The sequence below is a fragment of the Canis lupus genome, chromosome 17 (genome assembly GCF_011100685.1).
Source record: "Canis lupus familiaris isolate Mischka breed German Shepherd chromosome 17, alternate assembly UU_Cfam_GSD_1.0, whole genome shotgun sequence".
Lineage (NCBI taxonomy): Eukaryota > Metazoa > Chordata > Mammalia > Carnivora > Canidae > Canis > Canis lupus.
The window spans coordinates 58175353-58245741 of record NC_049238.1 but is presented as its reverse complement, the minus strand read 5'-3'; the positions used below and the strand labels follow the sequence as shown (position 1 = coordinate 58245741).

General features: G+C 46.4%; 1 protein-coding gene, 2 long non-coding RNA genes, 1 other non-coding gene and 2 pseudogenes across 18 annotated transcripts; 3 read left to right on the top strand and 3 right to left on the bottom strand.

Moving 5' to 3' along the window:
• The first annotated feature begins 15361 nt into the window (after positions 1-15361).
• LOC102155262 (neuroblastoma breakpoint family member 11-like) lies at positions 15362-29875 on the top strand. 7 transcript variants are annotated; one of them, XM_038561959.1, is made up of 10 exons: positions 15362-15480; positions 15582-15893; positions 16965-17061; positions 17832-18046; positions 18233-18284; positions 19284-19438; positions 20197-20387; positions 22317-22556; positions 24749-24965; positions 27831-29875. In XM_038561959.1, the coding sequence occupies exons 6-10, from the start codon at positions 19395-19397 to the stop codon at positions 27889-27891; spliced, it is 753 nt and encodes a 250-aa protein (XP_038417887.1). In that variant the 5' UTR covers positions 15362-15480; positions 15582-15893; positions 16965-17061; positions 17832-18046; positions 18233-18284; positions 19284-19394; the 3' UTR covers positions 27892-29875. The 7 variants fall into 7 exon arrangements, 6 of the variants coding, with proteins under 6 accessions (XP_038417887.1, XP_038417890.1, XP_038417889.1 ...); XM_038561962.1 differs by having other exon boundaries at positions 18233-19438; positions 27831-28116; positions 28642-29875; XM_038561961.1 differs by having other exon boundaries at positions 18233-19438; positions 27831-28307; positions 28642-29875.
• LOC119863978 lies at positions 26593-37981 on the bottom strand. Of its 2 annotated transcripts, none has more exons than XR_005372697.1 (4): positions 37552-37981; positions 35667-35813; positions 30839-30949; positions 26593-29839 (listed from the first exon to the last, which is right to left on the bottom strand). It is a non-coding gene; the product is annotated as an uncharacterized LOC119863978 (long non-coding RNA). The 2 variants fall into 2 exon arrangements; XR_005372698.1 differs by lacking the exon at positions 37552-37981 and adding an exon at positions 36960-37521.
• Positions 37982-38426: 445 nt separating this feature from the next.
• Positions 38427-38582, top strand: LOC119864032 (annotated as a pseudogene).
• A 4739-nt stretch (positions 38583-43321) lies between these two features.
• Positions 43322-43442, bottom strand: LOC119864053 (annotated as a pseudogene).
• Positions 43443-44606: 1164 nt separating this feature from the next.
• Positions 44607-46218, top strand: LOC119877136. The gene is made up of 2 exons (XR_005371917.1): positions 44607-44960; positions 46109-46218. It is a non-coding gene; the product is annotated as an uncharacterized LOC119877136 (long non-coding RNA).
• Positions 46219-50963: 4745 nt separating this feature from the next.
• On the bottom strand, positions 50964-66030 carry LOC119863979. 8 transcript variants are annotated; one of them, XR_005372694.1, is made up of 13 exons: positions 65913-66030; positions 65500-65811; positions 64332-64428; positions 63349-63562; positions 61964-63162; positions 61019-61209; positions 60549-60674; positions 60207-60447; positions 59237-59946; positions 58849-59088; positions 56439-56657; positions 53080-53555; positions 50964-52745 (listed from the first exon to the last, which is right to left on the bottom strand). It is a non-coding gene; the product is annotated as a putative neuroblastoma breakpoint family member 5 (transcript). The 8 variants fall into 8 exon arrangements; XR_005372693.1 differs by having other exon boundaries at positions 50964-53555; positions 59237-59405; positions 59861-59946; XR_005372690.1 differs by having other exon boundaries at positions 50964-53555; positions 61964-62118; positions 63111-63162.
• Between the last annotated feature and the right edge of the window lie 4359 nt (positions 66031-70389).

Genomic DNA, 70389 nt, shown 5'->3' with positions numbered 1-70389 from the left:
TATGTCTCTGCTTCTCTCTCTCTCTTTCTGTCTCTCATGAATAAATAAATAAAATCTTTAAAAAATGAAAATAAAAATCAGGAAAATAGAGATATAAAGATAAACATCTGAATTATTTATTGGTGCATATTAGCAGATTACAAAAGCAGTGGTTTAAAACAAGACATAATTGTTATCTCACAGACCTGTAGATTCGGAAGTCTGGAATAGTGTGGGTAAGTTCTGTGCTCAGCCTCACAAGTCTGAAATACAGGTGTCAGCTTGCTATGTTTTCATCTAATGCTCAGGCTCCTCTTCCAGGCTCAGTACAGTAACTGGCAGAATTCATTTGCTTATGGTTGTAGGACTGAAGTCCCTGTTTACTTGTTAGCTATCAACCAAAGGCCATGCTCTGCTTCTAGAGATTGCCTGCATTTTTTTTCCCATGGGGCCTTTTCTATTGTCAGACCAGTAATAGTGCACTTAGTCCTTCTCATACTTGACTCTGATTTTGTCTTCTCCTGCCAGCCAGAGAGAACTCTCATATTTAAGGAGTCATTCAATTAGACATCTGGCCCACTCAGATTACTCCCCATTTTAAAGTCAGCCATGCCATATAACAACATCATCATGGGGGCAATATCTCTTCAGTCTAACAAGTTCCAGGGATTTGGGGGAGATATATTTGGAGAGCATTTTAGACTTCTGTTTCCTATAGTCCAACCTCTGGGTTCAGGGATTACATGTCCCCTCCAGATGCAAAATACATTTACCTTACCCCTAAGATTCCCAAAGTTTCATCCCATGACAGCATCAGTTCAAAGTAAAAAAAAAAAAAAAAAAGTAATTTTCATCAGCTCAAAATTCCAAAAGTGCACTTAAGTCATTTATATCAACTGTGGATGAGACTCCTGAGGGTGTCCATTAAGCACAGGGTACAAGTCTCCTTCCTCTGTAGACCTGTGAAACTACCCCCCAAGTGCAATAGTGGGACAGATATAGGATAACATTTCTTCAGGTTCCAACTCAAAAAGAGAGAAAATGGAAGGCATAAAAAGGTCACTGTTCCATAGTAATTTGGAAATTCACCTGAGCAAACTTCAGCAGGAATTCCCTTATTAGGTTTCAAGACCCAGGAATAATTCTCTGTGACATGAGGCTTTGTCTTTGAGTTCCCATTTGTTTGCATCTTCATTTAATTCATCATTATTATTTTTCTTTTTCTCAAAGGCCTCTGGGTCTTCCTTTTTCTCTTCATGGCAGTATCCTCCCCTTAATGGTTGGAATGTCATCTCCACCTGAACAGGTCTGATAGTGACCTTATTGTGGTTCTCTCCCCCATGAGGGGCTGCCCTCACCATCTCACTCCTCCAGGATCTTCTTCCCTGACTTGATTTCTCTCTGTCATGATTCTTTACATTTACCCAAGTGGCTTAGGAGGAAGCTTAGAATTGTGGAGCCTCAGAACTGATCTCTGCCATCTCTTCTTCAGGAGGAGAATAAATGACGGAGGTCTTCATAAAGGAATGACTCCCATGAGAGACATGACATTCCCCCAGGGATTAGAGCAGAGGAGGAAACCTACAGGGCAGTAGAGGCCCTAAAACCCAAATCACGGAAGCAGGGCCCACATCAGATAGGAATCCTTCCCAGAAATGTCACCACTCCCCATTGAAAGCCACCTTGTGTGAGTGACTTGGTTGGCTCAAAGCAGAGTCAGTCTTGGGAGCACTGGGGTATTCAGAGTCTCCATTCTATGCTCTTTGTTTAGTAACTTTAGTAACTAGGCTTTTTCTGTACATGAAAATCTTCTGGGAGTTTTCGTCTGAAATGCAGCTTCTTGGGCCTTGTCCCCAGCACCACACCGACTGTCATATAGGTGTCCTATAGCTCCAAAGCTGGTGCCCAGGGACTGGAGCCCTGGCTGCTGCAGGATTTCACATTTCATGTTTAACATTCTGGGAGTTTATGTTACTTGCTCTAATTTGTATTATATATTCTGTATTATACACTAGATAAATATGCTCAAACCGATAATTAAATCACCCACTAAAGCAAATGTGATGTGGTGAAGTTGGCATTGGAATCTTGGGCATGCTTTTCTTAAGGCTGTGCTTTTATTGCTTTAGCACAGGCCCAGGACAGGGTTTGATTGGAAATATGATTGGGACTAGAGATCAGTAAGTTGGTTAATCCTGGTAACTGTTATTTATTTGCTTAACAAGTATTTACTGAATGTTTCACCTAGCAGGCTCTTGTGAAGGCACTGGAGAGATGGAGTGAACAAGGCAGACAGAGTGCCTGCTCTCAGGAAGATGAGTTTTGGCACAGGAGCCAGATATCTTATAGATAATTATATAGCTGCATTTTATTTGTGATTATGATAAGTATTACTTAATACTTTTGTGTTCTCTAATCCTAATCTACTAGCCAGTGATTTAAAAGTGAATATAAATAGTAGAACTATATAACTGTGATAAAAGATTTGTTGCCAGAAAAGCCCTTCTGGTATTTTTTTTTTTTTTTAAGATTTTAAATCTTTTTTTTTTTTTTTAATTTTTATTTATTTTATGATAGTCACAGAGAGAGAGAGAGAGGCAGAGACACAGGCAGAGGGAGAAGCAGGCTCCATGCACCGGGAGCCCGATGTGGGATTCGATCCCGGGTCTCCAGGATCGCGCCCTAGGCCAAAGGCAGGCGCCAAACCGCTGCGCCACCCAGGGATCCCCTTTCTGGTATTTTTAACAGTGGAAATACCTACATTTGATCCAAAGTCTCCAAAAATTCTTTATTTATTTTTAAGTTGAACTTTTAATTTTAGCATCCCCTGAAATTTAGATGTGGGTTCCAGAGAGTGTGTTAAGTACCTCCACAGGGAAGCTTGCAGCCAAGGCCTGTGTGGTGGATCTGCTGCCATCAAGTGATGAGGGAGTTTGGAAAAATCTCTTAATTTCTCTGGGCCTCAGTTTCTTCATCTGTAGATAAGGTTGTTACTCAAATTCTCCAAAGTCTCCTCCTGGTCAGTTTCTGAGTGCATGAGGGACTGAGGTGCCCATTAAGCAGCCCTGAGGGCAGCAACTGAGACCTGGCTTGGGCCCTTCTCTGTGTGTTTCCTGCAAGAGCCTGAGCTGAGCCCACATTGAAAATGGGGAACTGAGGGAGCAGATGGAAGACAGAAATCAGCAGGTTTGGAGGATGGGAAGAAGCCAAAGAAGAACGAGACAGTGTTGGAGTAGGGAGTTGCCAAAGGAGGTAAGAATAAGGACAAGGTCAGTCTTGAAAAATCAGAGGAAACTGAAAAATGCATACAGCAGCATCCAAAGCTGCAAGGATCAGCCTGAGCAGAACAGTGAAGGCTGGGAGAGTAACTTAGTCCACACTGAAGCTGTGCACCTGCCGAGGAGCCCCACATGACAAATTGGGGTTGGTCTATACTGCTGGGAAACACCAATTCAAGGAGGAGATGGATGTGACCATGAGGCTCTGCCCCAGACCCCCAGCTCTGACCTTGGAGCTGCCTTCACGGTGGATGTCCTCCAAGTAAGTGTAGGCTTAGAGGGATCAAATATGCTTAGATGAGGGTTGGAGATGTCCATTCTTACTGAAAATAGTTCTGCCCTAAGGTCAGGAGGGGGCAGGGTGGGGGACTCTTACATCTGAAGCCATGATATTAATAATACTCTTCTGCATTTATGGTTGTGAAAGGCTTTACACACAATATGTGTTGACTACTTGTTGAGTGTGTCATTTTCCTTAGGCTGTGTTAAGAACTTGGAATTCAGATATTAGTAAGGTTTTCCTGAGGAGGTCAAAGCAGTGAGAGGAAGATGCAGACAAAGTGCTTAGGCCTCCTAAACTGGGATGTTGTGTCAGTATAGAGGATGGGGTTGGGAGCTAGGCCAAGGACATCTCTTCCTAATGAAAAGATGAGCCATTGAGAGGAATCCCTGAGGAGAATTCCATTTTTATCAGAGCTCACCACAGGTGAGTGTCATGGGACATGGAGAATGTAGGACAGTCTCCTCTCTAAGGAAGGGGATTTGCCTCCTCCTGAGAGGAACCAGAGCATCCCTGACAGGACATGTACGACAGGAACATAGTTGAGATAATCAGAGATTTACAACCACTTTTAGTCTATCAGGGAAGGAATGCCTCTGAGAGCCTCCTCAGTGCTTGAAATGAAATACAAAGATGAAAACATTATCCCACCTCTCATGGGACTCTCAGCCTGGTAAACAGAAGTCATGAGAAATGTAGTAGTGGTAGGTTTGTTGTCCTTGTTTCCTTCTGTGTTTTCCAACAGCTAGATGACTCCCGATGATCCCAAGCCTCCCAGATTTCAGCCTCTTGGACACATCCAACACCTAGACTCCATGTTGGCCCAAAGCAATCAACACTAACAAGATCTCCAGAAGAAACTGCTGGTATCAGTAACTACTGACTGTGTTCTGGCCAGCTGGAGAAATAGAGGCAAGTTCTCTAAGTCTTCTAGGGTCATCCTTGCATAATGACCAGTGATGACCTCTCTCCTCTTGAAAGTCGAAAGCAACTTTCAAGTTCATTGGGGGAATGTAAGGGATCTGAGGCTAAATTTCTTGCTTTCTGATTCCTACGTGGTTGGTGAACACAATGCCTTTTGTACTCTTAGAAACAATAAAATAGCACCTCTGACTTGCTCCTCTATTTACCCCATCCAATTCTGTAAACTATAATGAATCTGCTTATCTAGATAACTTGGAATCTAAATTAGTTGAGCTCAAAGAGTGCATTTACTGTGCCACTGTGGATAAAGCCTATTACACTGGAAGTTATAGAGGGAGGATGCACATACCTTTCCCAAAGGGAGCTTAAAGATGACTGTTTCTAGCTAGCCTCGGTTATCTGTAGATTGGAACATCCATAGCAGACAACAACAGGCTCATAATGATGAGAGGGGAGGTGATAATGAATGGCAGCTGACCGTCAGTGCTGGGCTGTCTGATTCCCAAAGTTTTAGGGCAAAAAGCATCTGGAGAATCTACTTCAGACAGTGTCCCAGCTGTGATACTGGAAGTTACAATTCTTGGCGTAAGTCCCCTCCGTGTATTTCATTTCACACTTTATATTATGACCATAGGGAAGTTAACAGGAGAAGCACAGAGGTGGACTTGAAAAGAATGCTGCCTGGGTGGGCCATGAATAAAAAGGGTCAGGGATCCACATAGAAAGTGAAGGTTTAGAGAATATAATGCATCAGTGGGGTCAAGTATAGTGTAGTAGGTGAAAACTACTGAAGCTAATGACTTCTGGGGAAACCAATGTGACCCTAATCATGGATGTATATGCCAAATAACAAAGTGTACCACTTACTTCCATTGGTTCAAGAAACAGGAGGCCTTTAATGGACATAATAAGTTGGAAAGTCACTCTGCGGGTAGAGTCATGAAATAAAACAGATCACTTGGCAGGTGGCACAAGAAGGGGCTGGGTTGAATGTGACAGTGTCCCCCAGGTGGTGGAGAAAAAGGTTTGGGACTTTTTAAGTTGAAGGTAAGTTGGCTCTTAGTAACATTATACAATCCTGTGAAAACATGTCTAGCAAAATTTTGGATTCAATGGACATTTATTCCATGATCTGCAATCTTTCTTTTACAGATTATCCACTATTGGCTTGAAGCAACAGTCACTTTTTAAAAAATGATTTTATTTATTTATTCATGAGAGACACACAGAGAGAGGCAGAGACATAGGCAGAGGAAAAAGCAGGCTCCATGCAGGCGGCCAGATGTGGGACTCGATCTCAGGACTCCAGGACCACACCCTGAGCTGAAGGCAGATGCTTAACTCCTGAGCCACCTAGGTGTCCCAACAGTGACTTTTCTAAGAGAGACCAGGGATCAGCACAGCAGCACGCAAACACCTAAAATGGAAATGATCTAGTCAAAGAAAATATAAAAAATAATAAAGGATGAAATTCTTATTTTAAATTTTGGTCTCTGACCTAACCAAATAATTGTCTATTAGTGACGCTCACAGGGATCCCTGGGTGGATCGGTCAGCTAAGTGTCTGACTCTTGGTTTTGGCTCAGGTCATGATGTCTCCATAGCGGGGCTGAACCTCAAGTGGGCCTTTGTGCTCAGCACAGAGTCTACTTCAGATTCTTTCTCCCTCTCCTCTCCCTCTGTTCTCCCAGCTTGCACTCTCTCTTTCTCTAAAATAGATAAAATCTTTTAAAAATATAGTGATGCTCACCAATATGAAGATTTAAACATATCCTATAATGACTTTTATAAATAACAAGGTAAAGCAATTTTGTTTTTTTTTACCAGACAGCAGAATTGTAATTCAGGATGTCAGTGGAAGAAGCAAGTAGCCTCATATTGTCTCAATATCCAAGAGAAAACAGGTAAAAAAAAAAGGAATGTGTAGAATTATATCTAATGTACACAATGATTGGTTATAAGTAAATTGGAATAAATCTATGTTTACATTGATTCTTGGGTCATGTCAGATAGGCAGAGCATTGGGAAATGAAAACTGAATTGACAGTCATTTGGGTAATTTGACTTTAGAAAACCATTAGACAAACATAAATCAAACACATTTAAAGCTGTGAGCCATGTTTTAGCCCATCAAGGGTGAATGCTAGGAGAGACATGTAATGGCGAATGGATGCTTTAGTTGCTTTGAGACATGTCACCTGAGCCACTTGGAATGTGATCTTGTGAGTCACACATGTAAGCAAGCTTTATGTGATAGGAATCTAAGTTCAGTGACTGAAGAGGTAACTTAACTATGCTACACACACCAATCATTACTTAGATCAAAGATCATTCACTCTCCCTTGGGGAAATGAAGGACACAAAGGACTACAGATCCTGTGGCAAAGTCAGGACCTGATGCTTACAGACTGATGGGAGTAGACACCTACTTTAGATTTAGAGTAGGAGACAATGTCTCCTAAGGCAACTGAGGCACACAACCAAATTCCCTCAGCCTGCCACTATTCATTGTTTTAAGCCTGTTAGTGTCATTTTCTAACAGATCACATCAAAATAAGGTGAAACGGACGTGGGCACACACTCATGATGTTTGATGGATATAGCATTGCATACTGTTACAAAGCTTCTGGCAGTACATAATGCTGAGAATAGATTATTGAAGACAAAATTAAATGATAAGAGAGAACATTGGCCCCTAATTTTTGCAACTGTGGTATTGCAGCTAACCACAAGATAAATTGGCAGCCTTGCTAACTGAATGATTACTCTTAAGGAAGTTTATTAATGAACATACAAAACATTTTACATTTTACATGTAAACATCAGTCCACAAGACTCCTTGTACCATTTGCCCAGCCAAGGACTTGATATGGGTTGTGTTATTCCTTTTCCTTGGCTTTTGATAAAACCTCAAGTGAATAGAATAAGATTCTTCTCACCTGGCAATACCTAAATCTCCAAAGATATGGTCACTGCCAGATCTAGCTTGAATCTGAAAAGCATTGGTTTGTATAAAGATCTAACATCAATCTATAAAACTCTGGGGTGTTTTATGTGATTGTAGTGCCTAACTGAAATATAAAAAGTGACGTCATTTATAATAGCATGAAACATGAAATACTGCAGGATAGGTCTGACTGAAAATTACAAAGTATTTCACAGAGAAATTAATGAAAGCACAGAAAATGAAGTGAAATTCCTTACTCGTGGCTCACAGATTCAATATTGTTCAAACATCAATTTTCCCCATTTGATCTATAGATTCGATTCAATCTCTCTCAAAATCTCAGCATATATATTTGGTAGAAAGTAGGCAGTTGATTTTAAAATTCATATAAAAATGCAAATGACCTAGTGTGGCCTAAACACCCGTGAAAGGAAGAACCAAGTTTGAGGGCTAGCCGGACCTGATTTGAAGAACTATTCTGAAGTTATAATAATCAAAACAGATTGGCATTGGTAGATAGATCAATGAAATGGATTATAGAATCCAAAAATAAACTAATACCTATATGGAGAACAGATTTTTGACAAATGTAAAAAGCAAAACACTGTAGAAAATATAATCTTTCAGGGTGCCTGGGTGACTCAGTTGGTGAAGCAACTGCCTTTGCTTAGGTCATGATCTCAGGGTCCTGGGATTGAGCCCCGTCCCCCCCCATCTCTCTCTCTTCCCCCCCCCCCCAATAAATAAATAAAACCTTTAAAGAATAATAAAATAGGTAAAAGATTTGTAAAGATAGTCCAGCAAAGAATATATATGGAAGACATAGAAGAACATGACAAGATCTACATCATTAGTCATTAGGAAAATGCAAATTTTAACCACTACATGCCAGTTAAAATGGCAAAAATTAAAATAATCTCCATTTCTAGTATTGGCAAGGATGTGTAGGAGCTAGAAGTCTCATACACTGCTGGTGGGAATGTTAAATTTTACAATTACTCTAGAAAATAGTTGGAAAAATTATTTTTAAAAAAAGATTAATCTTTTTATTTGAGAGAGAGAGACAGAGTGGGAGGAGGGGCAGAGGGAGAGGAAGAGAGACAGAATCTCATGCGGAATCCTCACTGAGCGCAGAGCCCTACTGGGGTAGGAGGACTGATCTCACTACCAATGAGATCATGACTTGAGCCAAAATCAAGGTCAGATGCTTAAGCAACTCAGCCACCCAGGCACCCCAAGAGTTGGGAAATTCTTAAAAATATTAAACTATACCTACCATAGGGCACCACCATTCCACTCAAGTGAAAGATAAAAGGAAATATTCATACAAGTTGATTGATAGAAGCTTCATTTTTTTTTTTAGAAACTTCATTTTTAATGCCAGAAAGCCATTAAAATCCATCCACAGATAAAGAACTAAAACAAATTATGGTGTATCCATCTCATGAAATACTACTTGGTTTTGCATAATCTCTTCATATACATAACAACATGGGTAAATTTCAAGATAATTATTCTGGACAAAAAATCAAAATAAAACCATGCACATAGCATATTATTCCATTAATACAAGACCTTAGAAATTGCAAATAAATCTATTGTAACAAACAGCCAGGGCAGCCTGGGTGGCTCAGCGGTTTAGCGCTGCCTTCAGCCCAGGGCCTGATCCTGGAGACGTGGGATTGAGTCCCATGTCGGGCTCCCTGCGTGGAACCTGCTTCTCCCTCTGCCTGTGTCTCTGCCTCTCTCTGCCTCTCTCTGTGTCTCTCATGAATAAATAAATAAAATCTTAAAAAAAAAAAAAAGCCAATCAGTGGTTTCCTGAGGTGAGAATGTGAAGGAGGAATTTTGCTTGGAACACAAGGAAACTTTTGAGGGTGATAGATATATCCATTATCTGGGTGATGCATATATATGTTTAAACTTATTAAACTTGAGACTTATTATATGCACTTTATTGCATATAAATTATATCTCATTATACCCTTTAAAACAGTTTAAAATACAAAAAAAAAAAAACAACTTTCAAAGCCTGAAATTAATAAGTGTTTTTTTTAATAAGTGTTTTTTACATTTTCCAGAAAACACAACCATATGGTTTTGCAGGCTTAAAGTAGGCAATGAATTATTTCTTAGGACATGAAAATGAATTTATCTGTCTTTATCTTTCTATATAGATCTCTCCGAGAAAAGACAACATTAAGAGAACATAAAGGGAAGACACAGTATAGAAGTATGTTGATCTCCAACAAGGGACTTACTCTAGAATAGATATCATGTCATCTGATAAGATAATCAACACAGTAAAATAATTCTTCAAAAGACTTGAATAGAAACTTCACAAAACAAGATCTAGGAATGGTTCATTAGCACATGGAAAGATGCTCGACTCATTAGTCATGAAGGAAAGAAATCAGTTCTACAGTAGATGCCATTGAGTTAGTATGGCTAAAGTTAGAAAGTCTGAAAATATCACAAAAAGCACCTGGAAGTCTCATAGACCTGTGGAAATGAAAAACAGTACAACCGCTTTGAAAAGCTGACTTCCAGTCTCTTATAAGATTAAAAAAAATACATATAAGGACAGTCATTCCATTCCTAGCTATTTACACATCTACGAAATGATCAGCATGTGAATATTCTTAATAGTTTTATTCATGATTGCCCGAAATTGGAAATGACACAATATATGTGTCACTATATATATATATATATATATATATATATATATATATATATAGTATATTTCTAGTTATATGAAGTTGTTAAAAATGCAACCATCTACAGTATCGATAATTCCCTGGGACTGAGGCTAGAGGCAGTGATGGACCACAGAGGGGCACAAGGGAAGTTGTGAGATAGTGGAAATGCCCTGTATCTTGACTGTAGTGGAAGTTTCATTAGTGTGTAACATCTATCAAAATGCATTTAATTGTACACCTTCAAGCCATGCACTCTATTGTACCTAAATTATATCTTAATAAAGTTGATATCACAATCTATTGTATTTCTCCATTGTGGCAATTAGTAGTTAGAAGATGAAATTCAATAAAACACAATTGAGATTAAAATCCAAAATTATTGAATGTTTATGAATATATAAAATGAAGCAGATGCAAAACTCCTAGAAACTATTGCTGAGAGAAATTCAAGAAGACCAGTACACAGAGAAATAGATATCGTGTTCACTGATTGTAAGACTCAGTTTTGTTAGGATATCAAATCAGCATTATTTTCATTAATATTGTTGTAGGTATTTATGAAGAAAAGGACATGCCACTTTTAAAATGAAATAAAAATCAATGAACCAAAAAAAAATTAATGAACCTAGCTAGCTAGATAAGACCAGATAATCTTGAAGAAGCATTAAGATGGAGGACTCGGGATCCCTGGGTGGTGCAGCGGTTTAGCGCCTGCCTTTGGCCCAGGGCACGATCCTGGAGACCCGGGATCGAATCCCACGTCAGGCTCCCGGGATGGAGCCTGCTTCTCCCTCTGCCTATGTCTCTGCTTCTCTCTCTCTCTCTCTCTGTCTATCATAAATAAAAATTAAAAAAAAAAAGATGGAGGACTCACTCTGCTTAATTTCAAAACTCACTCTAAAGCTACAGTAGTTAAACAACCATAGTATGGTGTGAGTAAACATAAATATGGCAAAGTAAAAGAATAAAGATTCAAAAATATACCCACATGTGAACAGTTAAGTGATTTTATATATGTGTGTGTATATATACATGTATCTTTGAATATTCTTCACTGGTGAGAAGAAAGACTTTTCAGTAAAAGGTACTAGAGCAAAAGATGATTTGTTTTTTTTTAAAGTAAATATTAACAAACACTTCCTACTTTACATTGAAATTAATTGGAGATATGAAAGTGAAAACTACAAAGCCTATAAAAGAAAAATAGGAAATATTTTCATAAACTTGGCTTTGGCAAATATTTCTAAAACAGGACACAATAGAAAATATCAGTGAGGGTGACAAAACATGAGAGACACCTAATTCTGGGAAATGAACAAGGGGTAGTGGAAGGGGAGGTGGGCGGGGGGTTGGGGTGACTGGGTGATGGGCACTGAGGGGGGCACTTGGCGGGATGAGCACTGGGTGTTATGCTATATGTTGGCAAATTGAACTCCAATAAAAAAAAAAAACAGGGCACAATAGCACTCAGCATAAAAAAATCAATTAATTGTGCTTCATGAAAAATAAAGCCTCTGCTTACCATAAGACATGCTTTAAAAATGGAAAGACCGGGAATAATTATTTACAGAACATATATCTGACAAAACACTCATCCAAAATATATCAAGAACTCATAAATCACAAAGGAAATCAGAAACAACCTAGTATATTAATGAGCAGAAATATTTTAAAAAGCCCATCCCAAAAGGAGATATCCAAATGATTAATAAGCATATGAAAACCCAATGAGATATCTGCTAGTTAGGTTTCTTTTCTTTTTTTTTTAAGTAGGCCCCAACATGGGGTTCAAATTCACAACCCTGAGAAGAAGACTTGAACTGAGATCAAAGAATTGGGTGCTTAACCAACTGAGCCGCCCAGGTGCATCCAGAACTGGTTTCTAATGCTCCCTCCTCTCTTTGTTAGATTTGTGATCTTAGGAGGCTTTGCATTCTTTCTGAGGTTTTTCTTTTCTCATCAGGAAAAGGGTAACATCTATGTATTAAGATAACTCATAGGATGAAATATGATCACTTGATAGTATACATGATCTGTAATTTTTGCCAAGAATATATTTGACCTTGAATTCTCCTCTATACATTTTTAAAACCACATACAGTTGGCAAAGAACAGATAAGATGTTCTAAAATAAATATCCTTTCACCTTTTCTAGAAAGAAATCGTGTATATAATACAAAGATTGGAGAGGTACCAATCTGTATTGAGCAACTTTTCCCAAACCCTGAAGGAGGTCTAGTTTCAATTAAGACCAGAGATGAAAATCTTTTTTTTTTTTTATTTTTTTTTTTATTTTTTTATTTATTTATTTTCATAGATGAAAATCTTGACTAGATCGAACCTCTGCAATCCTTTTGGTCTGGAGGGGAGGAAAAAGTCCATTCTAGCCCTAGAATGATCTGGACTACTGGACAGGTGTTCCTCAAAGAGACAATCAACTACTCCTCTCTAAAGGTCCTGCGCCATTTGTGAAACTGGGTGGAGTTAAGACCAGCTCAGCTATATAACCAGGACTGTCACCTGAATCAAAGCCAGGATACTGATAGGTACAATTTCCAAAATCTCTATTACAGACCATGGCATGCTCTGAGAAGGGAAAATAGGCATGTGAATATCAATTGAGAAAAATATCAAAAACAGACAAGAGACATTATTAAATAATCCATCCACCAAAAACCAAGAAAGTTCACATTCAAAAGCAATGTTTTGAGGAATATATGGTTGTACATCTTCATGATTTAGGATTAGAAGCCTGTTTCTGAAATGCACAAGCAGCCCAAGAATAAATAAACTGGATTTCATCAAAATTAGAAGCCTTTTGTTTCAAAGGACCCTATCAAGTAAGTGAAGAGACAATCTACAGAATGGGAGAAATATTTGCAAATTGAATATATCTGATGAAGGTCTGATACGTAAAATACATAAAAAAGCCCAAACAAATCACCAAACCTCTTTCAACTAAGCAGTGAAAAGAAAACCAATTTAAGAAAGGAGAAAAAAAAAGTAGATCTCAGGATCATGCTAAGGATATATTCTGGAAATCAGAGCCCAGATTGTATAGGGAACAAAAGGAGAAGGAAGATAGATTCAAATGATGTGTCTGTTAGGTCCAGAATGGAGGAACAGGATTTCCAGAGGAACAAGCAATGTTATGTGAGTCTCCCACTCACCAGGGGGAAGGCATGGGGACCAGCATCCCACAGTATGGTGGGAAGAGGAAGGGAGGGAATGGCCATGCACTGATGTGGAAGGGGACTCCACAGAGCCTGCTAAGTCCTGGGAGCATTTGGTGAGGACCAATAGGCACCAAAACTGGTAAGTCAGCCTTTGGGACATGATCCAGAGAAATGCATTCCAAACAGCATTTGTTTATACTGGGTGGGATGATGACATCTTTCTATTGACTCATCTCTGAAAGAAATGTAGCATTTCCTTCTGAATGGGGCACGCTAGAGTCTGGTAATTTTGACCCTGACACATTTCAGATTCTATGATATCATGTAGCTGTGGACACCGTGACATGATTTTTGGGCTCAATGTCTTTTGAGCTGATATAATTAGACAAGGTGAAAGAGCCCAAGCCTAGCAGCTTGGGTTAGAGAGACCCCATAGAGGACCAGTGCCTGCCTTTGGTTGAGTAACCAGAGAGCTCATTCATCTGGGAGCTGAGGGGTTTGAGCTTCAAGCCCAGCTAGGAATACTGACTGGCTTTTAACTGATCCAGGGCCATATTAAGTGAAACTGTACTACACATTCCCTCTTAGCTAGCTTCTTTTCAAACTTTTCCTCAATCTCTATTTTATTTTTAACTCTTTAAATTTTTAAAAGATTTTATTTATTTGTTTATTGATTTGCGAGGAGAGAAAGTGTGGGAGAGCGCCCACACAAGCCTGCAAGCAGTGGGGAGGGACAGACAGGGAGGGAGAGGGAGAGAATCTCAAGAGAACTCTACACTGAGCCCCAGCTCAATCTTAAGACCCTAAGAGCATGACCTGAGCTGAAACCAAGAGTTGGGGTCTTAGCCAACTGAGCCACCCTGGTTCTCCATATTATGAAAAAAAAATTTAAGATTTTATTTTTAGGGCAGCCCGGGTGGCTCAGCAGTTTAGCGCCACCTTCAGCCCCAGGCATGATCCTGGAGAAGTTGGTCCAAGGGTTGTGGGTTATTGTTAAGCTGTTCTAAAGGATAATTTCAATGAAACAATGAACACAAAGGGGCTCAATATCATTAGTCATGAGGAAAATACAAATCTAAACCACAGTGAGATCCCACTTAACCCCTCCAGTAGGACTTAAAAAAAAAAAAAAAGAAACAATACACGTGTTGTGAAGGTTGTAGGGAAATGGAATTCTTACACTTTCCTAGTGAGAATGTAAAATTGTGCAGTTACTTTACTTTGGAAAATAGTTTGGCAGTTCCTCAAAAAGTTGAACATAGGGTTACATGTGACACAGCAATTCTACTCCTAGGTAGGTGTATGACTAAGAAAATTGAAAATATATGGTCTCTCAAAGGGGAAAAGAAACCTACACAACACAGAAATGCAGGACGAATAATACTGAGAGATTTCAGACAGAAAATATTTTTAAAAATCAATTGCGTAAACTACCTTTGGTCTTTCTCCTGTTTTTAATAGTGAAAAAAACTAGAGAAGACCCATGTCACATCATGACAGTTTAAGACTTTGGAATCGTTCACATATTAGAAAAGCCTAAGACCTATTTTACCCGAAAGAGAAATGGAATGACCTCACGACAACCCTTAAGAAAACCTGCTGTGTGAGGCGCCTGCGCGTTCCCCTTGGTTGAGGGTTTGACTCTTGGTTTCCGCTAGGGTCATGATCTGATGGGGAGTTTCAGCTACGGACATGATCTGCATTGAGCTCCGTGTCAGAGTCTCTCCCTCTACCCCTCTTCTCATTCTCTCAACTAAACAAATAAATCTTTTAAAAAAGAAAACTTATTGGGAAACTATATCTGCCTTGATGACTTTATCCACACACAAGAATGAACAATGAGAGCTATGCTGAGATATACTTTTAGAAAGAGATGGGATCTGTGGTGTCAGCACAAGGGTAGACAGCTATTGAGAGTGGCTGCTGAGGGGTGGTCCCCATCAGTGGTGACCTTCAGGGAGACGAGGCAGCCTTGTGTATCAGTGGCTCCCAAGGTTCCTTGATCCCCACCACGTTCCAATTCTGTTATTGCAACTGCAGACCGTTACCTGGAATGCTGGGTGCTCCCCCTGCCATTCCAATCGGAGTCTGAGCGAGGGGCATTGCCTTCAGCTCTCAGCTCTGGCATCAGAGCTTGTTGTTGTGGTTACCGACTCTCGAGTGCTCTGGGGTGTTGCCCAAATTGTTGCCAATAGTAAGTAAAGAATTCCTGTATCCTCACCCCTCAGGCCTGATTAAACTTACTTGATTTCACTTGTTTTTAACCCATCCTGTGTTTGGGTTTCTTCTCCCCAGTCCCCAGCTCTACCTCGTCTGCCACTGGTCACCATGGCAGCGCCTCTTGGCCCTCAGTCTGATCCAAGGGCAGAAATCAGCCTCCTGGAAATCAACCAGATTGAGAGGGAACCTGGGCACAGGCTCTGCTTCCTGAGCCCACAGAGGCCACCATTTGATACCCAGTGGTAAGATTGAGGGTGTCTCAGGGAATTTCAGACAATCTGTGCTGCCTCCATCTATCTCTCCCGAAGCTGGGGAAACTTCAGTGAAGCAGATTGGCGAGCAGGTCAAGTTCTGGGCCAAGAAACACGTGGCCAAGTGAGGATGAAGGTGAGTGGGAGAGACCATGGCCCCAGTAACCCCCCAAGCTAGAGTGGGGGGTAGGCCCTCCCCCACAGTCAGCCTGAAATGGGGAGCTCAGCTGCCTGATCTTAGGAGGGGGCTGCAGGGATGTAATGAATCCTGATGCTCTGAGCCCTAATTTTTGTCATGTTCTCACAACTGGCTTTCAGTACAGCAACGGGAGGGAAAATGAAAAAAGATTGATGCAGGGAAAGGTGATAATTGAAGCCTGCTATTTAGGAAAGTGAAGAGTTCCTGAGCTTTCAGGAAAGCACAAGCAAAGTTTTGTTAACATCTCTCCTAATACGAATCACAAAATTGTGGGAAACCTGTTGTGAAGATGATGAAAACAGATATCACTTGAGAGCTTGGAGTGGAGGTACCTCAATACAGGGGTGAGGAGCAAGGTCTCTGGGCCAGCCTTCCCGGGTTATTACTGTTGTGGCACCTACTTCTTCGAATCACAGTACTGAGTAATTTCTTGAAAAGCTCTTAGAGCAGAGCCTGGCACTGTGTAAACCCTGTTCATAATTCTACTGCTTCTAATCACAAACTTTATTAGGATTTGGACATATTCCTTTCAGTTCCTTCTGGCTTTATGCATTATACTTCACACAAGTGCATCTGGATGAATTTTTACCCTCGGCATACTTGTTCAACAGAGAAATCCCAGCTCAGGGGACCCATCAGTCCTGTCGTCCTAGGGGCCTACTTCCTGTCCCTGCTCAGTGTCTACTTAAGAGGCTGCAAGGCTTGCTAGAGTGGCCATGATCAGGGTCGCTGTGAGCGGATGTGAATTTTGACTCTACCAAATACCAGTTACTCACCGTGTCTAGTCACTGCCTGTGGCTCGGGGCTGTTCCTTCCTCGGCTCTAAAACGGGGACTAATCACACGCCCCGTAGTTGGGAGGCTGAGGAAGGAGGCGTGGAGCTCCCACTGCAGAGCCTGGCTGCCGGGGTTACATTTGTCCTGGGCTGGACCCTGCCCCGTCCCTTGAAGGCAGCGAGCACAGCAGCATGTCCAGCTTTCCACTGAGGCAGGCATCTCTGTTTCTCAGGGTGTAAAGAGCTCACCGACATCATCGGACCCGTGCTGGGGGACAAGCTGCAGTTGGAGGAGGGGAAGCGGACAGAGGTGTTCGCTGAGCAGCTCAGGTAAGGAGGGCTCCATGTGGGAGGCTGGAGGGAAGCTGAGGGCATCTCTGACTTGGGGCAGCAACGGGCCTGGGCCAGGAGAAGGGCAGAAACGGTCATGGCAGGCACGTTACACAAATAGTTGTAACACCATTAAGGCCACAGTAATTGGTAGATTTTGGACTCCTGTGACTCAGAGCCCCAGCTTCTCTTTTTAAAAAACATGTCAACGTCATCAAATTCAAGTGGACAGTTCATGGCATTTAGCACGTTCACGATGTTGTGAGTTCGCCCCCTCATTTCTATCTGACACCGTCACGACCTTCCTGACCACAGCGTGTCATCCCTTCTTTTAGAACACACGGTCATCTTAACCCCGCCGTTCTCCTGAGCTTGCCAGTTCCCGCCAGCTGATTACGTGATTACGTTCATGCTTCTGTGTGTGGAGCCATGTCCATTCAGTGCATGATGCACTGTATGTGGTTTTTCCAGAAATTGAGTGTGCCCTAAGTGAGAAGCTCAAGGGACGTCTCTCTGATGTGTGTTTAGGAAGACACCTGGCTTTTTACAGACAGAGAAGTAACAAGGGATGTCAAGGAGGCTCACAGGAGCGCCCTCTGATAGAGGAGGCCTTGTTTTACCTTCTTTCTCTGCCACAGGCAGATCGCCACACACATGCCCAAATTCGGCTTCCAGGACTCCTTGGGGAAGTTCTCCCAGAAGTCTCCACAAAAGCTCTTCTAATCTTTGCTTCAACTCTGCATTTACAAATTTTCTCTGTCCCACCCTAGGCAATGTCATATCCTAATTAAAGATCATGCTAAAGAGCTGACCCGGTTGTATCAAAAGTTACGGGGAGGGACAGATATTTCTGAACGCCTCAATGAGCACCTCGAGGACCGCCTCACCCACCATGACCCTGAGCATTCTCGAGGGCAGGGTTTCCAAGAGCAGCTGCCTGAGGGAGGCAGGCTGGCCAAGCGCCTTGCCCGAAAGCTCAGTTCAGGTAAGGCGGCCGCAGGCCCTGATTGCACTAGGCCGCTCCAAGGTCCTGGGCTCACAGGAGACTCCCCACCTGCCCTTACACTGTTTGCAGCAGCTGTCCTTATGAATTTAGGGACACATAAGCCCACTGTGTGTCTAGTGCTGATGTGGGACATAGTTGACAGGACATTTCTGAATTTATTTGCAGAAAATTATGACGATGAGGAGGATGAAGAAAAACAAGAAACACTCACCCCCAGGTGACCATGAGTATTCAGGCACCGGTAATGTGTGGGTAAAAATGGACAGGGCAAGGATGCCTGGGTGGCTCAGTGGTTTGGCGTGATCCCGCTGTCCCGGGATCGAGTTCTGCACTGGGCTCCCCACGGGGAGCCTGCTTCTCTCTCTGCCTGTTTCTCTGCCTCTCTTTCTGTGACTCTCATGAATAAATAAATAGCATCTTTTTTTTAAAAAAATGCACAGGGCCTCCGAAAGGACTCTAAGTGAAGTCTAGAGAGTCTCGCGTGCCAGATGCAAGAAGCAAAACTAGACATGGAAACAATGGATGGCCCCGTTAACTTGGTCGTCTGTTGTCTCTGTGGTACTTGTAAGATCAAGATGAATTCACTAGCCTTAAGATGCCCTGTAGCTACAAAATACCCATTCTTTCCTGTAAATGAACACGAGGAAGAGGTGCATATCTATTTCCTACACAATTCTCTAAGGTCCTTGGTGGGCAGGTGAGTAGCAAAGGAATTGGTAAGCAGACAACCGGCAAAATGAAAAACCAAGAGAAGCACTTAACCCAAACTTGCAGTGTCATGTGACACTATTAATACCATGGTGCCTAGAAGGCACAAATTTCTCCAGTCTGCGAGGACTCCAGAGCTGTAGCCGCCTGATCAATCTATGTTAAAGCCCACACAACCCAGGCACGTGGTGGTTGCCCCTGGCCTGGTCTCCATCTCTGCTTCACGTTGGGACTGTACCATACTGGGATGGCTGGCTCTCATTCCTAGTCAGTCCCTCGGTGACCGGTGCACTGAGTATCTGCTGCGCTGCTCTGCCATCCCTTGGCAGCCACATTCTGTCTCTTACTGGATGGATCGCTTCCTCCCTCTCAAGGCAATGCCCCCCTCACCGCCCCCGCTACGCTTCTTGTGACCACTCCCTGTAACTCCACTCAAAACCACTTAGGAAGCCATGGTGTGGGATCCTCTTGGTCCGATCTTCTGTCATTCCTGTCCTACCTCCCACAGCCTGGAGCAGCAGGAAGTTGAAAAGAAGGGGATCCTCCAGGACCCACCGGATGAATGTGTTTTGACTCCTTCAATTCTCCAAGACGGGAGTGAGAGCCACCAGGCTTCATAATGATTATTGGGAGGAAGAAGACCAAGGCCAGATATGCCCCCAGGTAACTCTGAAGAATCGTGGGCTTTAATTTGGTGGTGACATCTGGTGATCTCGGATCCAGGGAAATCTAGACAGTGCTACACGTACCTGTTTCACCCATTCAGACACCCACACAATGATCCGCTAGCCCTGTTCTCTGTTTCACTATGGTACTCGTACAGGCAGGCCCCTTTGTTGATCCTTCTCAAATGTGGGAAAATAGAGTTCACTGATGCAGGATGCTAAGCAATCACAGGATGTCTTGCACTCTCACAGTCTCTCTTTGTGTTGGGTCCAGCCCGAGATGCCCATCTGTCTCTGCCAGTTTGTCATTACAACATTGGCAAGAACTCATGGCAAAGACAGTATTTAGGAAAAAATTCATGCCTCAGTATTTAGGGAAGTAGGCCTTGGACACAGGAGCTTTCTAGGAATCTACCATGCTGCCGGAGCCTGGGGTTCTGATGGTGCTTTCTGTCAGTTTCAACAAAATGTTTGCAAACGTCTTGGTGCTGGTTTTATTGTTTTCTGAGTGTTCTGTATGTGGTAACTGTTGTGCACTGGGTGGTTCAAACTCCTTCCCCATAAGCTCCCATTCTGCTGTGAGCACTTCCCTGATCTATCCCCAGCGCATCCACACTCTGGCCCCAGATGGAGGCAGACTGGTTCATGTCCCTTTATGGGGACTTCCCATTTGTTTTCTGTCACCACTCCCTCCTCCCTACCACCAAGACCAGCTGGGACTCCCTGTTGACTCAACCTTCTTCTTGCATCTTCCAGTACTCCCTGGAACACGAGGCTCCACAGGGAGCTGCCAGTGGCAGAAGAGAATGAAGTCCCACAGGACTCACTGGATGAATCTTATTGGACTCCTTCAGTTGGCCATGACCTGCCAGACGCCTGCAGGCCTTATACAAGTGCCTCATTCACATCTGATAAGCAGGAACTCTTCTTGGGTCTTGATGTGGACGGTAAGTACTCCCATTGTGAGGGCCAGAAAGTTCCTGGGGAGGCCCCAGAGAGCCTCTCTGCTTTCTATCCAACCACCTAAATAGGCTGAGAGATGCAAGCTTGCCAACAGGCCTTGTAGACTCATACTGGTTTTTTTGAACTCTGCTCCTGGATTTAATTTTAAAAACACTGGGGCACCCAGGTGGCTCTGTTGGTTAAGTGTCCAACTCTTGATCTCAGCTCAGGTCTTGATCTCAGGGTTGTGAGGCAAGTCCCATGTTGGGCTCCACACTGGGTATGGAGCCTCCTTAAATAGGAAAAGGCATCATATGGGTCAGACAACTTCTCTTTCCTTCTGTCCCAGACTACCCTCTGCCGCCTGCGCCCTCACTATTGTGCAGTGCAGGCATTGGTACCAAGACAGGAGAGAGGAGAAATGAGGGAAAAAGGCAAAAACCCAGCCGCCACTATGTCACCTGGAGACACCTGGGTAACAGACCTCTTTCTTTTATCAACTAGAGTCTTCTGCTACTCATGAAATTCTATTGCCAGTTGCGTTGCTTCCTATAATCTCTCCTGCTGTCCACACAGGTTTGCAGTCAGCTCCATATTTGCACCATCTATTATATTTTTGCTGATCCCAAAGATTTGCTCCTGAGCTGCCCTCTGTAGCATTTAGATAGAAGATCCTGAGCACCCAGCCCTGCCTGTACCCTGTGGTTTCAGTGAAGCTAAGGCTCTAGCTCTGGTTTTTCATCCCCATGGATGGAGTACTTTGCACCCTCTGTGCAGCATCAGTGATTTTACACGTGTGGATATGGTTTCAGTCAGGTACCTACTCTCTGTGGCACCATGTCGTGTAAATGATCAGTGGCCTGTGCACCTAGGGTGGGTATTGGCCTCAGCACAGGCGATCCCCTCTCCATAATCTTCAGAAAAGTGCTGCCTGCTGAGCAAGACCCCCTTGGGGGCCCTGTCACACAAGCGTGCAGAGTAAAACCCATTTCCCATTTGTTCCCTCTCGGGCTATTTTTTGGACTTCCCTTCTGGGAGAGTATTTGGATTGTTAGCAGAATTTCTTTGCTCTTCAGATCACCCGAGGGCCCACATGGCAGGGAGGAGGCACGGCTCCGACTGAAGCTGACCTGCTCTGGCGTGAGGGTGTTGCAAGTGTCTGGTTAGCCCCCTTTCTGAGAACACATACTCCCTTCACAGTGGAAACCTGAGTGTGTTTGATCACGGAGTGCTGCCCACACCTCCCTGAAGGGTGTGTGATGCTGGGACTGGGTGCTTTGTGCCCTCCCTGAAGACCCACAGAGTCTGACCCTGGAGCACTTCTGGCCCTGGAATCTCCTAAGGGACTCAGACCTCTGCTACATTCCTTACAGCTGTCAGCGCCTCCTCCGGGTGGCAATAGAACATACAGGTGGGGTGGGTGGAAGGGCAGTCAAAAATTGTACATGAGAAAGTTCCAAAGGCTCCAGAGCCAAGAAAGGTGCTCCTGACTTGGTCCATGGTACTTTTTCCCAAGTCCCTTTTCTAGTGGTACCTGAAGCCTCAAGGCCAAACGTCTTCCGTTGTTCTGTTATCTTTCGGGTACACACTGACATCTGCTTCTCCCCGTGCCCCCAGGCCTCTCTAGAATGTTTTCTGTAGGCTATAGGACGAAGGTTACAGGATAATAAGCATGAGTTCCTGCGCCCATCTAAAGGCCCTCTGGAGTCAAGGAGGTGATTTTTGCTTCTGGGACTTCGCAGCCTGGGCACCTGCCGTCCCAGCGTTCCCAGGCACAGACATAATGGTGACATCTTCCCACACATGATATCTGCCTTTGTGCCCGCTCCCAGGGTGATCTCACAGACGGGCGGGGACGTCAGAAATGGGTGTTCTGGGAGTGCTCAGCTACGGAACACTGGGGTTTATCCCATTGACATCTCTTCTTGCTTCAGCTCCCATGCAGGTGCCCTGTCACCGGGGGCTATTGAGGGGAAACTTGACTTTCCTAAGGGCAGAGGTGCAAACTGCAAGAGCACAGCCACAGCCCAGCACCAAGGAGGCCAATTCTCTGCAGTTGCAGCTGGGCCAGCAGTTGGATCGTGGTGACAACAGAGCCAGGCTCGACCTCTCCCCCACCATCTGGAGCCTGGCAGCCAAGATGGGTTCTGGGGACCAAAGGCCACTCTCCCAAGGTGAGAGGGAAGGGAAGTAGGAAGCTCTAGTCTCTATGTTGGACTCACAGGCTTGTGGCTGGAGGCAACAATGGGGGTAGGTCAAATCTCATGATGCTCCAATACAGGGAGTGAGCAAGAGCCTGGTGTTTAGTATCCATTCTGCCCCGTGTCCAGGGGCTCTTTAACGGGACAAGCCATTCATCTTCTTATGTATTTTCCCTTCAGTACCTTCATCTGAAACCCCTGACAATGGTGTCCGATCCATCGAAGTTGGAGCGTGATACAACATTATTTTTAGGGGGCCTGATCCAACAACCACTGCTTGATAACATCTCTGAATTTGTAATGTCTAATTCTTGTGTCTCTGTGGTGCTTTAATGCTTGGGAAATGGTTTCATGGCATTGTTACACGTGGGGTGGAGCAATTTTCCCCCGGCTCCACTTTGGCTGGACCCCATCTTCCCTGGCTTTCTCAGAGGCTCGTGTGCCAATTTTTCTCCTCTTCCACATCTTCAAGCCAATTTTCCCTGTTAAGCTTTCACAGCCGCAGTGGAAATAGAGACTCACAACACAATCTCTTGTTTATTTTTTTCTTTTTCTAAAGAAATAAGGGGCCACCCTCTTAGATAAAGTGCACACGTCACTCTCTTCTCTCATCTTCCCTCCAGCTCATCATCTCCTCTCATCTCCATCGCCTCCTCCCCAGACTCCTGCTCATAGGATCCACCTCTGTTCAGATTTCCTTAAGACCGAACTTTTCAACCCTCCCCTGGGTCATGGTGTCTTTACCCTCCCTCCCTTTACGTGTCCCTTCCTGGAGCCTGGGGTGTCCCGGGGCTCCCCTGTCAGGCTCAGAACTCATCTGAGAAATGAGGTGATCCAGTACCCACGTGGAGGTAACAAAAGGAGCAGCACTGTCTCACCAGGGAGAGGCCCGAGAGAAAGAGCTCAGTGAGTGTTTGAGGAAGCACAGCTTTGACAAGGGCCTTAGAAACTGAGGTACTTATTGTCTTCTCCCTCTAGCTTCTCTGTCACCTCTCCTTGGCTCCCACAGTCCTGGCCCTGACTCCACCTGCTGGCTTAGTCCCTCTCTCTATGACTCACTTTCCACAGAGACCTGAGCAGGAAACCAGGGTCCATGCCAGATTTTTTTTGTCCATTCTGGCTTTCATAACAAAAATGCCCAGACAGGTTGGCTTATTAACGTCAGAAATTAATATCTCACTGTTCTGGAGGCTGAGTAGAGCCACAATCCAACAGGTGCACATTCAGTGCCTGGTGACACTTCCTGCTTGGTTCACAGGTGGCTGCTTCTAGTTATGTCCTCACTGGGTGGAGAGGTGAGGAAGCTCTGTGGGGTCTCTTTTATAGGGTAGGAATCCCTTTAATGGGGGGCTCTGCCTCCCACGGGTTCACTCCACAACACCATCATAGTAGGGATCACGTTGCAACATATGAATTGGGGGCAAATACATTCTATCATTCTATAGGCTGATGGTTTTACTCTGTGTTGTTCCCACTTCCTCCACCTCGTAATTCTTCCTCGATGTTTAAAGGCTCACCTGTTTCTTGCAAAAGTTTTTCTCATTCTTCTTGAATTTGTGTATTTTTTCCAATTTCAACTGCCAAGAAGGGGGTCTTACAATATTCTGTTGCATGTCTCCCAGCCCCTATGTAATCATTTACTCATTAAGTACATACGGACATACAGATACACACATTTATATCTTATGGCACAACAGATGGGTATTTGGTGTGTATATTATACATAATGCACGTATATGAAATATATGTTGAGGCATGTTGGAGAGATTCCCTAGCTTTCTCATTCCTTGTTGCTTCCCAAAGCTTCCCTTCAACTTTGACTTGGGTGAGATCTCTACAATATCCTCTCTAATAGTGCAGACTCTTTCCAGCATGATTTCCTTGCCTTTGTCTCTTCTCCGTAACTCTTTGTTTTTACCAATGCTGTTTTTCCCCATTTCACTTTCATCCATTGCGAGCCTATTGACCACCTGGCCCTCTTGGTAGGGTAAAAAAGATGAACAAAACAGGAAATAATCAAAATGTGTCCATTGGCTTCTCCTCACTCGTGAACATTCCGATGGCCTCTCTCGTCCTGCCCACTGGCCTTCTTTGACGTCTTACTGGTAGGGGCTCAGAAAGATCCTGAATGACAACGGATCCTGTTGATGTGCTTTTATTTTCAGAGCTGGGTTTGGATGCATCCGTGGGCATGACAAACCACACTCTCAAGCTGGAAGGTGAAACTGCTGAGGGCTCGGTGGCCAGTCAGTGTGAGTGTCAAGTCTTTGACCCCATGAAGGCCCCAGGTGTCACGAAACACAAGATTATCAAGAGGAAACTGCAGTTCATTCAGGGGCAACTTGCATGCAGATTTCCCGCCTTCAAGCTTAGGGCGCAGAGGTAATCACATCTGTGCTGTTGGGGCATGGGTTCCAATTGCTCTTCTTCAGATTACAGCTCCATCCTCTCCACCACTGTTGGTGCTCTTCCTCCTGTGTTCGCTCCCATAGCTGGTGCTTCTTTTGTTTGCTCTTATCTCTGTTTCCCACAAGGGCTGCCGCCCTGCCGGCCCTTCCATCTCCATCACCTGGTTGCATCTGAACTCTGCTGTGTTCCTGCTGGGGCTGTCCTGAGGTGCCCTCTCCCCTCTCCTCATGACAAGGGGGCAGCAGGCCCCATGGGCCTCCTCAGCAGAGCAGCATCATCTACACATGTCACCAAACACGCAACAGTCTGCCGGAAATCACACAGTTTCTTGGCTTCTTTGCCATCACCACCACCCCCTCACCCCCCAGCCCCCCCCAACCCCGCTTCCACAACTCCATGGCCTCTTTCTCCCAGGAGCATTGTCTTAATGAGCCATTGCATGAGGATTCTCCTCCTGGGTCTTTCAGGGAATCTGACCTCGGATGACACTTAACCCTCATCTTCTCAATGTGAATAAGAAGTATGAAAACAGAGGAGAAAGATCCCCCAGGACAAAAACTAAATGAGAACCTGAGTCATGGCTGGGAGTGCCACACTCGGCGGCCTGGAGTCAGGTTTTTCCTCAGCCTCAGATGAGAAAGGAAGTCCCGTATGGGGCTTCCGGGAACTTTGTGTCCCCCACCTTAGGGGGGACATGGTAGTTGGCATCAGGTGGAGGACAGGAATGGCACTTTTCTAGAGAGACATCGGCCAAAGGTAGAAGCTAATGCCAGGTTTCCAAAAGGAATAGAACATGAGGTGCTTAGGCATCAAGACGTCTCCCCTTTTCGCGGTCATCACCATGTCTCCACGCTCAGTAGGAATCAGCGAAAAGGTAACTGGGTTGAATTTCAGGCAAGAGAACATTCTAGAGCATTGTACTGAATTCACTTCGGGCTGCTTTTGGAAGAGCCGGGGAGATGCACAAGAATCGAGTCCAACAGAGAAAGAAAGTCATTCATGGCAGGTTGTCAGAAAGAAGACCAACATTCTTAGGGACAGTGTCCTCCTGGTGGAAGAGATGAGGCCGAGAAAACACTGGTGTGAATTAGGGTAGCTTAGCGAATACTTCTAAATCAATCATGCTAGGATAAAAGAAACACTGAGTCAGCTGTGAACTAACACGAGTGCCTTCTCCCAGTACCTTAACATTCTGATTTCAAGATTGTGAGGTGGAATTTGGGTAACAGGATTTTTTAAAAGCTCCACTAGTATGCTCCTAGAAATTAGAAGGGCCATGGATCCAGTAGGGTCTCCGTGAGCAGTACAGAAGGGTCCCGTGTGGCTTCTACTTCCTAGAAAAGCTGTTTATCAGCCATTGACGGAATCGGCATTCCTCCGTCAACACCGCAGCCTAGAGAAAGCAGAGGAAAAAGATACGCAGAGGAACTAGATGGATGATCTCTCTTTTGGATCTTAGTCTCCCACAAATTTTATAATATGGGATACAGGAGGAATAAAACCCTGCATAGGAACCCAGTGTCCAACATAGAATCTCTTCCCTGATCAAAAATAAAGGAATTTAGTGCTTTCTTTCCTCCTCTGACATTGAAAACGCCAATTCACTAGTCACTAAGTGGATTTGAAAGCCCCCGTCAGAGTCACTGCAGCTTGCAACAAAATATTTGAATCAAAGTTTGTGCTTATACAAAATCTCAGTAGGGAATTTTAGGTCTCATTCTCCTGTGTTAATCCACTTGCAGGCCCTTCTGCACACCAGTGTAAACACTGAGAAACTTTTTTACTTAGGGAAAGTTTGGAAAAGAAGGGATGACAATCTAGGGAGCTAAATAAAACTAATGCTTTTTCATTTTCACTTCAGAATTTGGTGAGTCCATCTACGGAGGATATTCCTGGAAATGCCCTAAGTTCTATCCTGTGGGACATTACCTTCAGAGAATGTTGGTGGACCTGAGTGAAAATGAGTAGGGCCATGGCTACATGCCCTGATCTTTTTGTTAATTCCCCTTGAGTCTCTCCTTCTTGGGATCCTCCCTCAGCCCCTTTGGGCGTCTTCCTGTCAGGCCACGTGACCAACAGCATCTACTGCTTGCACACACCTCCAGAACTGAGGCTTTCTTCTCCCTTCCCCCACATGTTTGGGCAGGGCCTGAGCCTGTGTCTCGTCTCAGTCTCCAGGGTTTTCAGGAACAGGTCACATGGCTCGGGCGGTCCTTAGCCTCTTGGACCACATCTCCTCATCTGCACATGGCAGAACTGAACTTGGGGACATTCTGAGGCCCCTTCCGGCTCTCACATTCTAGGACTCCTTCTATAGCCTGGCCTCCTCCTCAGAAGACTGGGACAAGGGTGAGAAGGGGGAGTGTTTGTCTGCCAAGGGTCCCCTCCTTCCTATGGCAGACTGTTTGTGAATATGTGTGTTAGGTGCTGAGTGCCCCCCTCCCTGGGAAGCAAGAGAAAGCCACCACTTGGCTTCTGCTGAAGCAGGTTCAAGCATGAAGTGGCTGCTGAGGAGGAGGTAGTCAGGATCTGGCAAAAGTTCACAGCAGCCTTGAGCTTGGGTTCACCAGGTTCCTTCTGGGTGGAGCACAGGGGTCCCTGGGTCCTGCAACACAGGCCGCTGTAAGTTTAGTGAGGTGTCACTTCTGACCTGTGGCTCCTACTCTCCGGCTCGGCCTGCTTGTGGGTCCCCCGTCAGCTTCTTCTCTGCACAGGAGCTCAGCTTGCTCCTGGCCTCCGTGACCACGTAGCCACCCCTCCAGGCTCAGCTATCAGCAGCATCTGACAAAGACTCACATTCCATTTCTCTCTCTCTCTCTCTCTCTCTCTCTCTGCCAGATACCAAGTACCTCAGGAAATAGGAGAAGAGATTCCTCATGTGAATGAAATCCTACCATAGAACCCCATCATTTTCCACTTGATGAAAAGAAATCTAAAACAGTGCAGCAAGGAAAAGCCCCAACAGAGCACGGAAGGGATCCTTTGCTGAGAATCAACATCACAACCACAAGCCACTCTGTGATTTTGACTGCAACACACGGTTTGACGAGAGAAATTCTAGCCCTTCAGCCTCCACTCGTGATAAATCGCCAAGGAGACCAATGCCTGACTGGATCACGTGCAGGTTTGAGAGACCTTAAGTCTTGCTCCTCTCAATTCCATCCCGCGATGAACCCGAGGACTCGGGAGCAACGTGGAAAAAGAGCACGTGTCAAACTGGACATTCTGGGCCAACAGATGGGCTGTGCTAGGAGCAGACAGCATTAACTGTGCAGTGTTCCGGCCGCAAAGGGTTAGCCTGAATTTGAGCACAAGGTAGGCATCAGTCAACTTCAGGATGTAGACCATCGAACAAGACGCCTGTCTTTCTTCAAACAGTCATTGTCACCACAAATAAGAGACGACAAAAAGGAGAAGAGATCTTTTGGGTTCCAAAGGACTAAAAAAGTGTGTCACTGTTTAGTCCTTTCAAGCCCAAGACATCTCCTCACCTTTAGGTGGCTGTCTCTGGTGGTGGTGACATTTCCTTGTTTGTAGGGGACAGGTCAGATATCCGTCTTAATGGTCTACATCCTGAAGTTGTCTGATCCTGATTAGGATCAGGAAATTAAATTCCTCCTGATTAAATTCAGCCTAACCCTTTCGCCAGGGCACTCCATAGTTAAGGCTGTGTGTGTCCCAGCTCAGCCCACCCGGAGACCGAGAGCGCCAGTTTGCCCGTCACCGTTCTTGCGAGAGCAGCATGGGTCACGTGCTATGGAGGGGCCCGAAGATCTGTTCACAGGAACACATGGTTTTCTCTCTAAAACTAGTAATGTGGTGAGTGGAGCTCTGAGAATGTATGAAGATCCTTTTCTGCAAAGTTTTTCTCTGAAATGTTGTCATCCTGTGATGATCCCTGTGGTGTGTCATCACCGCATCCGTGTGTGTACATTGGAAGGATTCTAGCTTTATCATTCCTGTACAACGTGTATTGGCTGGCATTGTGCCGTGGAACACACTCCCTCCCCGCTCTACATCATTAGAGTTTTGGTTTTGGCGATCACTGTGGCCTTGTGAATTTTTGTATTCGATGCTCTAATCCCTCACTCTCCTGGTTGATTTGGTGGATATGGATATAAAGTGATGTAAATATTCTGGGATTTCATCATATTTAATGCAAAGTCTTCATCTCTTGTAGGCTATACTTACTCGATGGGGAAAAAATTCTGACCATGTTCCTCTCTCTGTGGTATTTTCTGTTTTCTGTGAGGGCACGTATGTCGGCCTACATGTGCCTTTGGTGTTTAGGAAGCTTGTCATAGGCAGGGCCGAACATTGCACCAACCGTTCTTGGACACGTTGGGTTCCGTATTAATTTGTCATCCTTTTCACATCCAGTCTCTAAGTTTTAAGTGATCTCTCAACCTCAAAGTTTTGACATTACTCTGTTTTCTCTTTTCTCTTGTCTTAACCTGCACTCTTATTGTATTGTTTCCACCCAGTAAACAGATGCCATTTACATCCTATTTTTCTCACCTGCTCCATTTCCAGATTTTTGTTTTAGATCCGCACTTAAGTTTCTTTAATGGTCACCATCTGTTCGAAAGTCAAAATGTCCCCAGTCCTCTCTCCTTGGGTGAAATCTTTAAATGACTCCTAGTGATGGAATGGGGACTCCCTGAGTGTTGCTGGAATTAAAATTTTTTAAAATTGAAGAACAATTTTAAAAAGATGAAACATTGCTTTGTAGATTTCATTGACTTGACTTCATGTCATTGGCCTGTGGTTGTCTTCCTCTACCCAAACATGGGCAGTTCAAGGTCATGGGTCAGTGGTGCTTGATGTCCACGGTGGATGTGTCCGTGCTGTTGAGTGACATAGAAGCTGAGGTTGAGAAGGCAGGGGATGCTTCTCCCTCTGCCTGTGTCTCTGCCTCTCTCTCTCTCTCTCTCTCTGTGACTATCATAAATAAATAAAAAAATTAAAAAAAAAAAGGGATCCCTGGGTGGCGCAGTGGTTTGGCGCCTGCCTTTGGCCCAGGGCGCGATCCTGGAGATCCGGGATCGAATCCCACATCGGGCTCCTGGTGCATGGAGCCTGCTTCTCCCTCTGCCTGTGTCTCTGCCTCTCTCTCTCTCTCTCTCTCTCTCTCTCTCTCTCTCTCTCTCTCTCTGTGACTATCATAAATAAATAAAAAAATTAAAAAAAAAATTTAGAGAAGGCAGGGGAAAGTGATGCCCTGAAGCACCTCCTCACTTCTTCAGCATATGTTCCCACCTACTACGTCTTATGAACCAGAGACTTAGGAGGTCCCTGAGGAAGGGGCCCTGATCAAGGACATTTTCAACTTCTAATGTTTGTGGGTCCTGCTCCTGGGCTCCAGGGAAGCTATGCCTCCACACTTACGGAGGTCAAAATGACTCCACAAAAACTGAAAGCCTGGACTCTATGTCTGCCCCAAGCACACGTTGTACGTCTGCTTTATTAAGGAAAATAACCAAAAAGGACCCTCCTGGGAAAGATAAGAAAACAGGAAGAAGTGTACCTGGTTCCCATAAGATTAAAATCATTATCGTATATCATCACTGCATATAATGGAAACTTAGGACCAGGAACTGCAGTGTCTCTGCAAAGTCTTTGTCTTTGTCTAACAAGTTTTAAATTTTTATGTAAAAAATGTAGATAACCCTACACCAAATATTCATTTTCCAGAACACTCTCTTCTTTGTGAAGATTGCCCACCTCAGGCCACTGTCTTTTGGGCTCAAATAAAATTTCCTTCCTTTTTAAAAAAATAAATATTAAAAATATTTATTCATTTTGCATGGAGAGCTCAATCTCTTCAGTTTATTGTCTGGACTTACCTGAGTTGAAGGTGCAAGGGTGTGGCCACATGGCACTGAGCGCTCAAGGTAGAGGACAGAGGACTGGATCGATCACTTCTTTTTTTTTTTTTTAAGCATCAGTTTTAAAATCTAAATTCAGAGCAATAACATGTAACGTATCATTAGTTTTAGAGGTACAGGTCAGTGATTCATGAGTTCCATATAATACCCAGTGTTCGTTCCATCACGTGCCCTCCTTAATGCCCATCACCAGTTACCCTATTCCCTACCTGCCTCTCCTCCAGCAACCCTCAGTTTGTTTCCTATGATTAAGAGTCTCTTATGCTTTGTCTCCCTCTCAGATTTCATCTTGTTTTATTTTTATTTTTCCCTCTCTTCTCCCATGACCCTCTAGTTTTCTTACAATCCACGTATGAGTGAGATTGTATGAAAATTGACTTTCTCTGACTGACTTACTTCACTGAGCATGACACCCTCTAGTTCCATCCACCTAGTTGCAAGTGTCAGGATTTCATATTTCGATGGCTGAGAAGCATTTCATTCTCTAACCATTCATCTGTCGATGGACATCTGAGTCCTCTCCATAACTTGGCTATTGTGGACATTATTGCTAAACGCTGGGGTGCAGGTGCCCCTTCGGATCACTACATTTGTATATTTAGGATAAGTCCTTACTAGTGCATTTGCTGGGTCGTAGAGTAGTTGTTCTATCTTCAAATTTTGATGAACCTCCGCACTGTTTTCCAGGGTGGCTGCACCAGTTTGCATTCCCACCCACAGTGTAAGAGGGTTTCCCATTCTCTGCATCCTCACCAACATCTGCCGATTCCTGGCTTGTTCATTTTAGCCATTCTGACTGGTGTGGGGTGGGATCTCATTGTGGTTTGATTTGTATTTCCCTGATGCCGAGTGATGCGGAACAGTTCTTCATGAGTCTGTTGGCCATTTGTAGCTCTCTTTGGAGAAATGTCTCTTTCTTCTGCCGATTTCAGTTTTTAAAAAAGATATTTATTCCTTCGTTCGTTTGTTTATGTGCAGGTACAAGCAAGGGGGAGGAGTACAGACAGACGCAGTCTCCCCTCTGAGCAGGGAGTCCGCTGCGGGGATCGATCCCAGGACACTGGGATCATGACCTGAGCTAAAGGCAGATGTTTAACCCACTGAGCCACCCAGGCACCCCTGCCCATTTCTTGATTGAATTATTTGTTCTTGGGTGTGATTTTGATAAGTTCTTTACAGATGTGGGATACTAGCCCTTTATCTGATAAGACATTTGCAAAAAATATCTTCTCCCATTCTGTCAGTTGTCTTTTGGTTTTGTCAGCGGCGTCCTTTGCTGTGCAAGAGCTTTTTATCTTGAAGTCCCAACAGTTGGTGTTTACTTTCGTTTCTCTGCCTTTGGAGACATGCCTAGCAAGAAGTTGCCGAAGCCGAAGTCACAGAAGTTGCTGCCTGCGTTCTCCTCTAGAATTTCGATGATTACTGTCTCACATTCAAGTCTTTCACCCTATTGAGTCTGTTTTATGTGTGGTGTAAGAAATGGTCCAGTTCCCTTCTTCTGCATGTGGCTGTCCAATTCCCCCCTCCCCAAGCCATTTTGTTGAAGAGATTATCTTTCTCCCATTGGATGTTCTTTCGTGCCTTGTCAAAGATTACTTGACCATAGAGTTGTGAGCTCATTTCTGGGTTCTCTATTCTGTTCCATCGGCCTATGTGTCTGCTTTTGGGTTGTTTTTTGTCTGTCTGTCTGTCTGTTTGTTTTATGCCAGTACCATACTGTCTGGATGAGTACAGCCTTGTCATAGAGCTTGAAGTTTGGAATTGTGCTGTCACCACTTTTGGTTTTCTTTTTTCAACATTCCTTTGGTTTTCGGGTCTTTTGTGGTTCCATACAAATTTTAGGATTATTTGTTCCAGCTCTGTGAAAAAAGTTGGTGGTATTGTGATAGGGATTGCATTGAATGCGTACATTGCTCAAGGTAGCATAGACATTTTCACAACATTTGTTATTCCAATCCATGAGCATGGAACATTGTTTCATTTCTCTGTGTCTTCTTCAGTTTCTTTCATGAGTGTTCTATATTTTTCTGAGTAGAGATCCTTTGCCTCTTTGGTTAGGTTTATTCCTAGATATCTCATGGTTTTTGGTGTAATAGTAAATGGGATCGACTTACTTTCTCCTTCTTCTGTCTTATTGTTAGTGTACAGAAATGCAACCGATTTCTGTGACGATTTTATGTCCTGTCACTTAGCTGAATTTCTGTATGCATTCTACCAATTATAGGGTAGAGTCTTTTGGGTTTTCCATATAGAGAATCATGGCATCTGTGAAGAGTGAGAGTTTGACTTCTTCTTGGCCAATTCAGAAGCCTTTTCTTTCTTTTTTGTTGTCTGGTTACTGAAGCTGGGTCTGGTAGTACTATGTCAAACAACAGTAGCGAGAGTGGACACCCTTATAGTGTTCTTGACTTTAGGGGAAAGGCTCTCGGTTTTCTTCCTATTGAGAATATTTATTATTTTTTTATTTTTTTTAGGTCTTTTTTTAATTTTTTTTTCATTTATTTATGATAGTCACACAGAGAGAGAGAGAGAGAGAGAGGCAGAGACACAGGCAGAGGGAGAAGCAGACTCCATGCACCGGGAGCCTGACGCGGGACTCGATCCCGGGTCTCCAGGATCGCGCCCTGGGCCAAAGGCAGGCGCTAAACCACTGCGCCACCCAGGGATCCCCTATTGAGAATATTTACTGTGGGCTTTTCGTATAAGGCTTTTATGATATGAAGGTATGTTTCCTCCATCCTTACACTGTGAAAGGTTTTAATCAAGGAAGCATGCTGTACTATGTCATGTGCTTTTCCTACATCTATTGAGAGGATCATAGGGTTCTTGTCCTTTCTCTTATCAACGTAGTATATCCCATTGATTGATTTGAGATGTTGGACCATCCTGGCAACCCAGGAATAAATCCCACTTGGTCGTGGTGAATAATCCTTTTTTAACGGACTGTTGGATCCTATTGGCTAGTATCGTGGTGAGAATTTTGGCACCCATGTTCATCATGGATATTGGTCTGTTACCTCCTTTCTGGTGGGGTCTTTGTCTGGTTTTGGGGTCAAGGTAATGTTGGCCTCATAGAAAGAGTTTGGAAGTTTTCCTTCCATTTCTATCTTCTGAAACAGCTTCAGAAGAATAGGTATTCATTCTCCCTTAAATGTTTGGGAGAATTCCTCTGGGAAGCCATTCGACCTTGGACTCTTGTCTGTTGGGATATTTTTTGACTGCTTCAATTTCCTTGCTGGTTTTGAGTCTGTTCAAGTTTTCTATTACTTCCTGTTTCAGTGTTTGGTAGTTTATATATCTCCAGGAATGCACCCATTTCTTCCAGATTGCCTAATTTGTTGGCATATACTTGTTCATAATCGGTTCTTTTTTTTTTAAGATTTTATTTATTTATTCATGATAGACAGAGAGAGAGAGAGGCAGAGACAAAGGCAGAGGGAGAAGCAGGCTCCATGCAGGGAGCCCGATGTGGGTCTCGATCCCAGGAACCCAGGATGGTTCCCTGGGCCAAAGGCAGGCGCTAAACCGCTGAGCCACCCAGGGATCCCCCATAATCGGTTCTTATAATGATTTGTATTTCTTTGGTATTGGTTGTGACCTCTCCTCTTTCATTCATGATTTTATCGATTTGGGTCCTTCCTTTCTCTTTTCTGTTTGACGAGTCTTGGCCAGTGCTTTATTAACCTTATTAATTCATTCAGAGAACCAGCTCCTAGTTTCATCGATCTATTCTAATGTTCTTTTTCATTTCTATTTCATCGATTTCTGCTCTAATCTTTATTAGTTCTCTTCTCCTGCTGGGCTTAGGCTTTCTTTGCTGTTCTTTCTCCAGCTCCTTTAGGTGTAAGGTAAGGTTAGGTGTAGTGGAGACCTTTCTCGTTTCTTGAAAAAGGCTTGTCTGCCCTCTCCTTCCCTCTTAAGACCGCCTTTGCTGCATCCCACAGCTTCCATGAATCTTTAGAATTCTTCTCTAATTTCCTGGTTGAACCCATTCTTTCTTTAGTAGGACGCTCTTTAGCCTCCCTTCCATGTATATGACTTCTGTCCCAATTTCCTCTTGTGATTGAATTCAAGTCTCAAAGCAGTGTGGTCTTACAATAATACGTATGCACGGAATGATGCCATTTTGTGGTACTGGCTGACACCTGATTTATGACACGGTATGTGATCTATTCTGGAGAATGTTCCTTGTGCACTTGAGAAGAATGTGTATTCTGTTGCTGTAGGATGAACTGCTCTGAATACATCTGTGAAGTCCATCTGGTCCAGTGTGTCATTCAAAGCCTGTGTTTCCTTCTTGATCTTCTGTTTAGTCGATCTGTCCATTGCAGTGAGAAAGGTGATAAAGTCCCCTACTATTATCGTATTGTGATCAACATGTGCTTTCAATTTAGTTATGAAATGGTTTATAGAATTGGCTGCTCCCATTTTAGAGGCATTAATATTAACATTGTTAGAGCTTCTTGTTGGATAGACCCTTTAGTTACGATATACTGTCCACCTCATCTCCATGTACAGTCCTTGTTGTAAAATCTAAATTGTCCAATATAAAGATTACTAAACCAGCTTTCCATTAATGTCCATTAGCACGATAAGTGGTTTTGGACCCTCTCACTTTCTATGTGAAGGATGTCCCTTTGGGTCTAAAGTGTGTCTCTTGCAGACCGCGTATCAATGGGTCTTGCTTTTTTATCCAATCTGATACCCTGTGTCTTTTGATTAGGGCATTTAGCCCATACATTCAGAGTAACTATTGAGCGATATAAATTCAATGACATTGTACTACCTGTAAAGTCACCGTTTCTGTATATTACATCTTTTTCTTTCTAGTCTTCTAATCTGTTGATTCCACTGCACGCTATCAGGCTGAGAACAGCTATTCTATTTTCATATTTATTTCCTTTTCCAAAGAAAACCGTTGGTTTGAATGGACCTAAAAGTGAATTTGATAAAAAATAAAAATGTAACTTGAGGGAAAACATGTTACCTATATGACAGGCGTCATGTACGTTTATTGAAAATACTAACACATTCCCCAGCAAGTTCGTGGATTAATAGCAGGTGGCTTGCAAATCAGAAACTAAACCTTTCACATGGACTTTAAAGCTCTGCCATGAGCAATGGGGCCTATTCTTAGGACGGCTCCTTGACGGTAACCTGAGAGAATGCTGATCCCACAGTGTGAAAATGAGGTCAGGCCATGAGTTCACCCTCCCTATTTTTTCTTTTTCATTTTTTCTTTGGCTAACTCCCTTTTGTTCTTCTCTGCTGACTCCTTTCTTTCCTGAGCCTCTATAGAAGAACACTTACAAGATGGTCTCTGCAAAGCCTTGTGGCTGTCCCAGCAAAGGTAACCCTACAACCCCACACATGGACTGGCTTCTCCTTGTTTGGAAGTTTCCTCTGCACTTCCCAGAGACCAATGGAAAGGGCTCAAGGCCTGGTGTCTAACCCTGGCCCCATGGCTTTGGGTGGCCCCTCCTCATCTCTAAGAGGGGGCACTAGACTCAGGGGATTCTGAGCTCCTCAGTGCACTGCAGCCCCAAGGGGAACAGACGGATCTGACTTTAGACGGGCTTGACATTTCACATGGTTAGGCCTCTACTGACCCAGCCACAGTAAGAAACGCCAGCCTTGTTTCCCCAGGGAGATGTCAGCCCACTTCCAATGCACAGTTCACCCCTGTGACTTTTAGAACAGCCTTCCAAACTGAGCCCTTTCAGCCAGAAAGAAGAGCTTCCCTCCTATTTGTTCTTAGGACTTGCCTATGATCTGGCCACAACTTGTTTGTCCCAGATTGCCTTTCCTTTAAGATTCCCACGGATCCCAGTTTTGCTGATAAAATACCTGGCGGTTTCTCTTTTTTAGGTTTCCAGACAGTGTGTCCCTTTGCCTGCTGCAGCTTTGAGAGCCACCCCCCCCCCGCCCCCATCCTCGCCCCAGCAACAGCAGGCAGAGTCCTCCTCACACAGCATCCCCTGACCTCCTATTTGGCCTCTTCCTGTTGAAGGGCCCCTGTCATTCCAGGGGGCTGCCTGGATAACCAGGCAGGGTCATCTCCCCATCTCAAGGTGCTTACCGTCAGCACCTCTGCAGGGGCCCTCGCGCTGTGTGATGGAACACCACGGTCACAGGTTCCCGGCATCAGCGTGGGGACCTCCTAGGCAGGGGGCATTCCTGTGCCCACCACCACCCTATTCACTCAGGTGACTAGTGGACGCCCCCAACCCCCCAATCCTTTGTGATTTCAACAATTCGGTAAAAGTAAAACACACCTCAAGGCGCAATCGGAACAAGGCAGATCAGAACCCTAGGGCGCTCCACGGATGACCATAAGCTTGCCCAAGTACTCGTCTCTTCAGAGGCGCGGCTTTGCCCGGTTTCCCAGACCTGGCTTTTTCCCTGGGAGGCTGATTTGATCGCAGAAGTCGCATCCAAGGGGACGCGCCCAGCGGTGGAGGGAGGGAGGGAGGGAAGGCGGTGGCAGAAGGGGCGCCTGGGACCCCACTCCCCCCTGCTCTGAACTGTGAGTCTGGTCCCAGGGAGCAGAAGGGATGGTGCCCTTGGCCCTGCCCTTGCCTCTCAAGCAGGGGGACCCTTGTGCGCCTCCCCGGGCGGCCACGAGGGGGCGCACTCCCTCCCCTGATCCCACCCGGGGAACCGGCAGGCACCTGGGTGTTTTCAGCCTGGGGGACCTGGGGGGCAGGTGTCAGCCCGAGGGCCCAGAGGTTCCTGACGTCGGCCCCACCCCGGGGGTGTCCCTGCGGGAGCGGTGGGGGTGGGTGGGCAGCTGGCACGGAGGCTGAGGTCCTCAGGTGCAGGCATCGCAGTCCGTCTCCTCCAAACCAGGTTCTGGACAGAGAGAGAGAGAGAGAGAGAGAAGGTATCCGCGGCGGCGCTTCCCTGGCTGGTGGAAAGTCCTTCCTCACGGTCCTCCCAGGCTGCGCTCGCTTGTCTGTGCTGAGGGCTGTGCGTGTGCGTGTGCGCGTGTGCGTGTGTGTGGAGGGGTCCTGAGGCCGAGCTGAGGGAGAAGCAGGAGGAATGGTAACAAAATCAGGCTGGAGGGAAGGAAACAGGGGAGACTGGAAGGTGAGGAAGAAAGCCAAGGCGGGGGGGGGGGGCGGAGAGGGAGGAGCTGGTGGAGGAGCGGCTGGAGCAGGAGGAGGAGCAGGAGCAGGAGCCTCAGAGCAAGAGCAGGAGGAGGAGCAGGAGCAGGAGCCTCAGAGCAGGAGCAGGAGCAGGAGCCTCAGAGCTGCGATCCTAGGGGGGACCCAGGTGGGGTGGGGCGGGGCGGCGAGGCCGTGACGTCACGAGGGGCGTGTCGGATGCAAACGAGGCCCCGGCGGGCTGCGGCTCCCGGCGCTGGACTCCCCCGGGGCGGTGGCGGCGGCAGCGCCCTCGCTCGCACTGTGTTCGGGAGGGTTGTGTGGGGGCTGAGGATGCTCGGGACAGGAGTGGGTGCGGAGGGTTTTGGGGTGTCGGCCGGGTGAGCGTGTGTGTAAGGTGGAGGCGCGCGGGGCTGCCGCGGGGATGGGCGGTGCGGGCTATACTATCTGGCGGCGGAGGCAGCACGATCCCGCAGGTGGTTCTTCCGGAGCGAGGCTCGGTCGTTGCACGCGGGCGGTGCTGATCGCCGCGGTGTCCCCGCGCGGGAGACTCGGCTGCGCAGTTGTGCTAGTGGGGCCTGCGCGCGCTCGCCCCGGCCGGCGGGTCTAAGGGAAGGTTGCGGCTCTTTACTTTTTCCTGGTACAGCTTTCTAGTGGCGAAGAAGTTTCTGCTCATGAGGCCTGTTTAGGTTTATCACCTAAAAAAAAGCTCAGCTTTTTCCTTTTCTACGGAGGCTCTGGGCGGCTCCTACCTGCGACCTGGAGGCGGAGCTTGGCTTTTCCGCTCTTCCTGGAGCGGGGACGCCGCGCCCCGGAGCTCCCCGCACCTCTGCCTGCGTCTCCCTACGGGGCTCGCAGTCCCGCCGCCTGGCAAAGGTGCTTTCTTCAGTCCCCGCAGCTTTGCAGAGCACAAGTCTGCGTCCGAGCCCGTTTCTTTCTCTCCTCCCCGCTTCCTCCCGGCCCCCACCCACCCGGCACCCTGCGGGACCTCCCCCAAGCTCCAGGCTCTACCGCTCCTTAGGATGGGCCCTTCCTGCCCTACCCGTAGAGCCTTCCTCGGAGGGCCCTTGGGGGAATGGAGACGGGCGAGCTTGGCAGCTTTACGTGAATAAACCGTTTTAAGTAGTCTCCGCTCCGAAGGTGGGGCTCCGGACTCAGCTCACCTGATGGAGACGGGCCGCCAGGCGCCCCTTCAGGGCTCATAAAGACGCACCTGTGTCCATTCGCAAATATTCACTGGGTTGGACACCACAGAAATTTCACAAACAGCAGGTTAGCTCTTAAGCAAGGCGCGTTTTGCCCTCTCCACTCTGGGTCTGAAGCTTAAACTGCCCTTACAGCCGTGTGAGCCTTGCTTCCTAAATCCAAGCTTTAAGGGTTTTAAGCGGTTTCTGGCTTTATGCTTTCACAGGAGCTGGGCCTCTACTCTGCAAGGTCTCTCTCTCTATTCAGGATCGACATAGAGGTTTTCCAAATTTGAAGTTAACATAGGAGCCACACCAAAAAGGACTTACAGGACTTGTTCACTCTCTTGCCTGAAACAGCAGAACAAAACAGGACAGAAGCACACAAGATGCACGAAATGCAGATTTATTTCCAAAAATACCGGGTCAGGCAAAGAGGATAGTACTCCTGGAGATATGGAGACACAGGTGACCTGAGCCCTACAGCTGCTCCAAGGCACTGCCTCCAGATCTTATCCAAGCCAGCAGGGGTGGCGTTGGAAGAGGAGCCCTGTGGACACCTTGGAGTTTAGGACTCTGAGCTGAGAGACCCCAGGACAGCATCCGGGGAGGATAGAACTGCGGAAAGGAACCATGGAAGAGCTGTGGAGGGGCCTGCGGCGTGCAACAGGGTCCTCCCTGAGACACGACGACAGCACCTCTGAGGACAATCATAGGACCAGGGCCTGGCACTCTCGCAGGCTACGGCCCCCTTTCAGGATCAATCCTCTGAAAACAACCCAAAGCTGACACAGATGTGAGAACCACCAGAGCAGGACTAGAAAGTGTTTGTTTGTTACAAGTGCATTCATTCCTTTGGTTCAAAATATTCAGCAGATATATGGAAAATGTGAAAATGATCCAATCTCACGTTAAGAGATGAGAACCACAGAGTCTGAAAGGACTTGTATAGCAAGGGCTGAATGCGATTCGAGGAGGCAGAAGGAAAATGTTTGATAGCAATCCTATGGGAATCTGCGGGTCGCGGTATTGCCATCTTAACCACGTACACCTTGCTTCCCACCCGGGAGCGCAGCATGTCTTTCCACTCTTTTTTTTTTTTTTAACTTTTTTTATTTATTTATGATAGTCACAGAGAGAGAGAGAGAGGCAGAGACATAGGCAGAGGGAGAAGCAGGCTCCATGCACCGGGAGCCCGATGTGGGATTCGATCCCGGGTCTCCAGGATCGCGCCCTGGGCCAAAGGCAGGCGCCAAACCGCTGCACCACCCAGGGACCCTGTCTTTCCACTCTTTAGGTCTTCTTGAATCTCTTGCAGCAACGTTGTGTCGTTTTCAGTGTACAGATTTTGTTCTCCTTGAATCAATTATTCCTAGATACTTTATTCTGGTGGATGCTATTGTAAATGGAACGGTTTTCGTAATTTCCTTTTCTGATTGTTCATTGCTTGTGTGTAGAAACACTAGCAATGTGGTGTGTCCTGTATCCTGACTCTCTGTAGAATTAGGTTATGGAGTTGGGCCGCGTCAGTATTTGGTATTTTTTCTCACTATAGGAGCATGTCATCTGCAAATACAGATACCAGCGGACCCTTGAAAATCCTGGGGGTTAGGGGTACAGATTCCCACAATTAAAATCTGTGTATTACTTTTGACTCCACAAAGACTTATCTGCTCATAGCCTACTGACGCCTTACATGTAAAAAAAAAAAAAAGAGTTGATTAACATATATTTTGCATGTTATTTGTATCATAGTTTATTCATTTGATTCAGTGATAGTAACTGTCATTGAGAAAATCCTAAGAGAAAATACATTTACAGTACTATACTGTATTTATTCAAAAAATTATATGTAGAAGTGGACGTATGTTCACTTCAAATTGAACGCACGTTGTTCAAATCAATTCTAACTCCTGTTGTTCCACAGTCAAGTATACTTTTATTGCTGCCTCTTCAAATGTTTCCCGTCACCTTCAGGTTTTTAAAATTGATTTCTAGTTGATACAAATGTAACATCAATTTCACAACACAGTGACTGGAGAACTCCATGAATTATGTTACGGTCTCTAGAGGTGTAGCTACCCTCGCCACATGCAGTTATTAACTATACCACCAAGTAGATAATATGAGATCTACCCTCTTAACAACTATTTTTAAAAATCTTCACTCGAAGATGTTTTGACAGAGTGTAGAATTCTTTGCCCTACCTCTCTCCTCACCACCACCACAGGCCACCTAAGGAGGTTCTCTGTTTTAGGTCAGCTCAGCCCCTCAGTCCTGGCGCAGGATGCTCAGCCTAGGCCAGGGAAATACAGATCAGCGGGAGCCCTTCTTCTCTGCGAGCCCAGCTCCAATTTGAAGGACACGGGGCCCCTTCTAGGTCCCTGCAGGGATGGCTCATCCCCAAGTAGTTGCCCCAAGAGAGGTGGCCAGAAAGGGGTAGAGCCCCCCAAAACCCATCCCAAACTCCCCTAGTTAGACAGAGGAGAAGGTTAATGGTGCCACAGGCACTTTTCTGTCTGCTGATGGGAAGGGGCAGTGCGGTGGGAGCCTCAAGCTAGTGCAGGAGGAAGCCTCAAAGGTTAACCTAAAGGTTGGTGGGTAGAGCCTACCCAGGGACCAAGCCTACTTAAGATCCATCCAGATCCTGCCAACTGCTTTCGTGTGTCCTGCAGCCCTCACTTGCTCCCAGAATCTCCAGAGAGCTGGTCCCCCCATCTTGCTTGCTGCCCCCTGGTCTCCTTGTGCCACCTGGAGGTTTCCTCCCTTAAGTCATCTGCCACCTTGTGGAGTCCAGAGGAACTGCCAGCGGCAGAGGTGGAAGGCACTGGCCCTGATCCTGGACTCCAGCTGTGCCATCAGAGGAAGACAAACCGTGAGAGACTCCTAACTCTGGGAAACAAAGGGTTGTGGAAAGGGAGGTGGGTGGGGGGATGGGGTAACTGGGTGACGGGCCCTAAGGAGGGCACTTGATGGGATGAGCACTGGGTGTTATACTCTATGTTGGTAAATTGGAAATGCAGCTAAGACCAGGTACCATTTTACACCAGCTAGTGAGATTGTGTTCAAAAGACACCACCGAGCGTTGCTGAGGATGTGGAGCATGGGAGCCTCCTCTATTGCTGAGAACATAACGTACAAGAGCCACGTTGGAAACCACTTTGAGGGTTCCTTAAAAGTTAAGCAAAAGCTTCCCATAGGATCCAGCTATCCCACGGCTAGAAACCTAGCTGAGAGAAGTAAAAACATACTTCCACTCAGGAGTCCTACAGAAATGTTCAGGGCAGCATTCCCGACATTAGGAAAAAACCTGGCAAACAGCACAAAGGTCTGTCAAGTGGTGAATGGCCAAAGCGTGGCCTAGGAGTCACGTGGAATTCTAATAAGCAATAAGAAAAGGCAAAGAAATCTGATGAAGCTCCAGCATGGAATAACCTCAAAGCACGCTAAGTTCAGAAGCCAGTCACCAATGACTACGTGCTGTCCTACTCGGTTAACATAAAACGTCCAGCCAAGGACAATGTGTAGAGACAGGAAGCAGAGCCAAGTGGCTGGGGCCCGAGGGGGGAGCGCGGAGGGTCTTGAGAGCCGCTGAAGGGAACGTGGGTGGGTGAGAAAAGCATCTGAACAACCAGGTGGTACTGAACAGGTGTTGACGATATGTAAATTCTATCTAAAAGTGTGTGTGTGTGGGGGGGGGATCCTTCGCGAGTGGACAGACGTGCCTCTTTAAACGCGGGTCAAGGGGCAGCCCGGGTGGGTCAGCGGTTTAGCGCCGCCTTCAGCCCAGGGCGTGACCCTGGAGACCCGGGATCGAGACCCTGTCGGGCTCCCTGCATGGAGCTTCCTTCCTCCACCTGGGTCTCTGCCTCCCCCTTCTCTGCTGACCACTCACGAACAAAATATTAAAAAAAAAAAAAAAAAAGGAAACCAGAGCTTGTTAATTAAACCACCGGAGAAGCAAAGATGGGTTTGCGTGCACACAGGGGCCACCCACGGGCAGACCCAATAACGCAACAAAAGCAAACGAGTCCGGAGCCCCACATCAGACTTCCTGCTCGGAACCCGCTTCCCACTCACGAAAAACCAAAAAATTCCGAAACAAAAATACCGTCATCTGCTCTTAGACCCGCCGGCCGGGGCGAGCGCGCGCGCAGCCGAGTCTCCCACGCTGGGAAACCGCAGGGGTCAGCACGGCCGCGTGCAATGGCCGAGCCTCGCCCCGGGAGAACCACCTGCAGGATCGTGGGGTCTCCGCCGCCAGGTAAGTATAGCCCAGGCTGCCCCGCCCCGCGGCAGCCCCGCGCGCCTCCACCTTACACACACGCTGACCCGCCCGACACCCCAAAACCCTCCGCACCCACTCCTGTCCCGAGCATCCTCAGCCCCCACACAACTCTCCCGAACACAGTGCGAGCGAGGGCGCTGCCGCCGCCACCGCCCGGGGGAGTCCAGCGCCGGGAGCCGCAGCCCGCCGGGGCCTCGTTTGCATCCGACACGCCCCTCGTGACGTCACGGCCTCGCCGCCCCGCCCCACCTGGGTCCCCCGTAGGATCGCAGCTCTGAGTCTCCTGCTCCAGCTCCTCCTCCCTCCTGCTCTGAGGCTCCTGCTCCTGCTCCTGCTCCTGCTCCTGCTCCTGCTCCTCCTCCTGCTCCTGCTCTGAGGCTCCTGCTCCTGCTCCTCCTCCTGCTCCAGCCGCTCCTCCAGCAGCTCCTCCCTCTCCCTCCCGCCCCTCCTCTCCCCGCCTTGGCTTTCTTCCTCACCTTCCAGTCTCCCCTGTTTCCTTCCCTCCAGCCTGATTTTGTTACCATTCCTCCTGCTTCTCCCTCAGCTCGGCCTCAGGACCCCTCCACACACACGCACACGCGCACACGCACACGCACAGCCCTCAGCACAGACAAGCCTGCGCAGCCTGGAGGACCGTGAGGAAGGACTTTCCACCAGCCAGGGAAGCGCCGCCGCGGATACCTTCTCTCTCTCTCTCTCTCTCTCTCTCTCTCTCTCTGTCCAGAACCTGGTTTGGAGGAGACGGACTGCGATGCCTGCACCTGAGGACCTCAGCCTCCCTGCCAGCTGCCCACCCACCCCACCGCTCCCGGCAGGGACACCCCCGGGGTGGGGCCGACGTCAGGAACCTCTGGGCCCTCGGGCTGACACCTGCCCCCCAGGTCCCCCAGGCTGAAAAACACCCAGGTGCCTGCCGGTTCCCCGGGAGGGAGTGCGCCCCCTCGTGGCCGCCCGGGGAGGCGCACAAGGGTCCCCCTGCTTGAGAGGCAAGGGCAGGGCCAAGGGCACCATCCCTTCTGCTCCCTGGGACCAGACTCACAGTTCAGAGCAGCGGGGAGTGGGGTCCCAGGCGCCCCTTCTGCCACCGCCTTCCCTCCCTCCCTCTTTCCCTCCCTCCCTCCCTCCACCGCTGGGCGCGTCCCCTTGGATGCGACTTCTGCGATCAAATCAGCCTCCCAGGGAAAAAGCCAGGTCTGGGAAACCGGGCAAAGCCGCGCCTCTGAAGAGACGAGTACTTGGGCAAGCTTATGGTCATCCGTGGAGCGCCCTAGGGTTCTGATCTGCCTTGTTCCGATTGCGCCTTGAGGTGTGTTTTACTTTTACCGAATTGTTGAAATCACAAAGGATTGGGGGGTAGGGGGCGTCCACTAGTCACCTGAGTGAATAGGGTGGCGGTGGGCACAGGAATGCCCCCTGCCTAGGAGGTCCCCACGCTGATGCCGGGAACCTGTGACCGTGGTGTTCCATCACACAGCGCGAGGGCCCCTGCAGAGGTGCTGACGGTAAGCACCTTGAGATGGGGAGATGACCCTGCCTGGTTATCCAGGCAGCCCCCTGGAATGACAGGGGCCCTTCAACAGGAAGAGGCCAAATAGGAGGTCGGGGGGATGCTGTGTGAGGAGGACTCTGCCTGCTGTTGCTGGGGCGAGGATGGGGCCGGGGGGGGGGTGGGCTCTCAAAGCTGCAGCAGGCAAAGGGACACACTGTCTGGAAACCTAAAAAAGAGAAACCGGCAGGTATTTTATCAGCAAAACTGGGATCCGTGGGAATCTTAAGGGAAAGGCAATCTGGGACAAACAAGTTGTGGCCAGATCATAGGCAAGTCCTAAGAACAAATAGGAGGGAAGCTCTTCTTTCTGGCTGAAAGGGCTCAGTTTGGAAGGCTGTTCTAAAAGTCACAGGGGTGAACTGTGCATTGGAAGTGGGCTGACATCTCCCTGGGGAAACAAGGCTGGCGTTTCTTACTGTGGCTGGGTCAGTAGAGGCCTAACCATGTGAAATGTCAAGCCCGTCTAAAGTCAGATCCGTCTGTTCCCCTTGGGGCTGCAGTGCACTGAGGAGCTCAGAATCCCCTTAGTCTAGTGCCCCCTCTTAGAGATGAGGAGGAGCCACCCAAAGCCATGGGGCCAGGGTTAGACACCAGGCCTTGAGCCCTTTCCATTGGTCTCTGGGAAGTGCAGAGGAAACTTCCAAACAAGGAGAAGCCAGTCCATGTGTGGGGCTGTAGGGTTACCTTTGCTGGGACAGCCACAAGGCTTTGCAGAGACCATCTTGTAAGTGTTCTTCTATAGAGGCTCAGGAAAGAAAGGAGTCAGCAGAGAAGAACAAAAGGGAGTTAGCCAAAGAAAAAATGAAAAAGAAAAAATAGGGAGGGTGAACTCATGGCCTGACCCCATTTTCACACTGTGGGATCAGCATTCTCTCAGGTTACCGTCAAGGAGCCGTCCTAAGAATAGGCCCCATTGCTCATGGCAGAGCTTTAAAGTCCATGTGAAAGGTTTAGTTTCTGATTTGCAAGCCACCTGCTATTAATCCACGAACTTGCTGGGGAATGTGTTAGTATTTTCAATAAACGTACATGATGCCTGTCATATAGGTAACATGTTTTCCCTCAAGTTACATTTTTATTTTTTATCAAATTCACTTTTAGGTCGATTCAAACCAACGGTTTTCTTTGGAAAAGGAAATAAATATGAAAATAGAATAGCTGTTCTCAGCCTGATAGCGTGCAGTGGAATCAACAGATTAGAAGACTAGAAAAAGAAGATGTAATATACAGAAACGGTGACTTTACAGGTAGTACAATGTCATTGAATTTATATCGCTCAATAGTTACTCTGAATGTATGGGCTAAATGCCCTAATCAAAAGACACAGGGTATCAGATTGGATAAAAAAGCAAGACCCATTGATACGCGGTCTGCAAGAGACACACTTTAGACCCAAGGGGACATCTTTCACATAGAAAGTGAGAGGGTCCAAAACCACTTATCGTGCTAATGGACATCAATGGAAAGCTGGTTTAGTAATCCTTATATTGGACAATTTAGATTTTACAACAAGGACTGTACGTGGAGATGAGGTGGACAGTATATCGTAACTAAAGGGTCTATCCAACAAGAAGCTCTAACAATGTTAATATTAATGCCTCTAAAATGGGAGCAGCCAATTCTATAAACCATTTCATAACTAAATTGAAAGCACATGTTGATCACAATACGATAATAGTAGGGGACTTTATCACCTTTCTCACTGCAATGGACAGATCGACTAAACAGAAGATCAAGAAGGAAACACAGGCTTTGAATGACACACTGGACCAGATAGACTTCACAGATGTATTCAGAGCAGTCCATCCTACAGCAACAGAATACACATTCTTCTCAAGTGCACAAGGAACATTCTCCAGAATAGATCACATACCGTGTCATAAATCAGGTGTCAGCCAGTACCACAAAATGGCATCATTCCGTGCATACGTATTATTGTAAGACCACACTGCTTTGAGACTTGAATTCAATCACAAGAGGAAATTGGGACAGAAGTCATATACATGGAAGGGAGGCTAAAGAGCGTCCTACTAAAGAAAGAATGGGTTCAACCAGGAAATTAGAGAAGAATTCTAAAGATTCATGGAAGCTTTGGGATGCAGCAAAGGCGGTCTTAAGAGGGAAGGAGAGGGCAGACAAGCCTTTTTCAAGAAACGAGAAAGGTCTCCACTACACCTAACCTTACCTTACACCTAAAGGAGCTGGAGAAAGAACAGCAAAGAAAGCCTAAGCCCAGCAGGAGAAGAGAACTAATAAAGATTAGAGCAGAAATCGATGAAATAGAAATGAAAAAGAACATTAGAATAGATCGATGAAACTAGGAGCTGATTCTCTGAATGAATTAATAAGGTTAATAAAGCACTGGCCAAGACTCGTCAAACAGAAAAGAGAAAGGAAGGACCCAAATCGATAAAATCATGAATGAAAGAGGAGAGGTCACAACCAATACCAAAGAAATACAAATCATTATAAGAACCTATTATGGGGATCCCTGGGTGGCTCAGCGGTTTAGCGCCTGCCTTTGGCCCAGGGCACGATCCTGGGTTCCAGGGATCGAGTCCCACATCGGGCTCCCTGCATGGAGCCTGCTTCTCCCTCTGCCTGTGTCTCTGCCTCTCTCTCTCTCTCTCATCTCTCTCTCTGTCTATCATGAATGAATAAATAAAATCTTAAAAAAAAAGAAAGAACCGATTATGAACAAGTATATGCCAACAAATTAGGCAATCTGGAAGAAATGGGTGCATTCCTGGAGATGTATAAACTAACAAACACTGAAACAGGAAGTAATAGAAAACTTGAACAGACTCAAAACCAGCAAGGAAATTGAAGCAGTCAAAAAATATCCCAACAGACAAGAGTCCAAGGTCGAATGGCTTCCCAGGGGAATTCTCCCAAACATTTGAGGAAGAATGAATACCTATTCTTCTGAAGCTGTTTCAGAAGATAGAAATGGAAGGAAAACTTCCAAACTCTTTCTATGAGGCCAACATTACCTTGACCCCAAAACCAGACAAAGACCCCACCAGAAAGGAGGTAACAGACCAATATCCCTGATGAACATGGATGCCAAAATTCTCACCACGATACAGGCCAATAGGATCCAACAGTCCGTTAAAAAAGGATTATTCACCACGACCAAGTGGGATTTATTCCTGGGTTGCCAGGATGGTCCAACATCTCAAATCAATCAATGGGATATACTATGTTGATAAGAGAAAGGACAAGAACCGTATGATCCTCTCAATAGATGTAGGAAAAGCACATGACATAGTACAGCATGCTTCCTTGATTAAAACCTTTCACAGTGTAAGGATGGAGGAAACATACCTTCATATCATAAAAGCCTTATACAAAAAGCCACAGTAAATATTCTCAATAGGAAGAAAACCGAGAGCCTTTCCCCTAAAGTCAAGAACACTATAAAGGTGTCCACTCTCGCTACTGTTGTTTGACATAGTACTACCAGACCCAGCTTCAGTAACCAGACAACAAAAAAGAAAGAAAAGGCTTCTGAATTGGCCAAGAAGAAGTCAAACTCTCACTCTTCACAGATGCCATGATTCTCTATATGGAAAACCCAAAAGACTCTACCCTAAAATTGGTAGAATGCATACAGAAATTCAGCTAAGTGACAGGACATAAAATCGTCACAGATTTCGGTTGCATTTCTGTACACTAACAATAAGGCAGAAGATGGAGAAAGTAAGTCGATCCCATTTACTATTACACCAAAAACCATGAGATGTCTATGAATAAACCTAACCAAAGAGGCAAAGGATCTCTACTCAGAAAAATATAGAACACTCATGAAAGAAACTGAGGCAGACACAGAGAAATGAAACAATGTTCCATGCTCATGGATTGGAAGAACAAATGTTGTGAAAATGTCTATGCTACCTTGAGCAATGTACGCATTCAATGCAATCCCTATCACAATACCACCAACTTTTTTCACAGAGCTGGAACAAATAATCCTAAAATTTGTATGGAACCACAAAAGACCCGAAAACCAAAGGAATGTTGAAAAAAGAAAACCAAAAGTCACCAAAAGTGGTGACAGCACAATTCCGAACTTCAAGGTCTATGACAAGGCTGTACTCATCAAGACAGTATGGTACTGGCAAAAAACAAACGGACAGACAGACAGACAGACAAAAAACAACCCAAAAGCAGACACATAGGCCGATGGAACAGAATAGAGAACCCAGAAATGAGCTCACAACTCTATGGTCAAGTAATCTTTGACAAGGCACGAAAGAACATCCAATGGGAGAAAGATAATCTCTTCAACAAAATGGCTTGGGGAGGGGGGAATTGGACAGCCACATGCAGAAGAAGGGAACTGGACCATTTCTTACACCACACATAAAACAGACTCAATAGGGTGAAAGACTTGAATGTGAGACAGTAATCATCGAAATTCTAGAGGAGAACACAGGCAGCAACTTCTGTGACTTTGGCTTCGGCAACCTCTTGCCAGGCATGTCTCCAAAGGCAGAGAAACGAAAGTAAACACCAACTGTCAGGACTTCAAGATAAAAAGCTCTTGCACAGCAAAGGACGCCGCTGACAAAACCAAAAGACAACTGACAGAATGGGAGAAGATATTTTTTGCAAATGTCTTATCAGATAAAGGGCTAGTATCCCACATCTGTAAAGAACTTAACAAAATCACACCCAAGAACAAATAATCCAATCAAGAAATGGGCAGGGGTGCCTGGGTGGCTCAGTGGGTTAAACATCTGCCTTTGGCTCAGGTCATAATCCCAGTGTCCTGGGATCGATCCCCGCAGTGGACTCCCTGCTCAGACTGCGTCTGTCTGTATCCTCCCCCTTGCTTGTACCTGCACATAAACAAATGAACAAATGAACAAATAAATATCTTTTTTAAAACTGAAATGGGCAGAAGAAAGAGACATTTCTCCAAAGAGAGCTACAAATGGCCAACAGACTCATGAAGAACTGTTCCGCATCACTCGGCATCAGGGAAATACAAATCAAACCACAATGGGATCCCACCCCACACCAGTCAGAATGGCTAAAATGAACAAGCCAGGAATCGGCAGATGTTGGTGAGGATGCAGAGAATGGGAAACCCTCTTACACTGTGAGTGGGAATGCAAACTGGTGCAGCCACCCTGGAAAACAGTGCGGAGGTTCATCAAAATTTGAAGATAGAACAACTACTCTACGACCCAGCAAATGCACTAGTAAGGACTTATCCTAAATATACAAATGTAGTGATCCGAAGGGGCACCTGCACCCCAGTGTTTAGCAATAATGTCCACAATAGCCAAGTTATGGAGAGGACTCAGATGTCCATCGACAGATGAATGGTTAGAGAATGAAATGCTACTCAGCCATCGAAATATGAAATCTTGACACTTGCAACTAGGTGGATGGAACTAGAGGGTGTCATGCTCAGTGAAGTAAGTCTGTCAGAGAAAGTCAATTTTCATACAATCTCACTCATACGTAGATTGTAAGAAAACTAGAGGGTCATGGGAGAAGAGAGGGAAAAATAAAAATAAAACAAGATGAAATCTGAGAGGGAGACAAAGCATAAGAGACTCTTAATCATAGGAAACAAACTGAGGGTTGCTGGAGGAGAGGCAGGTAGGGAATAGGGTAACTGGTGATGGGCATTAAGGAGGGCACGTGATGGAATGAACACTGGGTATTATATGGAACTCATGAATCACTGACCTGTACCTCTAAAACTAATGATACGTTACATGTTATTGCTCTGAATTTAGATTTTAAAACTGATGCTTAAAAAAAAAAAAAAGAAGTGATCGATCCAGTCCTCTGTCCTCTACCTTGAGCGCTCAGTGCCACGTGGCCACACCCTTGCACCTCAACTCAGGCAAGTCCAGACAATAAACTGAAGAGATTGAGCTCTCCATGCAAAGTGAATAAATATTTTTAATATTTATTTTTTTAAAAAGGAAGGGAATTTTATTTGAGCCCAAAAGACAGTGGCCTGGGATGGGCAATCTTCACAAAGAAGAGAGTGTTCTGGAAAATGAATATTTGGTGTAGGGTTATCTACATTTTTTACATAAAAATTTAAAACTTGTTAGACAAAGACAAAGACTTTGCAGAGACACTGCAGTTCCTGGTCCTAAGTTTCCATTATATGCAGTGATGATATACGATAATGATTTTAATCTTATGGGAACCAGGTACACTTCTTCCTGTTTTCTTATCTTTCCCAGGGGGGCCCTTTTTGGTTATTTTCCTTAATAAAGCAGACGTACAACATGTGCTTGGGGAAGACATAGAGTCCAGGCTTTGAGTTTTTGTGGAGTCATTTTGACCTCCGTAAGTGTGGAGGCATAGCTTCCCTGGAGCCCAGGAGCAGGACCCACAAACATTAGAAGTTGAAAATGTCCTTGATCAGGGCCCCTTCCTCAGGGACCTCCTAAGTCTCTGGCTCATAAGACGTAGTAGGTGGGAACATATGCTGAAGAAGTGAGGAGGTGCTTCAGGGCATCACTTTCCCCTGCCTTCTCAACCTCAGCTTCTATGTCACTCAACAGCACGGACACATCCACCATGGACATCAAGCACCACTGACCCATGACCTTGAACTGCCCATGTTTGGGTAGAGGAAGACAACCACAGGCCAATGACATGAAGTCAAGTCAATGAAATCTACAAAGCAATGTTTCATCTTTTTAAAATTGTTCTTCAATTTTAAAAAATTTTAATTCCAGCAACACTCAGGGAGTCCCCATTCCATCACTAGGAGTCATTTAAAGATTTCACCCAAGGAGAGAGGACTGGGGACATTTTGACTTTCGAACAGATGGTGACCATTAAAGAAACTTAAGTGCGGATCTAAAACAAAAATCTGGAAGGAGCAGGTGAGAAAAATAGGATGTAAATGGCATCTGTTTACTGGGTGGAAACAATACGATAAGAGTGCAGGTTAAGACAAGAGAAAAGAGAAAACAGAGTAATGTCAAAACTTTGAGGTTGAGAGATCACTTAAAACTTAGAGACTGGATGTGAAAAGGATGACAAATTAATACGGAACCCAACGTGTCCAAGAACGGTTGGTGCAATGTTCGGCCCTGCCTATGACAAGCTTCCTAAACACCAAAGGCACATGTAGGCCGACATATGTGCACTCACAGAAAACAGGAAATACCACAGAGAGAGGAACATGGTCAGATTTTTTTCCCCATCGAGTAAGTATAGCCTACAAGAGATGGAGACTTTGCATTAAATATGATGAAATCCCAGAATATTTACATCACTTTATATCCATATCCACCAAATCAACCAGGAGAGTGAGGGATTAGAGCATCGAATACAAAAATTCACAAGGCCACAGTGATCGCCAAAACCAAAACTCTAATGATGTAGAGCGGGGAGGGAGTGTGTTCCACGGCACAATGCCAGCCAATACACGTTGTACAGGAATGATAAAGTTAGAATCCTTCCAATGTACACACACGGATGCGGTGATGACACACCACAGGGATCATCACAGGATGACAACATTTCAGAGAAAAACTTTGCAGAAAAGGATCTTCATACATTCTCAGAGCTCCACTCACCACATTACTAGTTTTAGAGAGAAAACCATGTGTTCCTGTGAACAGATCTTCGGGCCCCTCCATAGCACGTGACCCATGCTGCTCTCGCAAGAACGGTGACGGGCAAACTGGCGCTCTCGGTCTCCGGGTGGGCTGAGCTGGGACACACAGAGCCTTAACTATGGAGTGCCCTGGCGAAAGGGTTAGGCTGAATTTAATCAGGAGGAATTTAATTTCCTGATCCTAATCAGGATCAGACAACTTCAGGATGTAGACCATTTAGACGGATATCTGACCTGTCCCCTACAAACAAGGAAATGTCACCACCACCAGAGACAGCCACCTAAAGGTGAGGAGATGTCTTGGGCTTGAAAGGACTAAACAGTGACACACTTTTTTAGTCCTTTGGAACCCAAAAGATCTCTTCTCCTTTTTGTCGTCTCTTATTTGTGGTGACAATGACTGTTTGAAGAAAGACAGGCGTCTTGTTCGATGGTCTACATCCTGAAGTTGACTGATGCCTACCTTGTGCTCAAATTCAGGCTAACCCTTTGCGGCCGGAACACTGCACAGTTAATGCTGTCTGCTCCTAGCGCAGCCCATCTGTTGGCCCAGAATGTCCAGTTTGACACGTGCTCTTTTTCCACGTTGCTCCCGAGTCCTCGGGTTCATCGCGGGATGGAATTGAGAGGAGCAAGACTTAAGGTCTCTCAAACCTGCACGTGATCCAGTCAGGCATTGGTCTCCTTGGCGATTTATCACGAGTGGAGGCTGAAGGGCTAGAATTTCTCTCGTCAAACCGTGTGTTGCAGTCAAAATCACAGAGTGGCTTGTGGTTGTGATGTTGATTCTCAGCAAAGGATCCCTTCCGTGCTCTGTTGGGGCTTTTCCTGCTGCACTGTTTTAGATTTCTTTTCATCAAGTGGAAAATGATGGGGTTCTATGGTAGGATTTCATTCACATGAGGAATCTCTTCTCCTATTTCCTGAGGTACTTGGTATCTGGCAGAGAGAGAGAGAGAGAGAGAGAGAGAGAGAGAGAGAGAGAGAGAGAAATGGAATGTGAGTCTTTGTCAGATGCTGCTGATAGCTGAGCCTGGAGGGGTGGCTACGTGGTCACGGAGGCCAGGAGCAAGCTGAGCTCCTGTGCAGAGAAGAAGCTGACGGGGGACCCACAAGCAGGCCGAGCTGGAGAGTAGGAGCCACAGGTCAGAAGTGACACCTCACTAAACTTACAGCGGCCTGTGTTGCAGGACCCAGGGACCCCTGTGCTCCACCCAGAAGGAACCTGGTGAACCCAAGCTCAAGGCTGCTGTGAACTTTTGCCAGATCCTGACTACCTCCTCCTCAGCAGCCACTTCATGCTTGAACCTGCTTCAGCAGAAGCCAAGTGGTGGCTTTCTCTTGCTTCCCAGGGAGGGGGGCACTCAGCACCTAACACACATATTCACAAACAGTCTGCCATAGGAAGGAGGGGACCCTTGGCAGACAAACACTCCCCCTTCTCACCCTTGTCCCAGTCTTCTGAGGAGGAGGCCAGGCTATAGAAGGAGTCCTAGAATGTGAGAGCCGGAAGGGGCCTCAGAATGTCCCCAAGTTCAGTTCTGCCATGTGCAGATGAGGAGATGTGGTCCAAGAGGCTAAGGACCGCCCCAGCCATGTGACCTGTTCCTGAAAACCCTGGAGACTGAGATGAGACACAGGCTCAGGCCCTGCCCAAACATGTGGGGGAAGGGAGAAGAAAGCCTCAGTTCTGGAGGTGTGTGCAAGCAGTAGATGCTGTTGGTCACGTGGCCTGACAGGAAGACGCCCAAAGGGGCTGAGGGAGGATCCCAAGAAGGAGAGACTCAAGGGGAATTAACAAAAAGATCAGGGCATGTAGCCATGGCCCTACTCATTTTCACTCAGGTCCACCAACATTCTCTGAAGGTAATGTCCCACAGGATAGAACTTAGGGCATTTCCAGGAATATCCTCCGTAGATGGACTCACCAAATTCTGAAGTGAAAATGAAAAAGCATTAGTTTTATTTAGCTCCCTAGATTGTCATCCCTTCTTTTCCAAACTTTCCCTAAGTAAGAAAGTTTCTCAGTGTTTACACTGGTGTGCAGAAGGGCCTGCAAGTGGATTAACACAGGAGAATGAGACCTAAAATTCCCTACTGAGATTTTGTATAAGCACAAACTTTGATTAAAATATTTTGTTGCAAGCTGCAGTGACTCTGACGGGGGCTTTCAAATCCACTTAGTGACTAGTGAATTGGCGTTTTCAATGTCAGAGGAGGAAAGAAAGCACTAAATTCCTTTATTTTTGATCAGGGAAGAGATTCTATGTTGGACACTGGGTTCCTATGCAGGGTTTTATTCCTCCTGTATCCCATATTATAAAATTTGTGGGAGACTAAGATCCAAAAGAGAGATCATCCATCTAGTTCCTCTGCGTATCTTTTTCCTCTGCTTTCTCTAGGCTGCGGTGTTGAGGGAGGAATGCCGATTCCGTCAATGGCTGATAAACAGCTTTTCTAGGAAGTAGAAGCCACACGGGACCCTTCTGTACTGCTCACGGAGACCCTACTGGATCCATGGCCCTTCTAATTTCTAGGAGCATACTAGTGGAGCTTTTAAAAAATCCTGTTACCCAAATTCCACCTCACAATCTTGAAATCAGAATGTTAAGGTACTGGGAGAAGGCACTCGTGTTAGTTCACAGCTGACTCAGTGTTTCTTTTATCCTAGCATGATTGATTTAGAAGTATTCGCTAAGCTACCCTAATTCACACCAGTGTTTTCTCGGCCTCATCTCTTCCACCAGGAGGACACTGTCCCTAAGAATGTTGGTCTTCTTTCTGACAACCTGCCATGAATGACTTTCTTTCTCTGTTGGACTCGATTCTTGTGCATCTCCCCGGCTCTTCCAAAAGCAGCCCGAAGTGAATTCAGTACAATGCTCTAGAATGTTCTCTTGCCTGAAATTCAACCCAGTTACCTTTTCGCTGATTCCTACTGAGCGTGGAGACATGGTGATGACCGCGAAAAGGGGAGACGTCTTGATGCCTAAGCACCTCATGTTCTATTCCTTTTGGAAACCTGGCATTAGCTTCTACCTTTGGCTGATGTCTCTCTAGAAAAGTGCCATTCCTGTCCTCCACCTGATGCCAACTACCATGTCCCCCCTAAGGTGGGGGACACAAAGTTCCCGGAAGCCCCATACGGGACTTCCTTTCTCATCTGAGGCTGAGGAAAAACCTGACTCCAGGCCGCCGAGTGTGGCACTCCCAGCCATGACTCAGGTTCTCATTTAGTTTTTGTCCTGGGGGATCTTTCTCCTCTGTTTTCATACTTCTTATTCACATTGAGAAGATGAGGGTTAAGTGTCATCCGAGGTCAGATTCCCTGAAAGACCCAGGAGGAGAATCCTCGTGCAATGGCTCATTAAGACAATGCTCCTGGGAGAAAGAGGCCATGGAGTTGGGGAAGTGGGGTTGGGGGGGGCTGGGGGGTGGGGGGCTGGTGGTGGTGGCAAAGAAGCCAAGAAACTGTGTGATTTCTGGCAGACTGTTGCGTGTTTGGTGACATGTGTAGATGACGGTGCTCTGCTGAGAAGGCCCATGGGGCCTGCTGCCCCCTTGTCATGAGGAGAGGGGAGAGGGCACCTCAGGACAGCCCCAGCAGGGACACAGCAGAGTTCAGATGCAACCAGGTGATGGAGATGGAAGGGCCGGCAGGGCGGCAGCCCTTGTGGGAAACAGAGATAAGAGCAAACAAAAGAAGCACCAGCTATGGGAGCGAACACAGGAGGAAGAGCACGAACAGTGGTGGAGAGGATGGAGCTGTAATCTGAAGAAGAGCAATTGGAACCCATGCCCCAACAGCACAGATGTGATTACCTCTGCGCCCTAAGCTTGAAGGCGGGAAATCTGCATGCAAGTTGCCCCTGGATGAACTGCAGTTTCCTCTTGATAATCTTGTGTTTCGTGACACCTGGGGCCTTCATGGGGTCAAAGACTTGACACTCACATTGACTGGCCACCGAGCCCTCAGAGCAGTTTCACCTTCCAGCTTGAGAGTGTGGTTTGTCATGCCCACGGATGCATCCAAACCCAGCTCTGAAAATAAAAGCACATCAACAGGATCCGTTGTCATTCAGGATCTTTCTGAGCCCCCACCAGTAAGACGTCAAAGAAGGACAGTGGGCAGGACGAGAGAGGCCATCGGAATGTTCACGAGTGAGGAGAAGACAATGGACACATTTTGATTATTTCCTGTTTTGTTCATCTTTCTTACCCTACCAAGAGGGCCAGGAGGTCAATAGGCTCGCAATGGATGAAAGTGAAATGGGGAAAAACAGAATTGGTAAAAACAAAGAGTTACGGAGAAGAGACAAAGGCAAGGAAATCATGCTGGAAAGAGTCTGCACTATTAGAGAGGATATTGTAGAGATCTCACCCAAGTCAAAGTTGAAGGGAAGCTTTGGGAAGCAACAAGGAATGAGAAAGCTAGGGAATCTCTCCAACATGCCTCAACATATATTTCATATACGTGCATTATGTATAATATACACACCAAATACCCATCTGTTGTGCCATAAGATATAAATGTGTGTATCTGTATGTCCGTATGTACTTAATGAGTAAATGATTACATAGGGGCTGGGGGACATGCAACAGAATATTGTAAGACCCCCTTCTTGGCAGTTGAAATTGGAAAAAATACACAAATTCAAGAAGAATGAGAAAAACTTTTGCAAGAAACAGGTGAGCCTTTAAACATCGAGGAAGAATTATGAGGTGGAGGAAGTGGGAACAACACAGAGTAAAACCATCAGCCTATAGAATGATAGAATGTATTTGCCCCCAATTCATATGTTGCAACGTGATCCCTACTATGATGGTGTTGTGGAGTGAACCCGTGGGAGGCAGAGCCCCCCATTAAAGGGATTCCTACCCTATAAAAGAGACCCCACAGAGCTTCCTCACCTCTCCACCCAGTGAGGACATAACTAGAAGCAGCCACCTGTGAACCAAGCAGGAAGTGTCACCAGGCACTGAATGTGCACCTGTTGGATTGTGGCTCTACTCAGCCTCCAGAACAGTGAGATATTAATTTCTGACGTTAATAAGCCAACCTGTCTGGGCATTTTTGTTATGAAAGCCAGAATGGACAAAAAAAATCTGGCATGGACCCTGGTTTCCTGCTCAGGTCTCTGTGGAAAGTGAGTCATAGAGAGAGGGACTAAGCCAGCAGGTGGAGTCAGGGCCAGGACTGTGGGAGCCAAGGAGAGGTGACAGAGAAGCTAGAGGGAGAAGACAATAAGTACCTCAGTTTCTAAGGCCCTTGTCAAAGCTGTGCTTCCTCAAACACTCACTGAGCTCTTTCTCTCGGGCCTCTCCCTGGTGAGACAGTGCTGCTCCTTTTGTTACCTCCACATGGGTACTGGATCACCTCATTTCTCAGATGAGTTCTGAGCCTGACAGGGGAGCCCCGGGACACCCCAGGCTCCAGGAAGGGACACGTAAAGGGAGGGAGGGTAAAGACACCATGACCCAGGGGAGGGTTGAAAAGTTCGGTCTTAAGGAAATCTGAACAGAGGTGGATCCTATGAGCAGGAGTCTGGGGAGGAGGCGATGGAGATGAGAGGAGATGATGAGCGGAGGGAAGATGAGAGAAGAGAGTGACGTGTGCACTTTATCTAAGAGGGTGGCCCCTTATTTCTTTAGAAAAAGAAAAAAATAAACAAGAGATTGTGTTGTGAGTCTCTATTTCCACTGTGGCTGTGAAAGCTTAACAGGGAAAATTGGCTTGAAGATGTGGAAGAGGAGAAAAATTGGCACACGAGCCTCTGAGAAAGCCAGGGAAGATGGGGTCCAGCCAAAGTGGAGCCGGGGGAAAATTGCTCCACCCCACGTGTAACAATGCCATGAAACCATTTCCCAAGCATTAAAGCACCACAGAGACACAAGAATTAGACATTACAAATTCAGAGATGTTATCAAGCAGTGGTTGTTGGATCAGGCCCCCTAAAAATAATGTTGTATCACGCTCCAACTTCGATGGATCGGACACCATTGTCAGGGGTTTCAGATGAAGGTACTGAAGGGAAAATACATAAGAAGATGAATGGCTTGTCCCGTTAAAGAGCCCCTGGACACGGGGCAGAATGGATACTAAACACCAGGCTCTTGCTCACTCCCTGTATTGGAGCATCATGAGATTTGACCTACCCCCATTGTTGCCTCCAGCCACAAGCCTGTGAGTCCAACATAGAGACTAGAGCTTCCTACTTCCCTTCCCTCTCACCTTGGGAGAGTGGCCTTTGGTCCCCAGAACCCATCTTGGCTGCCAGGCTCCAGATGGTGGGGGAGAGGTCGAGCCTGGCTCTGTTGTCACCACGATCCAACTGCTGGCCCAGCTGCAACTGCAGAGAATTGGCCTCCTTGGTGCTGGGCTGTGGCTGTGCTCTTGAAGTTTGCACCTCTGCCCTTAGGAAAGTCAAGTTTCCCCTCAATAGCCCCCGGTGACAGGGCACCTGCATGGGAGCTGAAGCAAGGAGAGATGTCAATGGGATAAACCCCAGTGTTCCGTAGCTGAGCACTCCCAGAACACCCATTTCTGACGTCCCCGCCCGTCTGTGAGATCACCCTGGGAGCGGGCACAAAGGCAGATATCATGTGTGTGAAGATGTCACCATTATGTCTGTGCCTGGGAACGCTGGGACGGCAGGTGCCCAGGCTGCGAAGTCCCAGAAGCAAAAATCACCTCCTTGACTCCAGAGGGCCTTTAGATGGGCGCAGGAACTCATGCTTATTATCCTGTAACCTTCGTCCTATAGCCTACAGAAAACATTCTAGAGAGGCCTGGGGGCACGGGGAGAAGCAGATGTCAGTGTGTACCCGAAAGATAACAGAACAACGGAAGACGTTTGGCCTTGAGGCTTCAGGTACCACTAGAAAAGGGACTTGGGAAAAAGTACCATGGACCAAGTCAGGAGCACCTTTCTTGGCTCTGGAGCCTTTGGAACTTTCTCATGTACAATTTTTGACTGCCCTTCCACCCACCCCACCTGTATGTTCTATTGCCACCCGGAGGAGGCGCTGACAGCTGTAAGGAATGTAGCAGAGGTCTGAGTCCCTTAGGAGATTCCAGGGCCAGAAGTGCTCCAGGGTCAGACTCTGTGGGTCTTCAGGGAGGGCACAAAGCACCCAGTCCCAGCATCACACACCCTTCAGGGAGGTGTGGGCAGCACTCCGTGATCAAACACACTCAGGTTTCCACTGTGAAGGGAGTATGTGTTCTCAGAAAGGGGGCTAACCAGACACTTGCAACACCCTCACGCCAGAGCAGGTCAGCTTCAGTCGGAGCCGTGCCTCCTCCCTGCCATGTGGGCCCTCGGGTGATCTGAAGAGCAAAGAAATTCTGCTAACAATCCAAATACTCTCCCAGAAGGGAAGTCCAAAAAATAGCCCGAGAGGGAACAAATGGGAAATGGGTTTTACTCTGCACGCTTGTGTGACAGGGCCCCCAAGGGGGTCTTGCTCAGCAGGCAGCACTTTTCTGAAGATTATGGAGAGGGGATCGCCTGTGCTGAGGCCAATACCCACCCTAGGTGCACAGGCCACTGATCATTTACACGACATGGTGCCACAGAGAGTAGATACCTGACTGAAACCATATCCACACGTGGAAAAATCACTGATGCTGCACAGAGGGTGCAAAGTACTCAATCCATGGGGATGAAAAACCAGAGCTAGAGCCTTAGCTTCACTGAAACCACAGGGTACAGGCAGGGCTGGGTGCTCAGGATCTTCTATCTAAATGCTACAGAGGGCAGCTCAGGAGCAAATCTTTGGGATCAGCAAAAATATAATAGATGGTGCAAATATGGAGCTGACTGCAAACCTGTGTGGACAGCAGGAGAGATTATAGGAAGCAACGCAACTGGCAATAGAATTTCATGAGTAGCAGAAGACTCTAGTTGATAAAAGAAAGAGGTCTGTTACCCAGGTGTCTCCAGGTGACATAGTGGCGGCTGGGTTTTTGCCTTTTTCCCTCATTTCTCCTCTCTCCTGTCTTGGTACCAATGCCTGCACTGCACAATAGTGAGGGCGCAGGCGGCAGAGGGTAGTCTGGGACAGAAGGAAAGAGAAGTTGTCTGACCCATATGATGCCTTTTCTTATTTAAGGAGGCTCCATACCCAGTGTGGAGCCCAACATGGGACTTGCCTCACAACCCTGAGATCAAGACCTGAGCTGAGATCAAGAGTTGGACACTTAACCAACAGAGCCACCTGGGTGCCCCAGTGTTTTTAAAATTAAATCCAGGAGCAGAGTTCAAAAAAACCAGTATGAGTCTACAAGGCCTGTTGGCAAGCTTGCATCTCTCAGCCTATTTAGGTGGTTGGATAGAAAGCAGAGAGGCTCTCTGGGGCCTCCCCAGGAACTTTCTGGCCCTCACAATGGGAGTACTTACCGTCCACATCAAGACCCAAGAAGAGTTCCTGCTTATCAGATGTGAATGAGGCACTTGTATAAGGCCTGCAGGCGTCTGGCAGGTCATGGCCAACTGAAGGAGTCCAATAAGATTCATCCAGTGAGTCCTGTGGGACTTCATTCTCTTCTGCCACTGGCAGCTCCCTGTGGAGCCTCGTGTTCCAGGGAGTACTGGAAGATGCAAGAAGAAGGTTGAGTCAACAGGGAGTCCCAGCTGGTCTTGGTGGTAGGGAGGAGGGAGTGGTGACAGAAAACAAATGGGAAGTCCCCATAAAGGGACATGAACCAGTCTGCCTCCATCTGGGGCCAGAGTGTGGATGCGCTGGGGATAGATCAGGGAAGTGCTCACAGCAGAATGGGAGCTTATGGGGAAGGAGTTTGAACCACCCAGTGCACAACAGTTACCACATACAGAACACTCAGAAAACAATAAAACCAGCACCAAGACGTTTGCAAACATTTTGTTGAAACTGACAGAAAGCACCATCAGAACCCCAGGCTCCGGCAGCATGGTAGATTCCTAGAAAGCTCCTGTGTCCAAGGCCTACTTCCCTAAATACTGAGGCATGAATTTTTTCCTAAATACTGTCTTTGCCATGAGTTCTTGCCAATGTTGTAATGACAAACTGGCAGAGACAGATGGGCATCTCGGGCTGGACCCAACACAAAGAGAGACTGTGAGAGTGCAAGACATCCTGTGATTGCTTAGCATCCTGCATCAGTGAACTCTATTTTCCCACATTTGAGAAGGATCAACAAAGGGGCCTGTACGAGTACCATAGTGAAACAGAGAACAGGGCTAGCGGATCATTGTATGGGTGTCTGAATGGGTGAAACAGGTACGTGTAGCACTGTCTAGATTTCCCTGGATCCGAGATCACCAGATGTCACCACCAAATTAAAGCCCACGATTCTTCAGAGTTACCTGGGGGCATATCTGGCCTTGGTCTTCTTCCTCCCAATAATCATTATGAAGCCTGGTGGCTCTCACTCCCGTCTTGGAGAATTGAAGGAGTCAAAACACATTCATCCGGTGGGTCCTGGAGGATCCCCTTCTTTTCAATTTCCTGCTGCTCCAGGCTGTGGGAGGTAGGACAGGAATGACAGAAGATCGGACCAAGAGGATCCCACACCATGGTTTCCTAAGTGGTTTTGAGTGGAGTTACAGGGAGTGGTCACAAGAAGCGTAGCGGGGGCGGTGAGGGGGGCATTGCCTTGAGAGGGAAGAAGCGATCCATCCAGTAAGAGACAGAGTGTGGCTGCCAAGGGATGGCAGAGCAGCAGCAGCAGATACTCAGTGCACCGGTGACCGAGGGACTGACTAGGAATGAGAGCCAGCCATCCCAGTATGGTACAGTCCCAACGTGAAGCAGAGATGGAGACCAGGCCAGGGGCAACCACCACGTGCCTGGGTTGTGTGGGCTTTAACATAGATTGATCAGGCGGCTACAGCTCTGGAGTCCTCGCAGACTGGAGAAATTTGTGCCTTCTAGCCACCATGGTAATAATAGTGTCACATGACACTGCAAGTTTGGGTTAAGTGCTTCTCTTGGTTTTTCATTTTGCCGGTTGTCTGCTTACCAATTCCTTTGCTACTCACCTGCCCACCAAGGACCTTAGAGAATTGTGTAGGAAATAGATATGCACCTCTTCCTCGTGTTCATTTAGAGGAAAGAATGGGTATTTTGTAGCTACAGGGCATCTTAAGGCTAGTGAATTCATCTTGATCTTACAAGTACCACAGAGACAACAGACGACCAAGTTAACGGGGCCATCCATTGTTTCCATGTCTAGTTTTGCTTCTTGCATCTGGCACTCTCTAGACTTCACTTAGAGTCCTTTCTGAGGCCCTGTGAATTTTTTTAAAAAAAGATGCTATTTATTTATTCATGAGAGACACAGAAAGAGAGGCAGAGAAACAGGCAGAGAGAGAAGCAGGCTCCCCGTGGGGAGCCCAGTGCAGAACTCGATCCCGGGACAGCGGGATCACGCCAAACCACTGAGCCACCCAGGCATCCTTGCCCTGTCCATTTTTACCCACACATTACCGGTGCCTGAATACTCATGGTCACCTGGGGGTGAGTGTTTCTTGTTTTTCTTCATCCTCCTCATCGTCATAATTTTCTGCAAATAAATTCAGAAATGTCCTGTCAACTATGTCCCACATCAGCACTAGACACACAGTGGGCTTATGTGTCCCTAAATTCATAAGGACAGCTGCTGCAAACAGTGTAAGGGCAGGTGGGGAGTCTCCTGTGAGCCCAGGACCTTGGAGCGGCCTAGTGCAATCAGGGCCTGCGGCCGCCTTACCTGAACTGAGCTTTCGGGCAAGGCGCTTGGCCAGCCTGCCTCCCTCAGGCAGCTGCTCTTGGAAACCCTGCCCTCGAGAATGCTCAGGGTCATGGTGGGTGAGGCGGTCCTCGAGGTGCTCATTGAGGCGTTCAGAAATATCTGTCCCTCCCCGTAACTTTTGATACAACCGGTCAGCTCTTTAGCATGATCTTTAATTAGGATATGACATTGCCTAGGGTGGGACAGAGAAAATTTGTAAATGCAGAGTTGAAGCAAAGATTAGAAGAGCTTTTGTGGAGACTTCTGGGAGAACTTCCCCAAGGAGTCCTGGAAGCCGAATTTGGGCATGTGTGTGGCGATCTGCCTGTGGCAGAGAAAGAAGGTAAAACAAGGCCTCCTCTATCAGAGGGCGCTCCTGTGAGCCTCCTTGACATCCCTTGTATCTTCTGTGTCTGTAAAAAGCCAGGTGTCTTCCTAAACACACATCAGAGAGACGTCCCTTGAGCTTCTCACTTAGGGCACACTCAATTTCTGGAAAAACCACATACAGTGCATCATGCACTGAATGGACATGGCTCCGACACAGAAGCATGAACGTAATCACGTAATCAGCTGGCGGGAACTGGCAAGCTCAGGAGAACGGCGGGGTTAAGATGACCGTGTGTTCTAAAAGAAGGGATGACACGCTGTGGTCAGGAAGGTCGTGACGGTGTCAGACAGAAATGAGGGGGCGAACTCACAACATCGTGAACGTGCTAAATGCCATGAACTGTTCACTTGAATTTGATGACGTTGACATGTTTTTTAAAAAGAGAAGCTGGGGCTCTGAGTCACAGGAGTCCATAATCTACCAATTACTGTGGCCTTAATGGTGTTACAACTATTTGTGTAACGTGCCTGCCATGACCGTTTCTGCCCTTCTCCTGGCCCAGGCCCGTTGCTGCCCCAAGTCAGAGATGCCCTCAGCTTCCCTCCAGCCTCCCACATGGAGCCCTCCTTACCTGAGCTGCTCAGCGAACACCTCTGTCCGCTTCCCCTCCTCCAACTGCAGCTTGTCCCCCAGCACGGGTCCGATGATGTCGGTGAGCTCTTTACACCCTGAGAAACAGAGATGCCTGCCTCAGTGGAAAGCTGGACATGCTGCTGTGCTCGCTGCCTTCAAGGGACGGGGCAGGGTCCAGCCCAGGACAAATGTAACCCCGGCAGCCAGGCTCTGCAGTGGGAGCTCCACGCCTCCTTCCTCAGCCTCCCAACTACGGGGCGTGTGATTAGTCCCCATTTTAGAGCCGAGGAAGGAACAGCCCCGAGCCACAGGCAGTGACTAGACACGGTGAGTAACTGGTATTTGGTAGAGTCAAAATTCACATCCGCTCACAGCGACCCTGATCATGGCCACTCTAGCAAGCCTTGCAGCCTCTTAAGTAGACACTGAGCAGGGACAGGAAGTAGGCCCCTAGGACGACAGGACTGATGGGTCCCCTGAGCTGGGATTTCTCTGTTGAACAAGTATGCCGAGGGTAAAAATTCATCCAGATGCACTTGTGTGAAGTATAATGCATAAAGCCAGAAGGAACTGAAAGGAATATGTCCAAATCCTAATAAAGTTTGTGATTAGAAGCAGTAGAATTATGAACAGGGTTTACACAGTGCCAGGCTCTGCTCTGAGAGCTTTTCAAGAAGTTACTCAGTACTGTGATTCGAAGAAGTAGGTGCCACAACAGTAATAACCCGGGAAGGCTGGCCCAGAGACCTTGCTCCTCACCCCTGTATTGAGGTACCTCCACTCCAAGATCTCAAGTGATATCTGTTTTCATCATCTTCACAACAGGTTTCCCACAATTTTGTGATTCGTATTAGGAGAGATGTTAACAAAACTTTGCTTGTGCTTTCCTGAAAGCTCAGGAACTCTTCACTTTCCTAAATAGCAGGCTTCAATTATCACCTTTCCCTGCATCAATCTTTTTTCATTTTCCCTCCCGTTGCTGTACTGAAAGCCAGTTGTGAGAACATGACAAAAATTAGGGCTCAGAGCATCAGGATTCATTACATCCCTGCAGCCCCCTCCTAAGACCAGGCAGCTGAGCTCCCCATTTCAGGCTGACTGTGGGGGAGGGCCTACCCCCCACTCTAGCTTGGGGGGTTACTGGGGCCGCGGTCTCTCCCACTCACCCTCATCCTCACTTGGCCACGTGTTTCTTGGCCCAGAACTTGACCTGCTCGCCAATCTGCTTCACCGAAGTTTGCCCAGCTTCGGGAGAGATAGATGGAGGCAGCACAGATTGTCTGAAATTCCCTGAGATACCCTCAGTCTTACCACTGGGTATCAAATGGTGGCCTCTGTGGGCTCAGGAAGCAGAGCCTGTGCCCAGGTTCCCTCTCAATCTGGTTGATTTCCAGGAGGCTGATTTCTGCCCTTGGATCAGACTGAGGGCCAAGAGGCGCTGCCATGGTGACCAGTGGCAGACGAGGTAGAGCTGGGGACTGGGGAGAAGAAACCCAAACACAGGATGGGTTAAAAACAAGTGAAATCAAGTAAGTTTAATCAGGCCTGAGGGGTGAGGATACAGGAATTCTTTACTTACTATTGGCAACAATTTGTGCAACACCCCACAGCACTCGAGAGTCGGTAACCACAACAACAAGCTCTGATGCCAGAGCTGAGAGCTGAAGGCAATGCCCCTCGCTCAGACTCCGATTGGAATGGCAGGGGGAGCACCCAGCATTCTAGGTAACGGTCTGCAGTTGCAATAACAGAATTGGAACGTGGTGGGGATCAAGGAACCTTGGGAGCCACTGATACACAAGGCTGCCTCGTCTCCCTGAAGGTCACCACTGATGGGGACCACCCCTCAGCAGCCACTCTCAATAGCTGTCTACCCTTGTGCTGACACCACAGATCCATCTCTTTCTAAAAGTATATCTCAGCATAGTTCTCATTGTTCATTCTTGTGTGTGGATAAAGTCATCAAGGCAGATATAGTTTCCCAAGTTTTCTTTTTTAAAAGATTTATTTGTTTGAGAATGAGAAGAGGGGTAGAGGGAGAGACTCTGACACGGAGCTCAATGCAGATCATGTCCGTAGCTGAAACTCCCCATCAGATCATGACCCTAGCGGAAACCAAGAGTCAAACCCTCAACCAAGGCGCCTCATGCAGCAGGTTTTCTTAAGGGTTGTCGTGAGGTCATTCCATTTCTCTTTCGGGTAAAATAGGTCTTAAGCTTTTCTAATATGTGAACGATTCCAAAGTCTTAAACTGTCATGATGTGACATGGGTCTTCTCTAGTTTTTTTCACTATTAAAAACAGGAGAAAGACCAAAGGTAGTTTACGCAATTGATTTTTAAAAATATTTTCTGTCTGAAATCTCTCAGTATTATTCGTCCTGCATTTCTGTGTTGTGTAGGTTTCTTTTCCCCTTTGAGAGACCATATATTTTCAATTTTCTTAGTCATACACCTACCTAGGAGTAGAATTGCTGTGTCACATGTAACCCTATGTTCAACTTTTTGAGGAACTGCCAAACTATTTTCCAAAGTAAAGTAACTGCACAATTTTACATTCTCACTAGGAAAGTGTAAGAATTCCATTTCCCTACAACCTTCACAACACGTGTATTGTTTCTTTTTTTTTTTTTTTTAAGTCCTACTGGAGGGGTTAAGTGGGATCTCACTGTGGTTTAGATTTGTATTTTCCTCATGACTAATGATATTGAGCCCCTTTGTGTTCATTGTTTCATTGAAATTATCCTTTAGAACAGCTTAACAATAACCCACAACCCTTGGACCAACTTCTCCAGGATCATGCCTGGGGCTGAAGGTGGCGCTAAACTGCTGAGCCACCCGGGCTGCCCTAAAAATAAAATCTTAAATTTTTTTTTCATAATATGGAGAACCAGGGTGGCTCAGTTGGCTAAGACCCCAACTCTTGGTTTCAGCTCAGGTCATGCTCTTAGGGTCTTAAGATTGAGCTGGGGCTCAGTGTAGAGTTCTCTTGAGATTCTCTCCCTCTCCCTCCCTGTCTGTCCCTCCCCACTGCTTGCAGGCTTGTGTGGGCTCTCTCCCACACTTTCTCTCCTCGCAAATCAATAAACAAATAAATAAAATCTTTTAAAAATTTAAAGAGTTAAAAATAAAATAGAGATTGAGGAAAAGTTTGAAAAGAAGCTAGCTAAGAGGGAATGTGTAGTACAGTTTCACTTAATATGGCCCTGGATCAGTTAAAACCCAGTCAGTATTCCTAGCTGGGCTTGAAGCTCAAACCCCTCAGCTCCCAGATGAATGAGCTCTCTGGTTACTCAACCAAAGGCAGGCACTGGTCCTCTATGGGGTCTCTCTAACCCAAGCTGCTAGGCTTGGGCTCGTTCACCTTGTCTAATTATATCAGCTCAAAAGACATTGAGCCCAAAAATCATGTCACGGTGTCCACAGCTACATGATATCATAGAATCTGAAATGTGTCAGGGTCAAAATTACCAGACTCTAGCGTGCCCCATTCAGAAGGAAATGCTACATTTCTTTCAGAGATGAGTCAATAGAAAGATGTCATCATCCCACCCAGTATAAACAAATGCTGTTTGGAATGCATTTCTCTGGATCATGTCCCAAAGGCTGACTTACCAGTTTTGGTGCCTATTGGTCCTCACCAAATGCTCCCAGGACTTAGCAGGCTCTGTGGAGTCCCCTTCCACATCAGTGCATGGCCATTCCCTCCCTTCCTCTTCCCACCATACTGTGGGATGCTGGTCCCCATGCCTTCCCCCTGGTGAGTGGGAGACTCACATAACATTGCTTGTTCCTCTGGAAATCCTGTTCCTCCATTCTGGACCTAACAGACACATCATTTGAATCTATCTTCCTTCTCCTTTTGTTCCCTATACAATCTGGGCTCTGATTTCCAGAATATATCCTTAGCATGATCCTGAGATTTTTTTTTTATTGTTGTTCTTATGCCTAGTGTTATAGTTTTCATTTTCAAGAGCTAATTCCCTCACTGCTCTGCTAATGAGGCCTCAGAATTCACAGGAGGCCTCAACCCAGAGGGTGATTATGTCACTTCCTGCCTGGTCAACCTGCTGGCCATTGGCGTGGGGGCTGGGGTGGGTGGGGAAGATGTGGGCATGTGGGGCATGGATCAGAGGGGAAGTAGCAAGGCAGGGCATCTCCTAATGGGCCTGTCTTATGTAGAGTAGGCAGCAACAGTGGCTGCTGTTTAGGCATCTATTGCTCACAGGCTCTAGGACCTACTACTCTAGGACTACCACCTGATTTATTCCAAGTTCTGTGTAGAAGGACTCCAAGAGTGTGCATGTGTGCACACAAGTGCGTACCCTTGCACTTTTCCGTGGGTCCCAGAGATCCTGAATTTGCGGCATACAGAGTACAAGGCTATGCCTGGCCCCACAGGCTAGTTTTCTGTATATGCTCTTGTGGGTATACAAAAATTGCCCTATTTTTTCAAGGTAAGATGCTCTGTTGCACTTCATGTTTTCCTGTTTAGTCCTCTCCAAATGTCATGAAAGGCATGTTAACAACACATTTGACTATATAGGCTATTTAGTCCACCAATGTCATAAGCCTTACTTAATAGGAAGTTTTACATACATGTTGAGGATGAAATTGGGAGGCACAAGCAAAGAAGTCCAATTTGAGGCCCCAACACTTTTTGCAGGAAACTTTTTCTTATGTTAGGACATGCTTTGGCCCAAGTTGAACATATGTGGTGTCTATGTGGTATATGAGGCCATCACTTACACATACCAAGCTGTTTAGGGTCATCTCCTATGCTTATAGTTACATAACTGATGTGACAGGTTCCAACTGGGCCACATAAATCCATAGATTCTGTTTGATTCCCTAACGGGTTCTACACACACCAGATACATCCTATTGTAAGCATGAATAGGGAAGGCCTCTCCCAGTACTAACTACCATTAATGTGTTTGCCAAGAGGTCCCTTACCAGATGTTTATAAGAAAAATTAACTGGGATCTGTTTGTCACCCAGGCCAGCCTCACTGAAGGGAATTAACGACACCTGAAAGGAACATGGTTGTTCTTCTATTTCCCAAACTGACTAGATGGAGTTTTTAGGCAACTTATAAATCAGCAGGAACTCAACTTTATTTCTCTGAGAAAATGTACAGTGTTTCTCCCAGTCTTGCTTATTAGTCAGAGCCAGATTTCTGAGAGAGAGAGCTATACAGATTTTTATAAGAAATAGCATGAGGAATTCAACCTGAGATGTAAAGAGAGAACAGTTGGAATGCTACAGAGAGAAAAGTGATCACTTCTTACAAGGTAGGAGTTCAGAGAAGAAAAATGGAGGGGATATATCAGAAGATAAACAGCGAGGGGGAGGGAGTCTTGGTAAGCTGCTGCAGGAAAGTGGTATAGCACACACTTTAGAAATCTACTCCTGAGAGTCTTCCCTGACTGAAAAGTGCTCAGGGGGGAAATAGGGCAGAATCACAGGAGGGCAGGGAAGTCTCAATATTCTCAGAGATACAGTAAGAATAGGGATTCCTGGGAGAAAGCTCAACCTATGCCTAAACTGCAAACTGTAGTAGGATCATAGGACCGATGCCTCCAAGGTCCTGGTAAAGGGCTGGAACGCGGCAACCTTCTTGGGACATCTGGGAGGCAGGCTGGGTTTGCAGTTCAGTAGTGCAGGTCTCTCTGTCCCAGGGCCCGGCAGCAGACAGAAGCCGGCTATCCTCTGTTCCCTCCAGGAGATGTGGAAACGAGGAGGGGACAAGTCAGTGAAAGCTCTCTCGCAGCTCGGTGCCCTCAATTTATATGAATCAGTGCCCCTACGCCTACCCCCAGGAGGATCTAAACCACTGTGCATGAGAGACTGCAGTTTAGTCCTCATGGGAAAGTCTTGGTTCTGGGGCTGGAGGTTTGGCTGTTGTCATTTTTTACCCCTCCTTTTACCTGGGAGAGGTGCAACCTCCAAGGAACTAAGGCCTTACAGGACAAATAGTTCACACTAAGCTTGACCACCTGGCAAGGGGCGGGGCGTCTCCTCCCAGGGACAGACACCTGAGTAGCAGCACAGCAGG

What these genes read in the sequence shown, in the direction of transcription:
- LOC102155262 (XM_038561960.1), top strand. Translation starts at nt 19,395, where the DNA reads ATGATTATTGGGAGGAAGAAGACCAAGGCCAGATATGCCCCCAG. An exon ending in CTTGGGTCTTGATGTGGACG is followed by an intron (nt 20,388 to 22,316) that starts GTAAGTACTCCC and finishes TTCTTGCTTCAG; the next exon opens with CTCCCATGCAGGTGCCCTGT. An exon ending in CCAAAGGCCACTCTCCCAAG is followed by an intron (nt 22,557 to 24,748) that starts GTGAGAGGGAAG and finishes TTTTATTTTCAG; the next exon opens with AGCTGGGTTTGGATGCATCC.